The sequence below is a fragment of the Oncorhynchus nerka genome, linkage group LG13 (genome assembly GCF_034236695.1).
Source record: "Oncorhynchus nerka isolate Pitt River linkage group LG13, Oner_Uvic_2.0, whole genome shotgun sequence".
NCBI lineage: Eukaryota > Metazoa > Chordata > Actinopteri > Salmoniformes > Salmonidae > Oncorhynchus > Oncorhynchus nerka.
The window spans coordinates 39,689,947-39,762,035 of NC_088408.1; the positions used below are offsets into that span (position 1 = coordinate 39,689,947).

The window sequence follows — 72,089 nt, forward strand, 5'->3', positions numbered from 1 at the left end:
GCTGATTTGAAACATTGTTGAAAGTATCAGGGCCATGGAACTTTCTCATGCTGGGAAAATACAGAAGGGAGGGCACATTCAGAGCGTGGGGTTGCGAGAACAAGCGGTCTTTTGTTAGATAACAGGAGCCAGGTGCGAGATAACGGTATGGAGCATGAGACCCATCTTTCAGTTTTTGCAGCCATTTTAGTGTTGTGCGGCTGCTGTTGCATTCCGTGTATCCGGTCCCTTACTGCTAGAGTTATATCTAAGGCCATTGACCCAGCAAGCCCTTCCCAGATGTTTCCCCTTTTAGGGGATACGGAACCCGAATATGAGGAGGAGGATTCCGTTGCTTTTACTGCTTTTTTGAGCTTCTCCATTCTATGTCGTGCCTCTTCTAAATTGGGAAGAGTGGGCATGTGGACCATTCCGCCTGACTTGCCTAGTTTATGTCACATCCCTTAGGAGATGTGAAGAGAGGGAATCACAAAACTTTTCCTTCTGGGAAAAGTTTTCTTTTTGTGTCTGGATCTAGTTAGGTTGTGTCACGTCTCTGGGGAGACGTGAAGAGAGGGATTTGTAAGGAAGTGCTATTTCTTATGCAAATGACCAGCTTACTGCTATCACATTGCTATAACTGAGACAACGTATTTTCACAGTAAAACATGTTAGGTCCCATACAGGATAGCTCCCACACCCACACACACATTACACACACTAACTGCCGAGGACACACAGATAAGACATACACCCACACATTGGGAGGAAGAGACAGCCTTGACTTGCAGACACAAGCACACACACACACAATCTCCTTCCTAGCCGAACATTGTGTGACTGAGAACGACACGACGAGACCCGGAGGAACGACGGACGGCTCAACAGGACCAATCCAAGAAGACAACACCTCAACTGTGGCCAATCAAAAGCCAGGGACTTTCAGACTCAACCCACTTTTTGTACTGTACATAACATGCTTACAATCTGTTATCGGGGCTTCGTTCTGCTGGTTCCTTGGTAGCCAAATGAATGAGCCCGTATACGTTGTACCAGATATCTTTACTCTGAATAAACTGTCGCTTGTCATATAATTGACCACCTTGTCCGAATCGATCCTTGACCGACTCGCCCTATCTACATATCCAATTATCAACACACTCATTACCTGTATTAACTGCACCTGTTTGAACTCGTTACCTGTATAAAAGACACCTGTCCACACACTCAATCAAACAGACTCCAACCTCTCCATAATGGCCAAGACCAAGAGCTGTGTAAGGACATCAAGGATTAAATTAAGGAGGCCCTCCGCACTGCTAAAGCTAACTCTCTCTCCTCTGCTCTCATCCTTCTAGACCTATCGGCTGCCTTCGATACTGTGAACCATCAGATCCTCCTCTCCACCCTCTCCGAGTTGGGCATCTCCGGCGCGGCCCACGCTTGGATTGCGTCCTACCTGACAGGTCGCTCCTACCAGGTGGCGTGGCGAGAATCTGTCTCCTCACCACGCGCTCTCACCACTGGCGTCCCCCAGGGCTCTGTTCTAGGCCCTCTCCTATTCTCGCTATACACCAAGTCACTTGGCTCTGTCATAACCTCACATGGTCTCTCCTATCATTGCTATGCAGACGACACACAATTAATCTTCTCCTTTCCCCTTCTGATGACCAGGTGGCGAATCGCATCTCTGCATGTCTGGCAGACATATCAGTGTGGATGACGGATCACCACCTCAAGCTGAACCTCGGCAAGACGGAGCTGCTCTTCCTCCCGGGAAGGACTGCCCGTTCCATGATCTCGCCATCACGGTTGACAACTCCATTGTGTCCTCCTCCCAGAGCGCTAAGAACCTTGGCGTGATCCTGGACAACACCCTGTCGTTCTCAACTAACATCAAGGCGGTGGCCCGTTCTTGTAGGTTCATGCTCTACAACATCCGCAGAGTACGACCCTGCCTCACACAGGAAGCGGCGCAGGTCCTAATCCAGGCACTTGTCATCTCCCGTCTGGATTACTGCAACTCGCTGTTGGCTGGGCTCCCTGCCTGTGCCATTAAACCCCTACAACTCATCCAGAACGCCGCAGCCCGTCTGGTGTTCAACCTTCCCAAGTTCTCTCACGTCACCCTGCTCCTCCGCTCTCTCCACTGGCTTCCAGTTGAAGCTCGCATCCGCTACAAGACCATGGTGCTTGCCTACGGAGCTGTGAGGGGAACGGCACCTCAGTACCTCCAGGCTCTGATCAGGCCCTACACCCAAACAAGGGCACTGCGTTCATCCACCTCTGGCCTGCTCGCCTCCCTACCACTGAGGAAGTACAGTTCCCGCGCAGCCCAGTCAAAACTGTTCGCTGCTCTGGCCCCCCAATGGTGGAACAAACTCCCTCACGACGCCAGGACAGCGGAGTCAATCACCACCTTCCGGAGACACCTGAAACCCCACCTCTTTCAGGAATACCTAGGATAGGATAAAGTAATCCTTCTCACCCCCCTTAAAAGATTTAGATGCACTATTGTAAAGTGGCTGTTCCACTGGATGTCTTAAGGTGAACGCACCAATTTGTAAGTCGCTCTGGATAAGAGCGTCTGCTAAATGACTTAAATGTAAATGTAATGTAAATGTAAAATTGTAGACCTGCACAAGGCTGGGATGGGCTACAGGACAATAGGCAAGCAGCTTGGTGAGAAGGCAGCAATTGTTGGCGCAATTATTAGAAAATGGAAGATGTTCAAGATGACGGTCAATCACCCTCGGTCTGGGGCTCCATGCAAGATCTCACCTCGTGGGGCATCAATGATCATGAGGAAGGTGAGGGATCAGCCCAGAACTACATGGCAGGACCTGCTCAATGACCTGAAGAGAGCTGGAACCACAGTCTCAAAGAAAACCATTAGTAACACACTACGCCGTCATGGATTAAAATCCTGCAGCGCACGCAAGGTCCTCCTGCTCAAGCCAGCGCATGTCCAGGCCTGTCTGAAGTTGCCAATGACCATCTGGATGATCCAGAGGAGGAATGGGAGAAGGTCATGTGGTCTGATGAGACAAAAATAGAGATTTTTGGTCTAAACCCCACTCGCCGTGTTTGGAGGAAGAAGAAGGATGTGTACAACCCCAAGAACAACATCCTAACTGTGAAGCATAGAGGTGGAAACCTCATTCTTTGGGGATGCTTTTCTGCAAAGGGGACAGGACGACTGCACCGTATTGAGGGGAGGATGGATGGGGCCATGTATCGCAAGATCTTGGCCAACAACCTCCTTCCCTCAGTAAGAGCATTGAAGATGGGTCGTGGCTGGGTCTTCCAGCATGACAACGACTCGAAACACACAGCCAGGGCAACTAAGGAGTGGCTCCGTAAGAAGCATCTCAAGGTCCTGGAGTGGCCTAGCCAGTCTCCAGACCTGAACCCAATAGAAAATCTTTGGAGGGAGCTGAAAGTCCGTATTGCCCATCGACAGCCAGAAACCTGAAATATCTGGAGAAGGTCTGTATGGAGTAGTGGGCCAAAATCCCTGCTGCAGTGTGTGCAAACCTGGTCGAGAACTACAGGAAACGTAGGATCTGTGTAATTGCAAGGAAAGGTTTCTGTACCAAAAATTAAGTTATGCTTTTCTGATGTATAAAATACTTATGTCATGCAATAAAATGCTAATTAATTACTTAGAAATCATACAATGTGATTTTTTAAATTTTTGTTTTAGATTCCGTCTTTCACGGTTGAAGTGTACCTATGATAAAAATGGGAAAACCTACAAAATCGGCAGTGTATCAAATACTTGTTCTCCCCACTGTACCTTTGACTATTGGATGTTCTTAATGGCACTTTAGTATTGCCAGTGTAACAGTATAGCTTCCGTCCCTCTCCTCACCCCTACCTGGGCTCAAACCAAGAACACATCGACAACAGACACCCTCGAAGCATCGTTACCCATCGCTCCACAAAAGCCGCGGCCCTTGCAGAGCAAGGGAACAACTAATCAAAGAGCGAGTGAAGTCACCGATTGAAAAGCTATTAGCGCGCACCCCGCTAACTAGTTAGCCATTTCTCATCGGTTACGCCAGCCTAATCTCGGGAGTTGATAGGCTTGAAGTCATAAACAGCTCAATGCTTGAAGCATAGAGAAGAGCTGCTGGCAAAACGCACAAAAGTGCTGTTTGAATGCATGCATACGAGCCTGCTGCTGCCTAGCATCGCTCTGTCAGACTGCTCTATCAAATCATAGACTTAATTATAACATAATAATACACAGAAATACGAGCCTTTGGTCATTAATATGGTCGAATCCGGAAACTATTATTTCGAAAACAAAACGTTTATTCTTTCAGTGAAATACAGAACCGTTCTGTATTTTATCTAACGGGTAAGTCTAAATATTCCTGTTACATTGCACAACCTTCAATGTTATGTCATAATTACGTAAAATTCTGGCAAATTAGTTTGCAACGAGCCAGGCGGCCCAAACTGTTGCATATAACCTGACTCTGCGTGCAATGAACGCAAGAGAAGTGACACAATTTCACCTGGTTAATATTGCCTGCTAACCTGGATTTCTTTTAGCTAAATATGCTGGTTTAAAAATATATACTTCTGTGTATTGATTTTTAAAAAGGCATTGATGTTTATGGTTAGGTACAGTCGTGCAACGATTCTGCTTTTTTCGCAAATGCGCTTTTGTTAAATCATCCCCCGTTTGGCGAAGTTGGCTGTCTTTGTTAGGAAGATATAGACTTCACACAGCTCGCAACGATCCGGGTGGCCCAAACTGCTGCATATACCCTGACTCGGTTGCAAGAGAAGTGACACAATTTCCCTAGTTAAAAGAAATTCATGTTAGCAGGCAATATTAACTAAATATGCAGGTTTAAAAATATATACTTGTGTATTGATTTTAAGAAAGGCATTGATGTTTATGGTTAGGTACACGTTGGAGCAACGACAGTCCTTTTTCGTGAATGCGCACAGCATCGATTATATGCAACGCAGGACACGCTAGATAGACTAGTAATATCATCAACCATGTGTAGTTAACTAGTGATTATGATAGATTGATTGTTTTTTACCGGCTCCCTCTGGTCGGGTTACGTTGACTACCGGCTCCCTCTGGTCAGGTTACGTTGACGACCGGCTCCCTCTGGTCAGGTTACGTTGACGACCGGCTCCCTCTGGTCAGGTTACGTTGACGACCGGCTCCCTCTGGTCAGGTTACGTTGACGACCGGCTCCCTGGCCAGGTTACGTTGACGACCGGCTCCCTCTGGCCAGGTTACGTTGACGACCGGCTCCCTGGCCAGGTTACGTTGACGACCGGCTCCCTCTGGTCAGGTTACGTTGACGACCGGCTCCCTCTGGTCAGGTTACGTTGACGACCGGCTCCCTGGCCAGGTTACGTTGACGACCGGCTCCCTCTGGTCAGGTTACGTTGACGACCGGCTCCCTCTGGCCAGGTTACGTTGACGACCGGCTCCCTCTGGTCAGGTTACGTTGACGACCGGCTCCCTGGCCAGGTTACGTTGACGACCGGCTCCCTCTGGCCAGGTTACGTTGACGACCGGCTCCCTCTGGCCAGGTTACGTTGACGACCGGCTCCCTCTGGTTAGGTTATAGTGATGCCTGGCTCCCTCTGGTTAGGTTACGTTGACGACCGGCTCCCTCTGGCCAGGTTACGTTGACGACCGGCTCCCTCTGGCCAGGTTACGTTGACGACCGGCTCCCTCTGGCCAGGTTACGTTGACGACCGGCTCCCTCTGGCCAGGTTACGTTGACGACCGGCTCCCTCTGGCCAGGTTACTTTGACGACCGGCTCCCTCTGGCCAGGTTACGTTGACGACCGGCTCCCTCTGGTCAGGTTACGTTGACGACCGGCTCCCTCTGGTCAGGTTACGTTGACGACCGGCTCCCTCTGGTCAGGTTACGTTGACGACCGGCTCCCTGGCCAGGTTACGTTGACGACCGGCTCCCTCTGGCCAGGTTACGTTGACGACCGGCTCCCTCTGGCCAGGTTACGTTGACGACCGGCTCCCTCTGGTTAGGTTACAGTGATGCCTGGCTCCCTCTGGTTAGGTTACGTTGACGACCGGCTCCCTCTGGCCAGGTTACGTTGACGACCGGCTCCCTCTGGCCAGGTTACGTTGACGACCGGCTCCCTCTGGCCAGGTTACGTTGACGACCGGCTCCCTCTGGCCAGGTTACGTTGACGACCGGCTCCCTCTGGCCAGGTTACGTTGACGACCGGCTCCCTCTGGCCAGGTTACGTTGACGACCGGCTCCCTCTGGTTAGGTTACGTTGACGACCGGCTCCCTCTGGTTAGGTTATAGTGATGCCTGGCTCCCTCTGGTTAGGTTACGTTGACGACCGGCTCCCTCTGGCCAGGTTACGTTGACGACCGGCTCCCTCTGGTTAGGTTACGTTGACGACCGGCTCCCTCTGGCCAGGTTACGTTGACGACCGGCTCCCTCTGGTTAGGTTATAGTGATGCCTGGCTCCCTCTGGTTAGGTTACGTTGACGACCGGCTCCCTCTGGCCAGGTTACGTTGACGACCGGCTCCCTCTGGCCAGGTTACGTTGACGACCGGCTCCCTCTGGTTAGGTTACGTTGACGACCGGCTCCCTCTGGTTAGGTTATAGTGATGCCTGGCTCCCTCTGGTTAGGTTACGTTGACGACCGGCTCCCTCTGGCCAGGTTACGTTGACGACCGGCTCCCTCTGGTTAGGTTACGTTGACGACCGGCTCCCTCTGGCCAGGTTACGTTGACGACCGGCTCCCTCTGGTTAGGTTATAGTGATGCCTGGCTCCCTCTGGTTAGGTTACGTTGACGACCGGCTCCCTCTGGCCAGGTTACGTTGACGACCGGCTCCCTCTGGCCAGGTTACGTTGACGACCGGCTCCCTCTGGCCAGGTTACGTTGACGACCGGCTCCCTCTGGCCAGGTTACGTTGACGACCGGCTCCCTCTGGCCAGGTTACGTTGACGACCGGCTCCCTCTGGCCAGGTTACTTTGACGACCGGCTCCCTCTGGCCAGGTTACGTTGACGACCGGCTCCCTCTGGTTAGGTTATAGTGATGCCTGGCTCCCTCTGGTTAGGTTATAGTGATGCCTGGCTCCCTCTGGTCAGGTTATAGTGATGCCTGGCTCCCTCTGGTCAGGTTATAGTGATGCCTGGCTCCCTCTGGTTAGGTTATAGTGATGCCTGGCTCCCTCTGGTCAGGTTATAGTGATGCCTGGCTCCCTCTGGTCAGGTTATAGTGATGCCTGGCTCCCTCTGGTTAGGTTATAGTGACGACCGGCTCCCTCTGGCCAGGTTACGTTGATGACCGGCTCCCTCTGGTTAGGTTATAGTGATGCCTGGCTCCCTCTGGTTAGGTTATAGTGATGCCTGGCTCCCTCTGGTTAGGTTATAGTGATGCCTGGCTCCCTCTAGTTATGACTTCAAGTCATTTGTGTGTTTTAATTATTTAATCAAACAAAATGTTTAAAGCATCAGACAAGTTCAGTACGTATAGTTGATTTTATAAAAAACACATGGGGCGATTGGTAGAAAGAACAGATGACACTTGGTTGAATAAGATGTATTTTAGTTGGGGACAGCACTAGAACATGATTTTGTGGCTCCTGAGTGGTGCAGCAGACACTGCATATAGAATATATTATACAGCCTCAAAATCTGTTTAAAATGATCATTTTGAAGTCATGGATGGCAAGTCTTTGTATTCCTAGTGTAGTGAATTCAAGGGGTAGCCCTGAGCTGAACTCAAACCTGGGTCCAGCGACTGTCAAGCCAACACCTTATAACTGTTACGCCAAGATGTCTGAACTTCTTGACGAGGTCACTAGGTGTTGGGTTACGGTTGCTACAATAGCTTTCTCTATGAATTTGAGAGTGGTTACACTTCTCATTCCCCTATCCCTCAGCTGTTTACCAAACCAAGCCTCTGGGCAGCAATTTTGTTGCTGTTTAATAAAACCCACACAACCCAGCAATCTGCAGTTCAAACAATAACAAATCTGTCATTCCACCACTATTTTGGTAATAAGATGATGATGGGGTTGGAGAAATGTAACTACTTTCAAAATTCAGAGACAGACCTATGGATGCAAGGACTGACCATCCATAATATCAATATTATAGTTTTAACCATGTTGAGGCTATACAGTGTTGATTTACATTGTTTCTAGACATTGGAGTAAAAACAGCTTATTTGGAGTTCTGATGGGGTACAACAGTTGAACTACGCTCATGAGGCATGTTATATTCTTCAAGAATCAATGGCTATAAATAAACACGTTTTAAATGTCTAAATATGGATGTAGCTATTGCAGGAAGGCCATAAAGATCATCAAGGACATCAACCACTCGAACCACTGCCTGTTCACCCCGCTATCATCCAGAAGGCGAGGTCAGTACAGGTGCATCAAAGCTGGGACTGAGAGACTGAAAAACAGCTTCTATCTCAAGGCTATCAGACTGTAAAACAGCCACCATTGAGTGGCTGCTGCCAACACACTGTCATTGACACTGACCCAACTCCAGCCACTTTAATAATGGGAATTGATGGGAAATGATGTAAATATATCACTAGCCACTTTAAACAATGCTACCTTATATAATGTTACTTACCCTACATTATTCATCTGATATGCATACGTATATACTGTACTCTACATCATCGACTGCATCCTTATGTAATACATGTATCACTAGCCACTTTAACTATGCCACTTTGTTTACTTTGTCTACATACTCATCTCATATGTATATACTGTACTCGATACCATCTACTGTATGCTGCTCTGTACCATCACTCACTCATATATCCTTATGTACATATTCTTTATCCCCTTACACTGTGTATAAGACAGTAGTTTTAGAATTGTTAGTTAGATTACTTGTTGGTTATCACTGCATTGTCGGAACTAGAAGCACAAGCATTTCGCTACACTCGCATTAACATCTGCTAACCATGTGTATGTGACAAATACAATTTGATTTGATTTGATTTTTGCATATTTCCCCTTTAACACCACACATCAGTTAAACAACTGCAGAGTTTGTGCCTCTGTTTTTAAGACAGTACTTACTAGTGTTAATCAGGGAACGGTTTCTCAAAACCATCTTATGGCTAAGTTCACCGTTAGAACCATCGGACACCTTTTAAGATGCGTTTGGGAAATCGAGCACAGATATCCAGTTTCCTCCTCTTCTTCCTCCTCCTTTTTCGATGTAACAGTCATCTCCCCCTCCTCTTTCACTCCATAAACTGCATCCTCCTCTCCTTTTACTGTAACATCCTCCTCCTCTTTCACTTTGAAACGTGTCTTTTTCTTCTTTCACAGTAACGGCCTCACCCTCTACTTCTTGTTTTACTGTGATATCCTCCTCTTTAGCAGGAGGAGAGTAGCTTAGTGAAATCATGGTCGGGAATGCTAGCTATCTAGGATAATGCTAATTTAACCAGCCCGCTAACTGACTAAAAACAACAACACCGTAAATATGAAATTAAATCAGATAACTAACTAGACGACAGAAGATGGTTGAAAACACAGTGGCTAATATACATAAAAGCGTCTAAAGAGCTTTATTGGTTCAGCTATTTAGGCTAGCAAACTACCGAGGTGGCTAACTAACTGTTGCTGCTGTTGAAAGAAGCGTTCCGTCCACTAGATTATACGTCACACTAGCAGCATTGCCTTAAAGTCCCACATCTCCATCTGTTAACTGGAGTGGGTATCGCAGTTGAGTAAAATGTCTATTTTATCTTCAGACAACAAGTTAAAGTGTAGGAAGCACGAGTTTTTACTCACCAGTGTAACAATACAGAGTGGTTAAAGCCTTAGTAACCTAGTTGTATTCACCATCTGGTTCCCTATAAGGACAAACAGTTATGTTTTTGCGTTATTACATATGTATTCATTTATTTTATCTTCTAAACTACCCACAATGCACTATTTCTGAACGTCCTATGGAGGATCTACTCTGTGCTACCGAGTTTGTATGCTAGTGTAACGGTGTAATTAAGTTGTTAAATTCCTGCATAAAATGGGTTTTATGCCACGTCCTGGTCGATTAGTGTGTCTTATGCACTAAAATCAAATGAAATGTTATTGGTCACATATACATGGTTAGCAGATGTTAATGCGAGTGTAGCGAAATGCTTGTGTTTTTAGTTCCGACATTGCAGTAATATCTAACAAGTAATCTAACAATTCCCCAACAACTACCTAATGCACACAAATCTAAAGGGGTGAATAAGAATATGTACATAGAAATATATGGATGAGCAATGGCCATGCGGAATAGGAAAGGTGCCGTAGATGGTATAAAATACAGTATATACATGTATTAAGATATGTTAACATTATTAAAGTGTCATTGTTTAAAGTAACTAGTGATACATTTTTTGAAGTGGCCAGTGATTTGAGTCTCAATGTAGCCAGCAGCCTCTCTGAGCTAGTGAGATAGACAATCTGTCTCTCAGTCCCAGCTTTGAACAGGCAGTGGCTCGGGTGGTTGTTGTCCTTGATGATCTTTTTGGCCTTCCTGTGACATCAGGTGCTGTAGGTGTCTTGGAGGGCAGGTAGTTTGCCCCCGGTGATGCGAGCCTTGCAGTTGAGGGCGGGGCAGTTGCCTTACCAGGTGGTGATACAGCGCGACAGGATGCTCTCGACTGTGCATCTGTAAGTTTGTCAGGTTGTTACTTGACAAGCCAAATTTCTTCAGCCTCCTGAGGTTGAAGAAGGAATTTAAAATGTTCCACCTCAGTGATAAAGGTATGGGATTCTGGGTCATCCACAGCAGGTCTTGGAACTCTGGGGGCGGTATTTCATTTTTGGATAAAAAACGTTCCCGTTTTAAACGGGATATTTTGTCATGACAAGATGCTCGACTATGCATATAATTGACAGCTTTGGATAGAAAACACTCTAACGTTTCCAAAACGGCAAAGATATTGTCTGTGAGTATAACAGAACTGATGTTACAGGTGAAACCCAGATAAAAATCCAATCAGGAAGTGCCCCATATTTTGAAAGCACTGCATGCCAATGACTCCTTATATGGCTGTGAATGGGCTACGAATGAGCTTACGCTTTCTACATATTCCCCAAGGTGTCTACAGCATTGTGACGTATTTTTACACATTTATGTTGAAGAATAGCCGTAAGTTGAGCAAGTGGTCACATGATGGCTCCCGCAGAAAATCTTGCGTAAAGTACAGAGGTAGCCATTATTGCAATTGCTTCTAATGAGAAACCAATTGTCCCGGTGGATATATTATCGAATAGATATGTGAAAAACATCTTGAGGATTGATTCTAAACAACGTTTGCCATGTTTCTGTCGATATTATGGAGCTCATTTGGAAAAAAGTTAGGAGTTGTAGTGACCGCATTTTCCGGTAGATTTCTCAGCCAAACGTGAAGAACAAACGGAGCTATTTCGCCTAAAAAAAATAATATTTTTGGAAAAAAGGAACATTTGCTATCTAACTGGGAGTCTCCAGAGTGAAAACATCCGAAGTTCTTCAAAGGTAAATGATTGAATTTGATTGCTTTTCTTATTTTCGTGAAAATTTTGCCTGCTGCTAGCAGGGCATAATGCTATGCTAGGCTATGATAAACTGACACAAATGCTTGTCTAGCGTTGGCTGTAAAGCATATTTTGAAAATCTGAGATGGCAGTGTGATTAACAAAAGGCTAAGCTATGTCTCAATATATTTCATTTGTGATTTTCATGAATAGGAAGATTTTCTAGGAAGATTTATGTCTGTTGCGTTATGCTAATTAGTGTCGGGCGATGATTACGCTCCCGGATCCGGGTTTGAGAGTCACAAGAAGTTTTAATGGAGAATCGCTGTGGGTAAAATGAATGGTCCCGGGATAGAACTGTATAAAGTTGACATTACATCATAAAATCCAACTTTTACATTGTACATTACCAATTTATGTTTTAGTAACTACTGTTGTTGGTTTGGTGCCAAATAAGCCTCTCTTTATATGTTATTTGCAGAATCTCAGTTTTCCAAATGGGTGTTATATGCTAGCTAAAGTTTTCCATTCAAGTTGGAAACTAACTGGAAAATGCATCTTCTTTAGGAGTGCTATTTACAGTGCCTTGCGAAAGTATTCGGCCCCCTTGAACTTTGCGACCTTTTGCCACATTTCAGGCTTCAAACAAAGATATAAAACTGTATTTTTTTGTGAAGAATCAACAACAAGTGGGACACAATCATGAAGTGGAATGACATTTATTGGATATTTCAATTTTTTTTTAACAAATCAAAAACTGAAAAATTGGGGAGTGCAAAATTATTCAGCCCCCTTAAGTTAATACTTTGTAGCGCCACCTTTTGCTGCGATTACAGCTGTAAGTCGCTTGGGGTATGTCTCTATCAGTTTTGCACATCGAGAGACTGAAATGTTTTCCCATTCCTCCTTGCAAAACAGCTCGAGCTCAGTGAGGTTGGATGGAGAGCATTTGTGAACAGCAGTTTTCAGTTCTTTCCACAGATTCTCGATTGGATTCAGGTCTGGACTTTGACTTGGCCATTCTAACACCTGGATATGTTTATTTTTGAACCATTCGATTGTAGATTTTGCTTTATGTTTTGGATCATTGTCTTGTTGGAAAACAAATCTCCGTCCCAGTCTCAGGTCTTTTGCAGACTCCATCAGGTTTTCTTCCAGAATGGTCCTGTATTTGGCTCCATCCATCTTCCCATCAATTTTAACCATCTTCCCTGTCCCTGCTGAAGAAAAGCAGGCCCAAACCATGATGCTGCCACCACCATGTTTGACAGTGGGGATGCTGTGTTCAGGGTGATGAGCTGTGTTGCTTTTACGCCAAACATAACGTTTTGCATTGTTGCCAAAAAGTTCAATTTTGGTTTCATCTGACCAGAGCACCTTCTTCCACATATTTGGTGTGTCTCCCAGGTGGCTTGTGGCAAACTTTAAACAACACTTTTTATGGATATCTTTAAGAAATGGCTTTCTTCTTGCCACTCTTCCATAAAGGCCAGATTTGTGCAATATACGACTGATTATTGTCCTATGGACAGAGTCTCCCACCTCAGCTGTAGATCTCTGCAGTTCATCCAGAGTGATCATGGGCCTCTTGGCTGCATCTCTGATCAGTCTTCTCCTTGTATGAGCTGAAAGTTTAGAGGGACGGCCAGGTCTTGGTAGATTTGCAGTGGTCTGATACTCCTTCCATTTCAATATTATCGCTTGCACAGTGCTCCTTGGGATGTTTAAAGCTTGGGAAATCTTTTTGTATCCAAATCCGGCTTTAAACTTCTTCACAACAGTATCTCGGACCTGCCTGGTGTGTTCCTTGTTCTTCATGATGCTCTCTGCGCTTTTAACGGACCTCTGAGACTATCACAGTGCAGGTGCATTTATACGGAGACTTGATTACACACAGGTGGATTGTATTTATCATCATTAGTCATTTAGGTCAACATTGGATCATTCAGAGATCCTCACTGAACTTCTGGAGAGAGTTTGCTGCACTGAAAGTAAAGGGGCTGAATAATTTTGCACGCCCAATTTTTCAGTTTTTGATTTGTTAAAAAAGTTTGAAATATCCAATAAATGTCGTTCCACTTCATGATTGTGTCCCACTTGTTGTTGAATCTTCACAAAGAAATACAGTTTTATATCTTTATGTTTGAAGCCTGAAATGTGGCAAAAGGTCGCAAAGTTCAAGGGGGCCGAATACTTTCGCAAGGCACTGTATATTCTGTCGACTACTGATCATTCATCCACACTGTGTGTCCTGTCATTGCATGTAATTTATGACAAATGTATAAAGTATATGTTTCTAAACTCATGAACGCCAGCCAGCGTATTATCCCAGTTTTGATAGCCATTGGTTTAGTAGATTACAGAAAGGCTACACTGCGCACACGCTACTGCGTATGGGACGTCATCTATACAAACGTGGCTGTTCTAAATGAGGTGTTTCTCAAAGCCTTGAGTAATGAACCTATTTTTGACACAATAGGCTGGAAAGCGACAATACTTTAAAAAGCTTTGTTTCCCCATCACTACTTTGCCGCATGTTCTCTGTGAAGTAGACTATGGGAGTTTTGTAACTTTTTCCACCTTGGCTTATTGCTAGCGTGCTAGCTGACTGACATCTGGAATGTATCAATTTTGGATGTTGGGGATTTTCCCTGCCACAATTCTGTTTGTCTCTGCTCTTTTGATCTGCAGTTTTGTTTAAGTTGGGTTTTGTTAGTTGGGTTCTAACTGGTCGCCATCACTTGGGCTCCAGCTCGCTGACCATAGCTAGTTGGCTAAATAGCTAATGTTAGCTGGCTGGCTAAGATAACTGCATATAGCTAACATTTTTTGATATTTGGTTAGATGGCATTATGTATTTCCAAAACTTTGGTTTACTTTAATCACTCCACATGATGGCAAGAACAGCTCAAATAAGCAAAAAGAAATGACAGTCCATCATTACTTTAAGACATGATGGTCAGTCAATATGGAAACTTTCAAGAACTTTGAAAGATTCTTGAAGTGCATTTGCAAAGACCATCAATCACTATGATGAAACTGGCTCTCATGAGGATTGCCACAGGAAAGGAAGACCCAGAGTTACCTCTGCTGCAGAGGATTAGTTCATTAGAGTTCATTAACTGCACCTCAGATTGCAGCACATATAAATGCTTCAGAGTTCAAGTTACAGACACATCTCAACATCAGACTGCTTGAATCAGGCCTTCATGGTCAAATTGCTGCAAAGAAACCACTACTAAAAGGACACCAAGTGGTGCAGTGGTCTAAGTCACTAGAGATCCTGGTTCGAGTCCAGGCCCTGTCGCAGCCGGCCGCCACTGGGAGACCCATGGGGTGGCACACAATTGGCCCAGCGTCATCCGGGTCAGTGGAGGGTTTGGCTCGCAGGGATCTTCTTGTCCCATCGCGCACTAGTGACTCCTGTGGCGGGGCAGGCGCAATGCACGCTGACACGGTCGCCAGGTGTACGGTGTTTCCTCCGACACATTGCTGCGGCTGGCTTCCGGGTTAAGCGGGCATTGTGTCAAGAAGCACTGCGGCTTGGCTGGGTTGTGTTTCAGAGGACGCACGGCTCTCGACCTTCGCCTTTCCCGAGTCCGTACAGGAGTTGCAGCAATGGGACAGGACTCTAACTACCAATTGGATACCACGAAATTGGGGAGAAAAAGGGGTAAAAAATATATATATAAAAAATGGAATAAAAAAAGAAAGAAAGAAAGGACACAAATAACAAGAAAATACTTGCTTGGGCCAAGAAACAAGAGCAATGGACATTAGATCGGTGGAAATCTGTCCTTTGGTCTGGTTCCAACCGCTGTGTCTTTGTGAACGGATGATCTCCTCATGCGCGGTTCCCACCGTGAAGCACGGAGTAGGAGGTGTGATGATGTGGGGGGTGCTTTGCTGGTGACACTGTCTGTAATTTATTTAGAATTCAAGGCATACTTAACCAGCATGGCTACCACATCATTCTGCAGCGATACGCCATCCCATCTGGTTTGTGCATAGTGGGACTATCATTTGTTTTTCAACAGGACAATGACCCAACACACCTCCAGGCTGTGTAAGGGCTATTTGAGCAAAAAGGAGAGTGATGGAGTGCTGCATCCAATGACCTGGCCTCCACAATCACCCAACCTCAATCCAATTGAGATGGTTTGGGATGAGTTGGACCGCAGAGTGACAGAAAAGCAGCCAACAAGTGCTCAGCATATGTGGGAAGTCTTTCAATACTGTTGGAAAATATATGTTTTACACTTTTTTTGGTTACTACATGTTTCCATGTGTGTTATTTCATAGTTTTGATGTCTTCACTATTATTCTACAATGTAGAAAATAGTAAAAATAAAGATGTTGCATGTTATTTTGGATTTAATACGTGTCACATATCAGTTTGCAAACAATGTTAAAACATATGTATATTTGAATGGTAGTGTATATATTTGAGTTAATAAAGCTGCATACAAACATGGACTCTTTTTGCTTTCTTGAGTAAGGGAGCTCCAAAATGCAGGTGTTTCAGCCTAGCTCAGTGCTTTCTGTGGTGGTGGGGCAGCCAGCGGAATATACGGAGCGTAGGTGTTGGTAATGCTCTCTAGTTGCGCCATGATTGGCTCAGTTTTCTGTCACTCATGAGGACACTACGTCACCGCCAAGCACCTTCGGTGCTGCCATAGAGTTACATTTGAAGGGACCATCCAAGAAGGCTCAAGGTCATGGTTATTGCTATATTGTAATTATTTCGCCACCATGGCCTGGTGTCGTAAGACGTTAGTAGACCATGTTTCTCACCCTAATAATGTGGTCTATTTTCCCCTCTTAATTTCGCCTACTGTTCTGACTTGGTGGTGCACAGGTAACCAAAAACCTGTTTTAGATACATGTAATCATTGAATATTGTAAGAGCTTTCATTGCCTTTATTTATCCTACGGTTCTGACTTGGTATACAGGGAGGACACTGTAAGAATGGCCCATGTTATGAATTCTGTCACTGTACATTTCTAAATATTGACTACGCCCGTCTTAGCTCGCTCATTAATGTCTTCATCTAAATGACTGATTGCCTCTTATCCTCGTCGTCCCCCTATGCCATAGTTTGTACATCTCAATTGTCATTAGACACCACATATGTTTAAGCAAGTCAGCCAAATCAGCTATCAGCTTACCCCCAGCCAACCTAACTCTGTACATTTGTTAGTAAATTTACACTGGGAGCATCGGCCACATCTATAATTATCGTGCAGCACATTGTCTAGGAAGGTACTACATGGGACTGGTGGAAGATCAGACCTCACCATTTGACTGATGTTGGAGGCCTGTCTGAAGACAACCCTCTGGGGTTCTTTAAACGTCTTCTCCAGTTGTGGATCAGTGATCAAGATGTACCAGTGTTTTTAATGATGTGGTCAAACTGTTTACCAAGTGGGGAGTACTGAAGGAAGCATTGAACGTGTTGGTCTGGAGGGAGGGGAGTACTGAAGGAAGCATTGAACGTGTTGGTCTGGAGGACAGGGAGGTTTGGGCGTGAGGCTGTCATCCTGGGTCATATTTTTACAGTGGTGTAAAGTACTTAAGTAAAAATACTTTTAAAGTACCACTTAAGTCGTTTTTGGGGGGTATCTGTACTTAACTATTTATATTTTTGACAACTTTCACTTCAATACATTCCTAGAGAAAATATTGTACTTTTTACTCTATATATTTTCCCTGTCAACCAAAAGTACTCGTTACATTTTGCATGCTTAGCAGGACAGGAAAATGGTCCAACACACGCATTATCAAGAGAACATCCCTGGTCATCCCTACTGCCTCTGATCTGGCTGACTCACTAAACATAAATGCATCATTTGTAAAATATGTCTGAGTGTTGGGAGTGTGCGCCTGGCTATCCGTAAATAGTAAAAACAAGAAAATGGTGCCGTCTGGTTTGCTTAATATAAGGAATGTGAAATGATTTGAAGTATATTTTAGAAATTACATTTACTTTTGATACTTAAGTATTTTTAAAACCAAATACTTTTACTCAAGCAGTATATTACTGGGTGACTTTCACTTTTACTTGAGTAACATTCTATTCAGGTATCTATACTTTTACTCAAGCATGACAATTGGGTACTTTTTCCACCACTTTTATAACGATCCCTTGTGTCATGCAGCAATTCCTCTGGGTAACCACGCTGTCTGAAACGCTCATCCAGACAATCAGCTTGTTTGTCATAGTCACTATGTGTACTACAAATTCTACATTTGCGACTGTATTGGCTGATGGGGAGGCTCTTTTTTAGGGGTGTAGGGTGGACGCTATCTCCGCGTAACAGCGAATTCCTTTCTGTTATTCTAAAACAAACCCACAAACAGATTAGCATAATGAGATACTATTGCTTTTTATACTAAACGTACATACCATGCACTATTTTGACATAGTGGACGATATTAATATATCTGCATTTATACTGTTTCTCATACTAAGATAAGTTGGTTTTGCAAGAGTCTGTTGATTGGTCAGTCATTGGATTCATTTGTTTTGCAATATGTTAAAATCAAATCAAGCTTTATTTATACAGCACAATTCAGACATGGATGCAACACAACGGCTTCACAGGAAAAATATGATCAAAACCAACGAAAAAACAGGACTATTTAGTACACAAACATAAGAGGATAAAAAAAGACTAATGAACATTGCCATTGATTAAAATATTAATTGGATGCAATATCCAACCCAAAATATTAGCTTGTTTTATAGGAGAAAGACACTGGGTGTCCACTGAAAGTTGACTAGTAACAACAACTGGGACCTAAAAGACACCCACCATGAGACCCACTAAATCGCCCAAGAAGAGGAAAACAAAAGAAAAACCCACACCAAACTTAAAGACAGGAAGCGAACCAAAAAGGTGGTTAAAATAATTTATTTACAATCAATACCATTCACACTTTACAAAATCATATCTCTCATTCATTCTTAATTACTTACTTATATTTACAAAACCAAATCACCAAACACCAAACAAAAACAAACCTCAGGGGAGCATCGTCCCTCCCCGTCATACCTAACCAATACCTAACCCTTTCCCTATCTCCCCTTCCCTAATCTATCCCCTTACCAAACTCACTCTAACACTCCCAGCCCTAAACCCCCCTTTCCACCTCTCCCGTGCCGCATGCTTCCCCCACTTCCTCTCCTCCCCTCTTCATCCTCCCCCTCAAATCACCTTCCACCCTTCTCACTATCCCTTCCACCCCCCAATCTCTCCCTGTCTTGACAAAATTCTTCCTGGCTTCCCACAGTCCCTTTTTAAAGAGACTCATGAGAAGCCAGAGCAGAAACCTGTCCCTATCCGTTCCCTTTGCTCTCCCTACGCCTCTCTCTAGCCTAGCCCATGTCAAAACAAAATCACTCCTAACCACACCTAGCATCATCCGTGCCCTAGCCCAGACTAGTCCGGCAAAGGCACAGTCCCAGAAGGCATGGCGCACAGTCTCCTCCCTGCCACAAGAGGATCTTGGACAGGTGGGGATCGCACCAAACTATACCGGTACAAGATGGAAAGTACCGGCAAACGCTTATGAAGGCTCAACCAATTCAGGTCCTTGAGCCCGTTGTCCAGGCCCCGCGCCTGCACTCCCTCCCAGACCACTGACGAGATGCCCGCTACGGGCGCAGGACTCCCTGCCTGCCTGACCTCCTCGTACAGGTGCCTGTGGTCTAAACCTACTCGGGCAACTTCAACCTCGGGGTGCGCACGCAGCCACTTGGCCGCATGACCAAAGTGCCATGGCAGCTGTTCTGCCCGAGGACCCGCGTTAGACCACACCATTACGCTTCTCGCCTGATACGAGAAGAACACCCGCAGGAGGTAACCGGACGGGTGTATCACTGGCTGAGCAAGCTCCGCCAACAAGAAAGAAACAAAAATTAAGTCCAGCTTGAGGGGGAAATGTGGTACCCCCCTACCTCCCTCCCCGATGGGACAGATCATGCGTGCCCTGGCGACCCACTCGCACCTGCCACTCCACATAAACTGAAACACAAGCCTCACTAGAGGCCTCCTCAGACAAGCCGGCAATGGGTAGATGTACGCCAAATACAAAAGAGACGGCAACACATCCACCTTTAGGACCAAGACTTTGCCCATAAAAGACAAATACCTAGCCTTCCACATTGCTAGCTTCCTCTGTACCACTGCGATACGCATGTTCCAGTTTAGCGTCGCTGAGCCAGAGGTCTCAAAATGAACCCCGAGAATCCTCAGGGCCCCTTCACAGAGAGATAACCCCCCAGGCACATCCGTTCTACCGCGCCATCTTCCGAAAAACTTGACGGAAGACTTTGCATGGTTCAGAACTGCTCCCGACGCTCGGGTGAAATCCCCAAAGATGGCAAGGGACCTTGTCAGGCACGAGTCCTTGCACAACAGCAAGGAAGTGTCGTCGGCGTACTGCGTCATCTTAACACGCAGCCCACCACTTCCAGGGATCAACAAGCCTTCCACCCCTGTGTCTGCCCTAATGGCAGCCCCCAGAGGCTCCATGTACAGTACGAAGAGGAGAGCCGAGAGTGGGCATCCCTGCCTGACCCCAGACGAGAGGTCAAAAACGTCACCTAAGTGACTATTTACACTAACTCGACACCCCGCTCCGACATATAAAGTACGGATCCATCCTATAAACTTCTCCACAAATCCTAATCTACCTAACACCCTGAATAGAAAAGATCTATTCACGCGATCAAAAGCTTTCGCCTGATCTAGCGCTGCTACCATTAAAGGCAGCCCTCTATCTTCAACCCAAGCGATGGAATCCCTGATCAATTGTAGGTTCCATCTTATAGAGCGGCCCTCTACCCCGCACGTCTGATCCTCGTGGACGATGTAGGGAAGGGCTGTGCGCAACCGGTCTGTTAAAACCTTTGCAAGAATCTTGTAATCTACGCACAGCATGGTCAATGGCCGCCAGTTGCCAAGGTCAGTTGCTTCCCCCTTCTTATAAAGAAGTGACAGCACACCAACAGCCATTGATCCCCCCGGGACCCCCGTCTCAAGGATGGCCTTCAAGACCTCGAGAACCACTGGTCCAAGTATACCCCAAAACTTGAGGTAAAACTCAGCCGGCAGCCCATCCATCCCAGGCACCTTCCCTTTTCCCATCCTCCTAAGAGCGCTCTCAACCTCTTCTAGTGAGATCTGGGCCTCCATCACGTCTCTAATGTCCTCTGGCAACCGCCGGGACAAGTGTTCTAAAAACACGTTTCCCTGCTTTACATCTATTTCCCTTTCCTTAAACAGTTGTCACCCTGACCATTTCCTCTGGTTTACTTACTATACTACCATTTTCTTCCCTAACTCCATGCATTACCTTCCTACTCTGCCTGGCCCTAACAGACTTAAAGAACATAGCGGAACAAGTCTCATTATGTTCTAGAAAGCCACTATGCGCACGCTCCAGGAAAGCTCGAGCCTTCTGCTCCTGCAGCTCCCTGAGCTGCGCCTTTAGGGCTGCGAATCTCTCCCAGTCAATCGACCCGCCGAGGTTGCCTGCCTCGTACTCGAGTTCAATTAACCTTTGGATACGATCCACCTCCCTCCTTTCCTCCCTTTTTTCCTTCTACAATATCCTATTATAAAAGCCCTAATCCTCACCTTAACTAAATCCCACCACTCTAACACCCCCTCGCACATGGACCGGAGGCCGTCAAGCCTCCGAAAGAAACAAAAAAATGCGTCAACGAAAGCCTGCTCCTCCAGTATATCCCGATCTAACTTCCAGTACCCCCTACCGAAGAGGCAGACTGGCGACCCCACCTGCAGGAACACCCCGTCGTGATCCGTGAAGAAAACAGGCACCAGCCGCCCAGACAACTGACCCAAAGACCTGGATACAAAAATGTAGTCGAGCCTCCGCGCAACCCCCCTGGAGTTGCGCCATGTAGGACCGACCATTGCCGGAGTAGTGTGCAGGCCACCATCAACCAGACCATGGCAAGCCATTAGCCCAGAGATGGCACCTGCACTGCTATCACCGCCTACCCCTAAATCTATATTAAAGTCTCCTCCTATCACCAAGTGCCTGTTTGTAACACACAGGGGCGCCAGACAGTCTACCATCTCCCTCCTGTCTGCCGCCACCTGTGGCCCATACACCCCAATTAACCTATATCTAGCTCCTCTAAACTTAACATCTATCCCCAAAACTCTACCCTGCATTATTACAAAAGTGTTCTCTATTTTAACCTCTCTATGCCCACACAAAATCCCTACTCCTGTTGAGTGCACCCCTCCTATGCCCCAAAAAGATTCCCCCTTATCCCACTCCTCTTAAATCTACACACATCCCCACCATCCCTCAGGTGAACCTCCTGTAAAAAACAGAAATCAAACCCCACCCCCTCTAAATAACAAAAAACCGCCCTCCTTTTAACATTATTCCTTAACCCCTAACATTTAGACTAAAAAAGAAACAGAACTATTCATTTAATTATTAACAACAAATAAAAAATAAAAAAACCAAAGAAAAAACAGGAGACTCACCCGATGCTCCCCTGGTCCATCTCCACCGGCGGGGACGTCCTTTCCTCTCCTGACGCCCCCCCGTCCTCCATCCCAACCCATGACCCAGGCAGTGTGTTGGGTCCTCCCTCCCCACCCACCATCCCCCCCTCCCTGTTTGCCTCGGGGCTGCATGTAGGGGACCCCATCTCCTCAAACAGGAGTTGGGATCCCTCTAGCAAACAGCCCACCGACCCCTCACTGGAGTCATCCACTAAAATGCAAGGGGCTGAGGCAAACCGGGAGGACAAATTACCCTCCCCTCCCGCCACTCTCTTAGCCCCCCCCACCCCCTCCCTCTCACTTCCTGCCAAGCTCCCCCTCTTCATCCCTTTCTTCTTTGGTGAAGGAGGTAGCGGGGAGACACAACGTCCCATCCCCGCTAACTCAAATCCCTCATTTCGACCTCGAGGAAGCCTGGCAGGTTGTCCCCCCATCTCCCCCCCCTCCCCTCCCACCTCCACTCCTCCCTCCTTCTCCGTCACTGTCCCCGTTCCCTCTTCCACTCCTTCTCGCACCACTGTCCCCTTCACCGCTCCTTTACGTTCTTCTGCCTTCTTTTCCTTCTCTTCTTTTCCACTCTTTCCTTCTTCCCTCCTCTTTCTTCTCATTTCTTCCTTCTTTCCATCCTCTTCTCTTGCCTTCTTTTCCCCTGTGCCATCCGTACAATCCGCACGCGTCCTTTCTTTCCTCCCCCCATCCCCCGCTCCCCCCCCAGCTGCAGACGCGTATGACCTGTGACGATCCGGGCAATCACGCCACAGGTGTTCTCTGGAGCCACACCCGTGGCAAGCCTTGGGCTCGTCACACTCCCTGGCCTCGTGCTCTTCCGACCCACAAAAGCGACATTTCTTGTTACTGCACGAGGCCAGGGTATGGCCGTAGGCCATACAACGCCTGCAGAACGGGGGCTGACGTGCATAGTATAGGGTTCCCCTGTCAGCCCCCAGGGAGAACATTGCCGGAGGATGGAGGTAGCCATCCACACTCTTCGGGGACTCCCTGAGTAACGCCTGGAAGCCTCTCTTCCCATTCCAGAAACCCAGGGAGTCCCTGAGGTACCTCGCTGAGGAGACATTGTCCATGTACCTCCCCAGAAAGGCCCTCACTTCTTCGTCCTTCACGTGCGGATTGTACATGGTTACGGTGACCACCCTGAAGTTGTTTCTTGCCAGGCTGGTCACCGTGTAAAGACACAGGGGACCATCTTCTTTCCCTTCCGTCACAGTCTTCATAATCTCATTGTGTTTTTCTTCCAAATATAGGGTTACATCAAACCCCTTCTCCATTGGGTTCCCCTGAAGGCAGAGAACATCTTTAACCTTCAATTTTAGGTGCCCCATTAGGATGTTCCTCCCGAAGGTTTCTCTCCCCCAAGGCTCCATCTCTTTTTCCCGCCAAGAAAAGCGCACCGTGTTGGCCAGTCCAATCCCCGGAACCGACTGACCAGATGTACTTTGCGCCATCTCCTCACGGACGATGGCGCACCCGTCCCACCACCTCAAACTTATAAACAGGAAAAAAATCCAAAAAGGTGGAGCTGTGCAACTAAAGGTGTTGACTCTCCACATCTATCAAGACAACTGGAGCACTGGGCCATACACTCTTAAATAGAACCTGGACCAACTCAAGTGAAACACCTTCCCACTAACGAGATGGACAAGCCAGCACAGGTGTAACACATACTGACTAAAGAGGTGACACCAATCAGTGCGTCCCACGTGCTAACGAGCTATTCGTGCTAAAGTCCAACCTCAAAACGTAAATGGAAAAACCAAAGCCTGGAACACCTTCCCCCTTAAGACAACAAATAAATCCTATATTTTTGTTGGACAAGTTTGCTCACCATATACAAAAAACAACTTCCATTTCACATTATAATCAACTACAACGCTTCACCAATATAAACATGGTGTCTACTGGCTGTCAACAATTAAAAACAAGAAAAAACACTTCTAAATAACATAATAAAACAATATATTTTCTCCTTTTTCTTTCTATAGAATCCTAAAACTCACTAGCTTCTAGAACTAGCTCCTTAATATCCGTAGTAACTTTCCCCCTCACTGCGGATCTTCTTTCTCTTTTCAGGGTTCACTCGATAGGCATGTTATAGGATCGGGGGCCCAGTCCCCAATGTCATGCTCTAGTACATTTGGGTTGGCACATTTGAGAATTATCCCTGATATTCTAAAAGCAGTGCAACAATGTCAATATAATTGTACCCAAAATAGTCAGTTGGTTGCATAAATAATTATGATTACTAACAGTTCCAAGAAATGTAAATATATCAAAACCAAATGTACTACCCCTTTGTTAATATGTATTGGCAATAATTCACTTAATGGTGAGGCATGGAATAATAAAATATGTATCTTTTGTCAGGCTGAATGTTTGAATGTCTGAATGTTTGAAAGATGATTTGAGTCATGCTTCTTCAGTAGTGGAATAAAGACAATTAGCATTTGAATGTTGTAAAGAAATACTGGAGTGATGTCAGATTGTTAATAAAATTGATTACAGACTAATTTATCATACTGCGTCCATGTGTATAGGCTGCAAGTACGTTGAAATTAAGACGTTTTCAAGTCATTCAAAAAAACACAGAAAATACATATTTTTAACTTTCAACTAAAACCGAACGTATTTTGGACTTCGGCCATAGTCTTCTTTTCAATGTCTTTTCAATTGCATTTTGCTAGGTGGGATATTTCATTGATTTCATGAAACAATTGCTTCATGAATGTATTTTCTGATGTTTGATCAGAAGTCTTTTATCTGAGAATTTCTTGTCACATTTATGACAGCTACAAAGTTTCCCCCCTGTGTGTGTTCTCTGGTGTATAGTCAGATACCCAGATGTACTAAAACTCTTCCCACATTGACCACAGCTATAAGGTTTCTCTCCTGTGTGTGTTCTCTGGTGCACTGTCAGATGGCCAGATTGAACAAAACTCTTCCCACATTGACCACAGCTATAAGGTTTCTCTCCTGTGTGTGTTCTCTGGTGCACTGTCAGATCACTAGATTGACTAAATCTCTTCCCACATTGACTACAGCTAAAAGGTTTCTCTCCTGTGTGTGTTCGGTGGTGTACAATTAGATGGCTAGATGTACCAAAACTCTTCCCACATTGATGACAGCTAAAAGGTTTCTCTCCTGTGTGTGTTCTCTGGTGTACAATTAGATGGCTAGATGTCGTACAACTTTTCCCACATTGATAACAGATATAAGGTTTCTCTCCTGTGTGTATTCTCTGGTGCACAATCAGGCTTTCTGGTTGAGTAAAACTCTTCCCACATTGACTACAGCTATAAGGTTTCTTTCCTGTGTGTATTCTCTGGTGCACCATCAAGGAGTTTGACACAGTAAATTTCTTCCCACATTGATCACAGCTAAAAGGTTTCTCTCCTGTGTGTGTTCTCCGGTGTACAATTAGATGGCTAGATGTAGTACAACTTTTCCCACATTGATAACAGCTATAGGATTTATCTCCTGTGTGTGTTTTCTGGTGTGATTTCAGGCTGCTTGAATCAGTAAATCTCTTCCCACATTGATCACAGCCAAAAGACTTCTCTCCAGTGTGAATTTTTTGATGTATTTTAAGGTCTCCTGAAGAGTTGAATCTCTTCCCACAGTCAGAGCAGCAATGACATTTCTTCCCGGTGGGTCTCTGTTGGTGTTTCTTGAGGTGTTCTGATTTGGAGAGACTCTGATCTGCCTTGTCAGCTTCATGATGTTGTTGAGACTCCCCAGAGGACCCACAATAGTCACGTCTCTCTCCTGTGTGAACAACAAAGTCAAACAGATGGTTAGAAGCCCACAACAACAAAAAATCCACTGTTTATTTGAGGTAAAAGGTGATGCCCAGAGTATACCCATGAAGTTGTACAACAATTGACGTCTTAATTATTTGACAATTAAGACAGTCAAGTTAGCAACAAGTCATTTTGTCTTGTTTTCACATTAGTGGTAACTAGAATTAAGTTAGTAAAGTTGTTGACATCCTAAGCAGTGCGCCAGATTACTTTTGGTCTCCAATATTGGCCCCTTTCTGTTTGCTAAAATTGCGGCGCGAGGGCGATGCGCACACAATTTGATTGCAGAAACGCCTCCCTGTTAATGAGCAAAATTGGTGAGCGAAGATTTTAGTTTTCACAATGTCTCAGGAGTGCTACTCAAGGAAACTCACATTAAGATCTGTGCCTATTCACTAATTCACCACCGTGGGGGAAAACTCAGGGGAGTTCTCATAGGCTGACAGCAAAAAATAGCCTCCATTTGTAGGTTGCTTATGAGTGCATTTCACATTACTGTTGGATTATAATTGTGAGGCTCGTTTGAATGTCCTGCTGAATATAATGTTTATGTTATTGTTGCAAATCAACTGGGGTAGGGGGCAGTATTGGGTAGCTTGGATGAAAAACGTGCCCAAATAAAGCTGCCTGCTACTCAGCTGTAAAAGCTAGAATATGCATATAATTAGTACATTTGGATAGAAAACTCTCTGAAGTTTCTAAAACTGTTTGAATGATGTCTGTGAGTATAACAGAACTCATATGGCAGGCAAAAACCTGAGAAAAAAATCAAACCAGGAAGTGGGAAATCTGAGGTTTGAAGTTTTTCAACTCAGCCCCAATTGAAGATACCGTGGGATATTAGTTATGTTTCACTTCAAGGCGTGTACTAGATGTCAACAGGATTTAGAAACAGTTTTGAGGATTCTACGGTAAAGGAGGGGCTCATAAGGGCTCTTTGAGTGAGTGGTCTGGCAGAGTGCCACAGCCTCGGTCTGGCGCGCTCACGTGAAAGGTAGCTACGTTCCACTTCATTTGTACAGACTGTAAACTCAGATTTTTTTGTATAAATATTAACTTTATCAAACAAAACATACATGTATTGTGTAACATGAAGTCCTACGAGTGTCATCTGATGAAGATCATCAAAGGTTAGTGATTAATTTTATCTCTATTTCTGCTTTTTGTGATTCCTCTCTTTGGCTGGAAAAATGGCTGTGTTTTTCTGTGGCCTACGAGCTAACAATCGTTTGTGGTGCTTTCGCAGTAAATCCTTTTGAAAGCAGACACTGTGGCTGGTTTAATGAGAATTTTATCTTTAAAATGGTGTAAAATACTAGTATGCTTGAGGAATTGTAATTATGAGATTTTTGTTGTTTTGAATTTGGTGCCCTGCACTGTCACTGGCTGTTGGGGGGGGGGGGGGGGTTCGCTAGGGGAATGGGGATCCCAGTCCTTGACAGGTTTTAATACTTTAAAAAAAACACATAAAATGCTATTTGGCTAGCTTTGCCATCAGCCTGACAATGAGTGTTTGTCCACTAAGTGTTAGCCAAATTGGACCCATAACTTCACCTAACAACAACAACATAGACCTACTGTAGGACCCATAACTTCACCTAACAACAACACATACCTACTGTAGGAGCCATAACTTCACCTAATAATAACATAGACCTACTGTAGGACCCATAACTTAACCTAACAACAACATAGACCTACTGTAGGACCCATAACGTCACCTAACAACATAGACCTACTGTAGAACCCATAACTTTACCTAACAATAACATAGACCTACTGTAGGACCCATGACTTCATATAACAACATAAACCTACTGTAGGACCCCATAAGTTCAAATAACAGCATAAACCTACTGAAGGACCCCATAACTTCACCTAACAATAACATAGACCTACTGTAGGAGCCATAACTTCACCTAACAACAAAAACCTACTGTAGAACCCATAACTTCACCTAACAATAACACAGACCTACTGTAAGAGCCATAACATCACCAAACAAAAATAATATACTTACTGTAGGACCCATAACTTCCCCTAACAAACACATATACCTACTGTAGGACTCATAGCTTTAACTAACAACATAGACCTACTGTAGGACCCATAACGTCACCTAACAACAACAGACCTACTGTAGGACCCATAACTTCACCGAACAACAAATAGACCTACTGCAGGGCCCCATAACTTTACCTAACAATAACATATGGCTCCTACAGTAGGTCTATGTTATTGTTAGGTAAAGTTATGGGGCCCTGCAGTAGGTCTATTTGTTGTTCGGTGAAGTTATGGCTCCTACAGTAGGTCTAACTTCACCTAACAACAAAAACCTACTGTAGAAACCATAACTTCACCTAACAAAAACCTACTGTAGAACCCATAACTTCACCTAACAATAACACAGACCTACTGTAAGAGCCATAACATCACCAAACAAAAAGAATATACTTACTGTAGGACCCATAACTTCCCCTAACAAACACATATACCTACTGTAGGACTCATAGCTTTAACTAACAACAACAGACCTACTGTAGGACCCATAACTTCACCGAACAACAAATAGACCTACTGTAGGGCCCCATAACTTTACCTAACAATAACATAGACCTACTGTAGGAGCCATAACTTCACCTAACAACAAAAACCTACTGTAGAAACCATAACTTCACATAACAAAAACCTACTGTAGAAACCATAACTTTATCTAACAATAACATAGACCTACTGTAGAACCCAAAACTTCACCTAACAATAACAGATCTACTGTAGAACTCATAGCTTTAACTAACAACAGGAGCCATAACTTCAACTAACAATAACATTAACCTACTGTAGAACCCACAACTTCACCTCGCAACATATACCTACTGTAGGACCAATAACTTAACCTAACAATAACATAGACCTACAGTAGGACCAATGACTTCACCTAACAACAACACAGACCTACTGTATAACCCATAACTTTACCTAACACTAACATAGACCTACTGTAGAACCATAATTTCACCCAACAATAACATAGACCTACTTTAGGACCCATAACTTCACCTAACAACAACAGACATACTGTAGGACCCATAACTTCAACTAACAATAACATTGACCTACTGTAGAACCCACAACTTCACCTCACAACAGACGTACTGTAGGACACATAACTTCACCTAACAACATATACCTACTGTAGGACCAATAACTTAACCTAACAACAACATAGACCTACTGTAGGACCCATGACTTCACCTAAAAACAACAGACCTACTGTATAACCCACAACTTTACCTAACAATAACATAGACCTACTGTAGAACCATAACTTCACCCAACAATAACATAGATCTACAGTAGGAGCCATAACTTCACCTAACAAAAAAAACCTACTATAGGAAACATAACTTCACCTAACAATAACATAGACCTACTGTAGGAGCCATAACTTCACCTAACAACAAAAACCTACTGTAAAAACCATAACTTCACCTAACAAAAACCTACTGTAGAACCCATAACTTCACCTAACAATAACACAGACCTACTGTAAGAGCCATAACATCACCAAACAAAAATAATATACTTACTGTAGGACCCATAATTTCCCCTAACAAACGCATATACCTACTGTAGGACTCATAGCTTTAACTAACAACATAGACCTACTGTAGGACCCATAACATCACCTAACAACAACAGACCTACTGTAGGACCCATAAAGTCACCTAACAACAACAGACCTACTGTAGGAGCCATAACTTCAACTAACAATAACATAGATCTACTGTAGGACTCATAGCTTTAACTAACAACATAGACCTACTGTAGGAGCCATAACTTCACCTAACAACAACTGTAGGACCCATAACGTCACCTGACAACAACATAGACCTACTGTAGAACCATAACTTTACCTAACAATAACATAGACCTACTGTAGAACCATAACTTCACCCAACAATAACATAGATCTACAGTAGGAGCCATAACTTCACCTAACAAAAAAAAACTACTATAGGAAACATAACTTCACCTAACAATAACATAGACCTACTGTAGGACCCATGACTTCATATAACAACATAAACCTACTGTAGGACCCCATAAGTTCAAATAACAGCATAAACCTACTGAAGGACCCCATAACTTCACCTAACAATAACATAGACCTACTGTAGGAGCCATAACTTCACCCAACAATAACATAGACCTACTTTAGAACCCATAAATTCACCTAACAATAACATAGATCTACTGTAGGACTCATAGCTTTAACTAACAACATAGACCTACTGTAGGAGCCATAACTTCACCTAACAACAACAAAGAACAACTGTAGGACCCATAACGTCACCTAACAATAACATAGACCTACTGTAGAACCATAACTTCACCCAACAATAACATAGATCTACTGTAGGAGCCATAACTTCACCTAACAATAACATAGACCTACTGTAGGACCCATGACTTCATCTAACAACATAAACCTACGGTAGGACCCCATAAGTTCAAATAACAACATAAACCTACTGTAGGACCCCATAACTTCACCTAACAATAACAAAGACCTACTGTAAGAGCCATAACATCACCAAACAAAAAGAATATACTTACTGTAGGACCCCTAACTTCCCCTAACAAACACATATACCTACTGTAGGACTCATAGCTTTAACTAACAACATAGACCTACTGTAGGACCCAACACCTCATTTGGCCGCCTTTCGTTCCAGTTCTCTGCTGCCTGTGACTGGAACGAATTGCAAAAATCGCTGAAGTTGGAGACTTTTAGCTCTCTCACCAACTTCAAACATCTGCTATCTGAGCAGCTAACCGATCGCTGCAGCTGTACATTGTCTATCGGTAAATAGCCCACCCATTTTTACCTACCTCATCCCCATACTGTTTTTATGTATTTAATTTTCTGCTCTTTTGCACACCAATATCTCTACCTGTACATGACCATCTGATCATTTATCACTCCAGTGTTAATCTGCAAAATAATCTGAGAACTTGTTCTCAACTAGCCTACCTGGTTAAATAAAGGTGAAATAAAAAAATAAAAATAAATAACGTCACCTAACAACAACAGACCTACTGTAGGACCCATAACTTTACCTAACAATAGCATAGATCGACTGTAGGACCCATAACTTCACCTAACAATAACATAGACCTACTGTAGGACTCATAGCTTTAACTAACAACATAGACCTAGAGCCATAACTTCACCTAACAATAACTGTGGAAGGATCACGGATAGTAGCCCAACAAGGCATGGGAGACGAGGTAACCAGAGGCAATTAAGCACAGCTGACGGTACCAATGACATATTCTCCTTCCCCTATAAAAGAGAGAATGGAACCAGCAGAGAGAAGTTGGGAAAACTATCTTTGTAAGATGGCCACCGAGACAGAGGAGCTATCCAGGAAGAACCACTAAGACGGTGACAATCCCGTGACTTTTGTTGTAGTTTAAAGATAATCCTATTGTGTTCCTGTTTCATCTGGAGAAGAAGATGTATGTTTTTCCTTGGAAGATTTTCATTGATTATGTTGGAGTGTTTGTGTTGACCAAATGCCCTCAATAGAGAACTGTGTTCAATCAAGAAAACCTACTCCTGACTCGTTTATTCCACCTTCCCGCTTTAGAGTGACGCCCAATTACTTGGTCTGCTCACATAACATAGAGTTAATATAGGACCCAGAACTTCACCTAACAACCACATAGACCTACTGTGGGACCCATAACTTTACCTAACAACAACAAAGACCTACTGTAGAACACCATAACTTCACCTAACAATAACATATACATACTGTGGGACTCATAATTTCAACTAAGAACAACATAGACCTACTGTAGGACCCATAACGTCACCTAACAACAACATAGACCTACTGTAGGACCCATAACTTCACCTAACAACATAGACCTGCTGTAGAACCCCCCACTTCACCTAACAACAACAACATAGACCTAGGTATATGTTGTTATGTGAAGTTATGGGGTCCTACAGTAGGTCTATGTTGTTGTTAGGTTAAGTTATGGGTTCTACAGTAGGTCTATGTTGTTGTTAGACCTAATGTAGAACCCATGACTTCACCTCACAATAACATAGACCTACTGTAGGAGCCATAACTTCACCTCACAATAACAAAGACCTACTGTAGGAGCCATAACTTCACCTCACAATAACAAAGACCTACTGTAGGACCCACAACTTCACCTAACAACATAAACCTACTGTAGGACCCCCTAACTTCACCTAACAACATAAACCTATTGTAGGACCCATAACTTCACCTAACATAGACCTACTGTAGGACACATAACTTCACCGAACAACAACATAGACCTACTGTAGGACCCATCACTTCACCTAACAACATAGACCTGCTGTAGAACCCCCCACTTCACCTAACAACAACATAGACCTAGGTATATGTTGTTAGGTGAAGTTATGGGGTCCTACAGTAGGTCTATGTTGTTGTTAGGTTAAGTTATGGGTTCTACAGTAGGTCTATGTTGTTGTTAGACCCTAATGTAGAACCCATAACTTAACCTAACAACAACATAGACCTACTGTAGGACCCATGACTTCACCTCACAATAGCAAAGACCTACTGTAGGACCCCATAACTTCACCGAACAATAACATGGCATTCAGAAAATGATTTCCTGGATCAGCTGATGATAGTTGAACATGTGACTAACTAAATAGCTACAGTATTAAGAATGTCTAATTATTGAAGAACGACGTTAATGACGGTATCCATGTGGGTGTTGTCAATAAAGTTAAGGTGACTCTCGGTTTGAACCATTGGATTTGGCAAACTCTGAAATGTAGGATTTCTGTGGCCATGAAGACTGTTTTCCCAGCGTAACATAAAGAGACACTAAATGTTACGTAGGTAGAGTGCATTTAAGAGATCTGAATACAAGAAAACTGTCCGACAGCAAGATCCAGTATTTAAGTTAATCATATGACAAACGTAACGTTATGACTATAACTACTGTTCCCTGAAGGAGGGAAACTGCAACATACTATTAAATACGCCCCTCGCTGGAAGCCCCGCCTTCCACAGGTGATGAGCATGAGGCTCGGATTTATTCCTTCAATTTAATGTAATCAATGTAATCTTATTTCCCTCCTTCAGGGAACAGTAATTATAGTCATAAAGTCACGCTCCCTTTCAGTCGGTCAACTTCGGTACAACATAGTATTGGGAAATACAATCACTCCCCATGCCGACCCAAACGGATACTAAATGAAGTGGCCTATGGCAGACCACCCAGACCTGATCCCGCAAGATACGTCAGTTTTGTCAATTTATTCATTGTCTTTTGTTTGAAACACTCCTGTCAATGTTGAGTAAGGACGCACACCTGATTACCCCATATAGAAGTAGGACTAGTCTACCTGTCCTGCGCACAAATGTAGGCCTATAAATGTGCCCCGACCAGAAACCAAAACATAAGTTTGTATCTCCAACCCTCCAAACTGTAAATAAATAAATAAAATGTATAGCCTTGAAATCTTGCTCAAAACTATAATTTTGACCTTATGGATGGCCAGTCCTTGTATTCATAGTGTAGTGAATTCAGGGGGTAGCCCTGAGCTGAACTCAAACCTGGGTCCAGTGACTGTGAAGCCAACACCTTATAACTGTTACGCCAAGATGTCTGAACTTCTTGATGAGGTCGCTAGGTTTTGGGTTATGGTTGCTACAATAGCTACACTTCTCATTCCCCCGGTGCAGCAGGGTAGCCTAGTGGTTAGAGCGTTGGGACTAGTAACCGGAAGGTTGCAAGTTCAAAGCCCCGAGCTGACATGGTACAAATCTGTCGTTCTGCCCCTGAACAGGCAGTTAACCCACTGTTCCTAGGCAGTCATTGAAAATAAGAATTTGTTCTTAAGTGACTTGCCTAGTTAAATAAAGGTAAAAAAAAATCCCTCAGCTGTTTACCAAGTCTATTGGGAGCCATTTTGTTGCTGTTTAAACCTTAAGTTGTCCCCTTAAAAAAGCCACAAAAATCAGTTGAAACATAACAAAGTTACCACTGTTTTGGTAAAAAGATGATGATGGGGTTGGAGAAATGTAGCTACTCTCAAATTCATAGACAGACCTATGGATGCAAGGACTGACTATCCATGATATCAATATAATAGATTTAACCATGTTGAGGCTATACAGTGTTGATTTACATTGTTTCTAAACATTGGAGTAAAAAAAGAAGCTTATTTGGGGTTCTGATGGGGTACAACAGGCGAACTAAGCTCATGAGGCATGTGTTATATTCTTCAAGAATCAATGGCTAGAAATAAATAATTTAAAAGTCCAAATATGGATGTAACAATTGCAGATTTCCGCTTTAACACCACACATCAGTTCAACAACTGCAAGAGTTTGTGCCTCTGTATTTAAGACTGTACTTACTAGTATTAACCAGGCCCCGGTTTCCAAAAACCACCTTATGGTTAAATTCATCGTTAGAACCACTGGCCTTAAGATGCCTTTGGGAAACCGGGCCCAGATATCCAGTTTCCTCCTCCTCCTTTATGGATGTGAAGGTCATCTCCCCATCCTCCTCTTTCACTCCATAAACTGCATCCTCCTCTTTCTCGGCCTCCTCTTCTTTTACTGTAACATCCTCTTCCTCCTCTTTCACTCTGAACGCATCTTCCTCTTCTTTCACTGAAACGTCTTTCTCTTCTTCTTCTTCTTTCACTGTAACAGTCTCATCCTCTACTTGTTTTTGTTTTGTAACATCCTCCTCTTCCACGAGAGTTTCTTTCTCTGTCCAGCAGGCCTCATCTTCTTTAGCAGGAGGAGAGTAGCTTAGTAAGCTCATGGTCGGGGATGTTAGCTAGTTAGCATTAGCAACTAGACTAGTGCTAATTTAACCAGCCAGCTAGCTACTTACAACGTAAATATTAAATTAAATGGGGTAGCTAGTTGTTTCCACATAAGTATGTTTAAATCATAGCGGCAAATAAACCACGAAATTGTCTAAAGAACTTGAATGTTCCGAAATTGTTGGCTAGCGAGCTACCAAGGTGGCTGCAGTTGTTGAAGAAGCGTTCCGTCCACTAAATAATACGTCACACTACAAACATCGCCTGAAAGACACATATCACCGTCTGCTGCCTGGAGGGAGTTAACGCAGTTGAGGAGGGAAAACTTTCTTTATTCTTCATTGAATTATAATATTATAAAGCAGTTTCGGGAAACGTTATTTTCTCTCCATTAAATATTAATATTATATCAACACGTACAAAGAGCAACAAGTGCTGTTTGATTAGTTCAGATTTTTTATGAGAATTTAAAACAAACTTAACCTCTACTCCACATCTGTATTTCTGATTCAGTCAAATAACAAGATATCAAAATAAGCACCTAGTTATTGATACCCTTGATAAAGGTTAGGTAAAATTACTGTATAAAATAAATAAATAAACTTTACCCTCTACCAGGATATTTTAGTCCAAAACCTGTTTACCTCTCTGCTAGGAGGCGGAAACTTGGCCATCAGTGGATCTTCCAGCAAGACACATCAACATCCACAAAGAAATTGTTATTTGGGAACAAAATCAACATTTTCAATGGCCATCTCAGTCTTCGGACTTGAACTCCATTGAAAACCTGTGGTTTGAATTGAACAGGGCAGTCCACAAGCGCAGACAAAATAAATCAAGGACCTGGAGAGATTTGGTCTAAGATCCCACCCAATGTCTTCTCCAATCTCATAAAACATTAGAGTGTCATTATCCTCCCAGGGGGAGGGTGCTGGAGTATTGAAAACATGGGTGGCAATAATCCAGACCCCTAGCTTTTGAGAATTACATGTTAAACTATATATCTTTCTCTGAGCAATTGTATTAGTATAAAATAATATAATTTCCCTTTATTTTGGTGTAACAATACATCATGTAGATTTATATAATGAACAGACTGGGTCTATACTGCTCCTACATGATGTAACAACACAGTGGATTCGGAAAGTATTCAAACCCCTTCACTTCTCCCACATTTTGTTACGTTACAGCCTTATTCTAATTTTTTTTATTTTAAATACTCAATCTATACACAATACACACATAATGGCAAACCAAAAACACGTTTTTAGATTTTTTTTGCTAATTTATTCAAATAAACAAAAAAATCTACATAAGTATTCAGACCATTTAATACGTACTTTGTTGAAACACCTTTGGCAGCGATTACATCCTCGAATCTTCTGGAGTATGACCCTACAAGCTTGGCACAGCTGTATTTGGGGAGTTTCTCCCATTGTTCAAGATTTGTCAGGTTGGATGGGTAGCGTCGCTGCACATCTATTCTCAGTTCTTCGATCAGGTTCAAGTCCAGGCTCTGGCTTGGCCACTCAAGGACATTCAAAGACTTGTCCCGTAGCAACTCCTGCGTTGTCTTGGCTGTGTGCTTAGGGTCGTTGTCCTGTTGGAAGGTGAGCTTTTGCCCCAGTCTGAGGTCCTGACCACTCTGGAGCAGGTTTTCATCAAGGATCTCTCTGAATGTCAAGGATCTCTCTGAATGTCCTTCAGTGGCCAAGCCAGAGCCTGTTCATCTTTGCCTCGACCCTGACTAGTATCCCAGTCCCTGCCGCTGAAAATCATCCCCACAGCCTGATGCTGTGCCAGGTTTACGCCAGATGTGACGCTTGGCATTCAGGCCAGAGTTCAATCTTGGATTCATCAGACCAGGGAATCTTGCTTTTCATGGTCAGTCCTTTAGGTGCCTTTTGGCAAACTCCAAGTAGGCTGTCATGTGCCTTTCACCTAGGAGTGGCTTCTGTCTGGCCACTCTACCATAAAGCCCTGATTGGTGGAGTGCTGCAGAGAGGGTTGTCCTGGAAGGTTCTCCCATCACAGAGGAACTCTAGAGCTCTGTCAGAGTGACCATTGGGTTTTTGGTGACCTCCCTGACCAATGCCCTTCTCCGCCGATTGCTCAGTTTGGCCGGGTGGCCAGCTCTGGGAAGAGTCTTGGTGGTTCCAAACTTCTTCCATTAAATAATGATGGTGACCACTGCGTTCTTGGGGACCTTCAATGCTACACACATTCTTTGGTACCATTCCCCGATCTGTGCCTCGACACAATCCTATCTCATAAATCTATGGACTAGCTGGATCTAATTTCTTCGACCTCATTCCTTGGCGTTTGCTCTGACATGAATTGTCAACTGTGGGACCTTATATAGACAGGTATAATCATAAACAATATGATTTCATGTGGCACGAAACAAAAACACAAATTCTCAGTCAAAAATATAAGTCAGAATACAGCCTTTCTATCTCTCATGTGGTTTCAAGTTCTCTGACGGAAAATGTCCTTCCATACAGAGAGAGAGAGCAGTGGTAGGGCTTTTTCGGTGTGTGTCTTCTTATGCACCTTCAGGCTCCTTAACCAGGTAAAGGAAAATCAACACTGGGAGCATTGGAAAGGCTTTTCTCCTGTGTGTATCCTCTCATGAGCTTGTAGATCCCATAACTGAATAAAACTCATTCCACAGTGGGAACAGTGATAAGGCTTTTCTCCAGTGTGTATTCTCTCACATTTTTTCAGGTTAACTAAAATGGTAAAAGTCTTTTCACAATGGGAACATTGGAAAAGCTTTTCTCCTGTGTGTATCCTCTCATGAGCTTTTAGGTACGCTAAATGAATAAAACTCTTTCCACACTGGGAACGTTGGAAAGGCTTTTCTCCTATGTGTATCCTCTCATGCTTTTTCAGGTTAGTTAACCCGGTGAAACTCTTTTCACACTGTCACGGCTGATTTCCTCCTCTTCGTCTCCTTTTCCTCCTCTTCGTCTCCTCTTCGTCTGGTGTAGCAGGGATCGGACCAAAATGCAGCGTGGTAAGTGTCCATAGTAGATTTTAATGAATAAACTGAAACAGTACAAAACAATAAACGAAACGTGAAAAAAACTAAACAGTACCGTGTGGTGAAACAAACACAAACACAGACACGGAAACAATCACCCACAAAGTACCCACAGAATATGGCTGCCTAAATATGGTTCCCAATCAGAGAGAACGATAGACAGCTGCCTCTAATTGAGAACCAATCTAGGCAACCATAGACATACATACCTAGAAAGGAAACAGGACTGAGGGGCAGCTCCGGACTGAGGGGCAGCTCAGGACTGGAGCTCTTGAGCACCGAGCCGAGCCGAGCCTGCCCAACCCGGTCGCCCTGCCAGTGCGGGAAGGTGGAATGGCCCGCACTGGGCTGTGCTGGCGAACCGGGGACACCATGCGTAAGGCTGGTGCCATGTATGCCGACCCAAGGAGACACACTGGAGACCAGATGCGTAGAGCCGGCTTCATGGCACCTGGCTCGATGCCCACTCTAGCCCGGCCGATACGAGGAGCTGGTATGTACCGCACCGGGCTATGCACCTGCACTGGGGACACCGTGCGCTCCACAGCATAACACGGTGCCTGCCCGGTCTCTCTCACCCTCCGGTAAGCACAGGAAGTTGGCGCAGGTCTCCTACCTGGCTTCGCCATACTCCCTGTGTGTCACCCCAATACATTTTTGGGGCTGCCTCTCGGGCTTCCAGCCTTGCTTCCGTGCTGCCTCTTCAAACCGCCGCCTCTCCGCTTTGGCTGCCTCCAGCTCTGCCTTGGGGCGGTGATATTCCCCCGGCTGCGTCCAGGGTCCATCTCCGTCCAGTATCTCCTCCCAAGTCCAATAGTCCTGATTGTGCTGCTCCTCCTGCCGCTGCCTGTCACCACGCTGCTTGGTCCTGTTTTGGTGGGTGATTCTGTCATGGCTGATTTCCTCCTCTTCGTCTGAAGAGGGATCGGACCAAAATGTAGCGTGTTAAGTGTCCATAGTAGATTTTAATGAATAAACTGAAACAGTACAAAACAATAAACAAACCGTAAAAAAACGAAACAGTACCGTGTGGTGAAACAAACACAGACACAATCACCCACAAAGTACCCACAGAATATGGCTGCCTAAATATGGTTCCCAATCAGAGACAATGATAGACAGCTGCCTCTAATTGAGAACCAATCTAGGCAACCATAGACATACAATATACCTAGAAAGGAAACAGCCCCATAAACATACAAAACCCCTAGACAAGTCAAAAAACACATACATCACCCATGTCACACCCTGACCTAACCAAAATAACAAGGAAAAAAAGGAATACTAAGGTCAGGGTGTGACACACTGGGAATATTGGTAAGGCTTTTCTCCTGTGTGTATCCTCGCATGCTTTTTCAGGTTAGTTAACCCGTTAAAACTCTTTTCACACTGGGAACATTGGTAAGGCTTTTCTCCTGTGTGTATTTTCTCATGCTTTTTTAGGTGCCCTATCGTAGTAAAACTCTTTCCACACTGGGAACATTGGAAAGGTTTTTCTCCTGTGTGTATCCTCTCATGAGCTTTTAGGTCACCATCCTGAATAAAACTCATTCCACAGTGGGAACAGTGATAAGGCTTTTCTCCTGTGTGTATTCTCTCGTGCCTTTTCAGGTTAGCTAACACGGCGAAACTCTTTCCACACTGGGGAACATTGGAAAGGCTTTTCTCCAGTGTGTGTCCTCTCATGGCTTTTTAGGTTCCCTAACCAGTGAAAAGTATTTTCACCTTTGGGAGCAGTGGTGTTGTCTCGCTGGTTTGTGCGTCTCTGGGCCTGGTTCCCCTGAAGGACTCTTCCTGCTGTCATAGTGAGAGTCTGGTATCTCTCCTGCCAAAGACAAACAGTATCTAGTTAAACAGAGACCTAAATGAAACCTCCACATCATAAAACTGTCTTCCTATTTGGTTTAATCTAGACTAGATCCCTCAATAAAAGAGCAGAACTGGTCATCACAGAGTGGCTGTAGTGCTTTGTAGGCTGGGTAAATCCATTTGAATTCAATGCATTTTTGACAGTATCCCTTTTGATTTAAAACAATCTTACATGTTTGACTTTGGAAGAGGTAGTAAGAAAGTGCATTTTTGTAACTGAATATAAAAACATTAATGAGATATACAGTACCAGTCAAAAGTTTGGACAAACCTACTCATTCAAGGGTTATTGGTATTTTTTTATTTTTTATTTCTACATTGTAGAATAATAGTGAAGACATGAAAACTATGAAAACACATATGGAATCATATAGTAACCAAAAAAGTGGTAAACAACTCTAAATATATTTTAGATTCTTCAGTAGCCACCCTTTGCCTTGATGACAGCTTTGCACACTCATGGCATTCTCTCAACCAGCTTCACCTGGAATGCTTTTCCAACAGTCTTGAAGGAGTTCCCACATATGGCAGCTTTTCCTTCACTCTGCGGTCCAACTCATCCCAAACCATCTCAATTGGTTGAGGTCGGGTGATTGTGGAGGCCAGGTCATCTGATGCACTCCATCACTCTCCTTCCTTGTCAAATAGTCCTTACACAGCCAGGAGGTGTGTTTTGGGTCATTGTCCTGTTGAAAAACAATGCAAACCAGATGGGATGGCATATCACTTCAGAATGCTTATAATGTTATAATTGGTGTCTTTTAGTAGTGGTTTCTTTGTAGCAATTCGACCAAAAAGGCCTCCTCTGAACAGTTGATGTTGAGATGTGTCTTTTACTTGAACTCTGAATTTTTTTGGACATCTTTTACTGTACTACATTCCTAAAATATACAATATTGTATTTTTTACGTCATATATTTTCCCAGTCAACCCAAATTACTCGTTACATTTAGAATGCTTTGCAGGACAGGAAAATGGTCCAATTCACGTACTTATCAAGAGAACATCTCTGATCATCCCTACTGCCTCTGATCTGGCTGACTCACTAAACATAAATGCATCGTTTGTAAATTATGTCTGAGTGTTGAAGTGTACCCCTGGCTATCCGTAAATTGTAAAAACAAGAAAATGGTACCGTCTGGTTTGCTTAATATAAGGAATGTGAAATTATTTGAATTATATTTGAGAAATTACATTTACTTTTGATACGCAAGTATATTTAAAACCAAATACCTTTAGACTTTTACTCAAATATTATTTTACTGGGTGACTTTCACTTTTACTTGAGTAACTTTCTATTAAGGTATCTATACTTTTACTCAACTATGACAATTGGATACTTTTTCCATCCCTGTATTTTTATAACAATCCCTTGTGTCATGCAGCTATTCCTCTGGGTAACCCCGCTGTCTGAAACACTCATCCAGCCATTCCTCTGGGTAACCCCGCTGTCTGAAACACTCATCCAGCCATTCCTCTTGGTAACCCCGCTGTCTGAAACACTCATCCAGCCATTCCTCTGGGTAACCCTGCTGTCTGAAACACTCATCCAGCCATTCCTCTGGGTAACCCTGCTGTCTGAAACACTCATCCAGCTATTCCTCTGGGTAACCCCGCTGTCTGAAACACTCATCCAGCCATTCCTCTTGGTAACCCCGCTGTCTGAAACACTCATCCAGCCATTCCTCTGGGTAACCCCGCTGTCTGAAACACTCATCCAGCCATTCCTCTGGGTAACCCTGCTGTCTGAAACACTCATCCAGCCATTCCTCTGGGTAACCCTGCTGTCTGAAACACTCATCCAGCTATTCCTCTGGGTAACCCCGCTGTCTGAAACACTCATCCAGCCATTCCTCTTGGTAACCCCGCTGCCTGAAACACTCATCCAGCCATTCCTCTGCGTAACCCCGCTGTCTGAAACACTCATCCAGCCATTCCTCTGGGTAACCCCGCTGTCTGAAACACTCATCCAGCCATTCCTCTGGGTAACCCCGCTGTCTGAAACACTCATCCAGCCATTCCTCTTGGTAACCCCGCTGTCTGAAACACTCATCCAGCCATTCCTCTGGGTAACCCTGCTGTCTGAAACACTCATCCAGCCATTCCTCTGGGTAACCCTGCTGTCTGAAACACTCATCCAGCTATTCCTCTGGGTAACCCCGCTGTCTGAAACACTCATCCAGCCATTCCTCTTGGTAACCCCGCTGTCTGAAACACTCATCCAGCCATTCCTCTGGTAACCCCGCTGTCTGAAACACTCATCCAGCCATTCCTCTGGTAACCCCGCTGTCTGAAACACTCATCCAGCCATTCCTCTGGTAACCCCGCTGTCTGAAACACTCATCCAGCCATTCCTCTTGGTAACCCCGCTGTCTGAAACACTCATCCAGCCATTCCTCTGGGTAACCCTGCTGTCTGAAACACTCATCCAGCCATTCCTCTGGGTAACCCTGCTGTCTGAAACACTCATCCAGCTATTCCTCTGGGTAACCCCGCTGTCTGAAACACTCATCCAGCCATTCCTCTTGGTAACCCCGCTGTCTGAAACACTCATCCAGCCATTCCTCTGGGTAACCCCGCTGTCTGAAACACTCATCCAGCCATTCCTCTGGTAACCCTGCTGTCTGAAACACTCATCCAGCCATTCCTCTGGGTAACCCTGCTGTCTGAAACACTCATCCAGCTATTCCTCTGGGTAACCCCGCTGTCTGAAACACTCATCCAGCCATTCCTCTGGGTAACCCCGCTGTCTGAAACACTCATCCAGCCATTCCTCTTGGTAACCCCGCTGTCTGAAACACTCATCCAGCCATTCCTCTTGGTAACCCCGCTGTCTGAAACACTCATCCAGCCATTCCTCTGGGTAACCCCGCTGTCTGAAACACTCATCCAGCCATTCCTCTTGGTAACCCCGCTGTCTGAAACACTCATCCAACCATTCCTCTTGGTAACCCCGCTGTCTGAAACACTCATCCAGCCATTCCTCTTGGTAACCCCGCTGTCTGAAACACTCATCCAACCATTCCTCTTGGTAACCCCGCTGTCTGAAACACTCATACAGACATTCCTCTTGGTAACCCCGCTGTCTGAAACACTCATCCAGCCATTCCTCTTGGTAACCCCGCTGTCTGAAACACTCATCCAGCCATTCCTCTTGGTAACCCCGCTGTCTGAAACACTCATCCAGCCATTCCTCTGGGTAACCCCGCTGTCTGAAACACTCATCCAGCCATTCCTCTTGGTAACCCTGCTGTCTGAAACACTCATCCAACCATTCCTCTTGGTAACCCCGCTGTCTGAAACACTCATCCAGCCATTCCTCTTGGTAACCCTGCTGTCTGAAACACTCATCCAGCCATTCCTCTTGGTAACCCCGCTGTCTGAAACACTCATCCAACCATTCCTCTTCGTAACCCCGCTGTCTGAAACACTCATCCAGCCATTCCTCTTGGTAACCCTGCTGTCTGAAACACTCCTCCAGGCATTCCTCTGGGAAACCCCGCTGTCTGAAACACTCATACAGACATTCCTCTGGGAACCCCCGCTGTCTGAAACACTCATCCAGACATTCCTCTGGTTAACCCCGCTGTCTGAAACACTGATCCAGACATTCCTCTGGGTAACCCCGCTGTCTGAAACACTCATCCAGACATTCCTCTGGGTAACCCCGCTGTCTGAAACACTCCTCCAGCCATTCCTCTTGGTAACCCCGCTGTCTGAAACACTCATCCAGACATTCCTCTGGGAAACCACACTGTCTGAAACACTGATCCAGACATTCCTCTGGGTAACCCCGCTGTCTGAAACACTCATCCAGCCATTCCTCTGGGTAACCCTGCTGTCTGAAACACTCATCCAGCCATTCCTCTGGGTAACCCTGCTGTCTGAAACACTCATCCAGCTATTCCTCTGGGTAACCCCGCTGTCTGAAACACTCATCCAGCCATTCCTCTTGGTAACCCCGCTGTCTGAAACACTCATCCAGCCATTCCTCTGGTAACCCCGCTGTCTGAAACACTCATCCAGCCATTCCTCAGGTAACCCTGCTGTCTGAAACACTCATCCAGCCATTCCTCTGGGTAACCCTGCTGTCTGAAACACTCATCCAGCTATTCCTCTGGTAACCCCGCTGTCTGAAACACTCATCCAGCCATTCCTCTTGGTAACCCCGCTGCCTGAAACACTCATCCAGCCATTCCTCTCGTAACCCCGCTGTCTGAAACACTCATCCAGCCATTCCTCTGGGTAACCCCGCTGTCTGAAACACTCATCCAGCCATTCCTCTGGGTAACCCCGCTGTCTGAAACACTCATCCAGCCATTCCTCTTGGTAACCCCGCTGTCTGAAACACTCATCCAGCCATTCCTCTGGGTAACCCTGCTGTCTGAAACACTCATCCAGCCATTCCTCTGGGTAACCCTGCTGTCTGAAACACTCATCCAGCTATTCCTCTGGGTAACCCCGCTGTCTGAAACACTCATCCAGCCATTCCTCTTGGTAACCCCGCTGTCTGAAACACTCATCCAGCCATTCCTCTGGGTAACCCCGCTGTCTGAAACACTCATCCAGCCATTCCTCTGGGTAACCCCGCTGTCTGAAACACTCATCCAGCCATTCCTCTGGGTAACCCCGCTGTCTGAAACACTCATCCAGCCATTCCTCTTGGTAACCCCGCTGTCTGAAACACTCATCCAGCCATTCCTCTGGGTAACCCTGCTGTCTGAAACACTCATCCAGCCATTCCTCTGGGTAACCCTGCTGTCTGAAACACTCATCCAGCTATTCCTCTGGTAACCCCGCTGTCTGAAACACTCATCCAGCCATTCCTCTTGGTAACCCCGCTGTCTGAAACACTCATCCAGCCATTCCTCTGGGTAACCCCGCTGTCTGAAACACTCATCCAGCCATTCCTCTGGGTAACCCTGCTGTCTGAAACACTCATCCAGCCATTCCTCTGGGTAACCCTGCTGTCTGAAACACTCATCCAGCTATTCCTCTGGGTAACCCCGCTGTCTGAAACACTCATCCAGCCATTCCTCTGGGTAACCCCGCTGTCTGAAACACTCATCCAGCCATTCCTCTTGGTAACCCCGCTGTCTGAAACACTCATCCAGCCATTCCTCTTGGTAACCCCGCTGTCTGAAACACTCATCCAGCCATTCCTCTGGGTAACCCGCTGTCTGAAACACTCATCCAGCCATTCCTCTTGGTAACCCCGCTGTCTGAAACACTCATCCAACCATTCCTCTTGGTAACCCCGCTGTCTGAAACACTCATCCAGCCATTCCTCTTGGTAACCCCGCTGTCTGAAACACTCATCCAACCATTCCTCTTGGTAACCCCGCTGTCTGAAACACTCATACAGACATTCCTCTTAGTAACCCCGCTGTCTGAAACACTCATCCAGCCATTCCTCTTGGTAACCCCGCTGTCTGAAACACTCATCCAGCCATTCCTCTTGGTAACCCCGCTGTCTGAAACACTCATCCAGCCATTCCTCTGGGTAACCCCGCTGTCTGAAACACTCATCCAGCCATTCCTCTTGGTAACCCTGCTGTCTGAAACACTCATCCAACCATTCCTCTTGGTAACCCCGCTGTCTGAAACACTCATCCAGCCATTCCTCTTGGTAACCCTGCTGTCTGAAACACTCATCCAGCCATTCCTCTTGGTAACCCCGCTGTCTGAAACACTCATCCAACCATTCCTCTTCGTAACCCCGCTGTCTGAAACACTCATCCAGCCATTCCTCTTGGTAACCCTGCTGTCTGAAACACTCCTCCAGGCATTCCTCTGGGAAACCCCGCTGTCTGAAACACTCATACAGACATTCCTCTGGGAACCCCCGCTGTCTGAAACACTCATCCAGACATTCCTCTGGTTAACCCCGCTGTCTGAAACACTGATCCAGACATTCCTCTGGGTAACCCCGCTGTCTGAAACACTCATCCAGACATTCCTCTGGGTAACCCCGCTGTCTGAAACACTCCTCCAGCCATTCCTCTTGGTAACCCCGCTGTCTGAAACACTCATCCAGACATTCCTCTGGGAAACCACACTGTCTGAAACACTGATCCAGACATTCCTCTGGGTAACCCCGCTGTCTGAAACACTGATCCAGACATTCCTCTGGGTAACCCCGCTGTCTGAAACACTCATCCAGACATTCCTCTGGGTAACCCTGCTGTCTGAAACACTCCTCCAGCCATTCCTCTGGGAAACCCCGCTGTCTGAAACACTCATCCAGACATTCCTCTGGTTAACCCCGCTGTCTGAAACACTGATCCAGACATTCCTCTGGGTAACCCCGCTGTCTGAAACACTGATCCAGACATTCCTCTGGGTAACCCCGCTGTCTGAAACACTCATCCAGACATTCCTCTGGGTAACCCCGCTGTCTGAAACACTCATCCAGACATTCCTCTGGGTAACCCTGCTGTCTGAAACACTCCTCCAGCCATTCCTCTGGGAAACTCCGCTGTCTGAAACACTGATCCAGACATTCCTCTGGGTAACCCCGCTGTCTGAAACACTCATCCAGCTATTGTCACAATTCTTATTAATTATACATTAATTAAATCACTCAGTCTATTTTATAAGAATTTGTAAGATTCCCATTTGCATAAAATAGACAGAGACCAGTCTTATCAAAATTAGATAATAGTATTTATTCTCGGAGCGCGCTCCCATGTCACCACGAACAACAGTTTATATGCAAAATATGACTTCATAGGTTATTAAACATTTTTCCTCATATCAGCCAGGACCCAACAAAAGTTTAACCTCTTCAGTCGACCCTCTACTTTTTTGAACATTTTGTTAAAAATCGCGCAACATTTCAGCGCCCTGCTACTCATGCCAGGAATATAGTACGTTCATATGGTTAGAATGTGTGGATAGGAAACCCTCGGACGTTTTTAAAACTGGTTAAATCACGACTGTGGCTATTACATAACGTGCGTTACATCGGAAAGCGCAGGAAAACCTGATCACAGAAAATGGAAATAAATATCCTTGCGCCACTTCCAGCAATTGTTAACAGTGAGCCGAATTAGATAAGACCGAGCATTCAACTCCCACAGCATCCCCATGTTGTCTAGAGTCTTGTGAATTGAATCATCTTTGATTCTTGGTTGAACCGAAACAGGGGCACCGCTTACCTCCGGTCTCCGCCCAGATCATTCCGGAAGAGCTCTCTCCTGAAATTTTTTCCAAGACGACAGCTAATGATATTTACATCGCCTACGGATGATTTTTATTGCTTACTAACGTTTACTAATACCTAAAGTAGCATTACAAACGTATTTCGAAGTGTTTTGTGAAAGTTTATCGTCTACTTTTTGAATTTTAAAAAATGACGTTACGTTGTGAAATCGCTGTTTTTTTCGTTTATCACACAGTCTACATATAACGATATCTTGGCTTTATATGGACCGATTTAATCGAAATAAAGACCCAATAGTGTTTATGGGACATCTAGGAGTGCCAACAAAGAAGATGGTGAAAGGTAATGACTGTTTTCTATTTTATTGTGCGGTTTGTGTAACGCCGAAATGCTAATTATTTTGTTTACGTCCCCTGCTGTGCTTTTCTGTTGTAGTGTATTGGTGCATGCTATCAGATAATAGCTTCTCATGCTGTCGCCGAAAAGCATTTTAAAAATCGGACTTGTTGCCTGGATTCACAACGAGTGTAGCTTTAATTTGATACCCTGCATGTGTATTTTAATGAACTTTTGAGTTTTAACTAATACTATTAGCATTTAGCGTAGCACATTTGCATTTCCAGAGCTCTAGTTGGGACGCAAGCGTCCCAAGTAGAGGCAAGAGGTTAAAGGTTTATTCTCACCCCTTCGCTCTCTCACTCCAGACACACAGTTAAATCAAGATAAAACTTCTGAAGTTTTCATCCATCACCATGAAAAACCTAAGAAAACACACACTGTCTTATCTAAACATCCCAGAGCCAAGTTGAGTCGGTTCAACCATAGGTTAACGACCCTTTCTGCTTACTTAAAAACCCACAATTCCAGTCTTCTCCAACCTGGCTGGAATGGTATTTATTTCATTTTATTACCCCCTGTCTCATGCTCCACAATCCATCCCTTATGAATTAATATTATTAATAAGATATAATAAAACAGAGTATAAGTTTCATTAGTTATAGTTCTATTTAAAATGTAGATATTGTTTAGTCATTATTCATAAAATTCCTAACAGCTATTCCTCTGGGTAACCCCGCTGTCTGAAACATTCATCCAGACAGTCGGCTTGTTTGTCATAGTCACTCTGTGTACTACAAATTCTGTGTATGCGACTGTATTGGCTGATGGAGAGACTATTTTCTAGGAGTGTAAGGTGGAAGCTGTCTGCTCGTAACAAGGAATTCCTGTTCGTCGGCTTCCTGTATAGGCTTGTGCTAAAGCCACCCCCTCCCTCTTAATGAAAATGTCCTGATAACTTGTATCATGCTCATCAAAGTTGAGGGTGAATTTCAGATGGTCACTGCTTGTATTGATGAAGGAGTGGAATCGATGAAGTTCCTCTGCTGTCCTCTGGAATAGAAGGAACACGTCATCAATTAAGTATTTTCAGTGCCTGGTGAAGTGCTAGAATGGATTGTTAGGGCTGACAATCACATTCTTCTCAAACAACCCCAAATACAGATTGGCATAATTGGATGCTATTTTTTAAACTACAGACACACACATTTGTTCTTTGTTATTATGAAGATAATTTGTGTCAAATGTACTTTTCCCCACTCATTCACCCCATCTCTTTATATTGCTTATTTATATTCGGTGGCCTGACCTCGTCCAGACTATGTCAAAGGCCCATCCTGGTCGATCTGAACCTGATCATATGACAGAAGTCACATTTAGGTGCCAGGTGTAACTGAGGCCATAGATGCTCCATATCCATTACTTTGAGTGTTTTATATAATATGACTAAATGAGTTTATTTCTGTGTTGCAGGGGCAGTCACGAAATCGAACGGCAAGGCCACAGAACATGACATAAGCACAGCTGTGGGAGATTACCTCAAGCCCCTGGTAGAGCCGAGGGTGGTGTTTACCACTCTGCCACGCCTTCAGCATGCTGGAAATGTGGGATTGATCTGCTTGATCCATTTGTTTGTTTCTGTTTTCAGTAGTTTATCCTTTGACATGGGATTGATACTGATTTTCATGCTAAGAGAGACCAAGAGTCTTTAGATTGGTCGGCCATTGGGTTCATATATATATATATCCCTCACTAACTTTAAGCATCAGCTGTCAGAGCAGCTTACCGACGATTGCACCTCTACACAGCCCATCTGTAAATTGCCACACCCAACTACCTCATCTCCATATTGTTATTTATTTTTGCTCCTTTGCACCCCAATATCTCTACTTGCACATCTATCACTCCAGTTTTTAATTGCTCAATTGTAATTATTTCGCCACTATGGCCTATTTATTGCCTTACCTCCTTATGTCACACCCTGACCTTAGTATTCTTTATTTTCCATGTTATTTTGGTTAGGTCAGGGTGTGACATGGGTGATGTATGTGTTTTTGACTTGTCTAGGGGTTTTGTATGTTTATGGGGCTGTTTCCTTTCTAGGTATATTGTATGTCCTAGCTTGACGGCGCGGGTCGCCGTTCCCAGGAGGAGAGGCGGCGGTTTGAAGAGGCAGCACGGAAGCAAGGCTGGAAGCCCGAGAGGCAGCCCCAAAGATTTCTTGGGGGGGAGGCACACACAGGGAGTATGGCGAAGCCAGGTAGGAGACCTGCGCCAACTGCCTGTGCTTACCAGAGGGTGAGAGAGACCGGGCAGGCACCGTGTTATGCTGTGGAGCGCACGGTGTCCCCAGTGCGGGTGCATAGCCCGGTGCGGTACATACCCGCTCCTCGTATCGGCCGGACTAGAGTGGGCATCGAGCCAGGTGCCATGAAGCCGGCTCTACGCATCTGGTCTCCAGTGCGTCTCCTTGGGCCGGCATACATGGCACCAGCCTTACGCATGGTGTCCCCGGTTCGCCAGCACAGCCCAGTGCGGGCTATTCCACCTCGCAGCACTGGCAGGGCGACCTGGAGCATTCAACTAGGTAAGGTTGAGCAGGCTCTGTGCTCAAGAGCTCCAGTGCGCCTGCACGGTCCGGTCTATCCAGTGCCACCTACACACATCAGCCCTCCGGTGGCAGCCCCCCGCACCAGGCTTCCTGTGCGTGTCCAGAGCCCAGTACTCCCTGTTCCTCCTCCCCGCAATCGCCCTGAGGTGCGTGTCCTCGGCCCAGTACCACCAGCGCCAGCACCACGCACCAGGCCTACAGTGTGCCTCGCCTGTCCAGCGCTGCTAGAGCCTTCCTCCTCTCCAGTGCCGTCAGATTCTCCCGTCTCTCCAGAGCTGCTAGATTCTCCTATCTGTCCAGAGCTGCTGGAGTCTCCCGCCTGTCCAGAGCTGCTAGAGTCTCCCAGCTGTCCAGAGCTGCTAGAGTCTCCCGCCTGTCCAGAGCTGCTAGAGCCGCCAGAGCCGCCAGTCTGCAAGGAGCCGCCAGTCTGCAAGGATCAGCCAGAGCCGCCAGTCAGCCAGGATCCGGCAGATCCGCCAGTCAGCCAGGATCCGCCAGAGTCGTCAGTCAGCCAGGATCTTCCAGAGCCGCCAGTCAACCAGGATCTGCCAGAGCCACCAGTCAGCCAGGATCTTCCAGAGTCGTCAGCCAGCTGCCCTTCAGTCCGGAGCTACCTCTCAGTCCTGAGCTGCCTCTCAGTCCTGAGCTGCCCTTTAGTCCGGAGCTGCCGCTCAGACCCGGAGCTGCCCCTCAGTCCCGAGCTGCCCCTCAGTCCCGAGCTGCCCTTCAGTCCCGAGCTGCCCCTCAGTCCCGAGCTGCCCCTCAGTCCAGTGGGGCCATTTAGTAGGGTAGCCAAGCCTAGGTTGACGGCGAGGGTCGCCGTTCCTACTAAGAGACTAAAGGGGACAAAGACTATGGTGTGGTGGGTCCACGTCCTGCGCCAGAGCCTCCACCATGGACAGACGTCCACCCAGACCCTCCCCTATAGGTTTAGGTGTGCGGCCGGGAGTCCGCACCTTTGGGGGGGGGGGGGGGGGTTCCTTGTTATTTTGGTTAGGTCAGGGTGTGACATGGGTGATGTATGTGTTTGGGCTTGTCTAGGGGTTTTGTATGTTTATGGGGCTGTTTCCTTTCTAGGTATATTGTATGTCTATGGTTGCCTAGATTGGTTTCCGTGTCTGTGTTTGTTTCACCACACGGTACTGTTTCGGTTTTTTCACGGTTCATTTATTGTTTTGTACTGTTTCGGTTTATTCATTAAAATCTACCATGGACACTTACCACGCTGCATTTTGGTCCGATCCCTGCTACACCTCAGACGAAGAAATCAGCCGTGACACCTTACTCCATTTGTACACAATGTATATAGGTTTTTCTGTTGTGTTATTGTCTGTGCTTTTCTTTATCCCATGTGGCACTCTCTGTTGTTTTTGTCACACTGATTTGCTTTATCTTGGCCAGGTCGCAGGTGTAAATTAGAACTTGTTGTCAATTGGCCTACCTGGTTAAATGAAGGTGAAATAAAATCAAGCTTTATTTATACAGCACATTTCAGACATGGATTTAAAACAATGGCTTCACAGAAAAACAAACAAATAAAAGACAATGTAATAAACAAATATTTAGTACACAACAAACAGAAGACTAACAACTAAAAGACTAATTTATTTTTTATTTTACTAGGCAAGTCAGTTAAGAACAAATTCTTATTTTGAATGACGGCCTAGGAACAGTGGGTTAACTGCCTGTTCAGGGGCAGAACGACAGATTTTGTACCTTGTACCTTGGGGATTTGAACTTGCAACATTTCGGTTACTAGTCCAATGCTCTAACCACTAGGCTACCCTGCCGCCCCTAATGAGCACCCTAAGGAAATTCCATTGATTAAAATATTAATCGGATGTAAAATCCAACCCAAAATAATAAGCTTGTTTTTTAGGAGGGGTTCTGAAAGACACTATGAGGGTGTCCACTGAAAATTGACTAGTAACAACAACTGGGACCTAAAGGACACCCACCATGAGACCCACTAAATCTGCCCAAGAAGAGGAAAACAAAAGAAAAACCCACACCAAACTTAAAGACAGGAAGTAAACCAGAAAGGTGGTTAAAATAATTTATTTACAATCAATACCATTCACACTTTACAAAATCATATCTCTCATTCATTCTTAATTTATATTTACAAAACCAAATCACCAAACAAAAACAAACCTCAGGGGAGCATCGTCCCTCCCCGTCATACCTAACCAATACCTAACCCTTTCCCTATCTCCCCTTCCCTAATCTATCCCCTTGCCAAACTCACTCTAACACTCCCAGCCCTAAACCCCCTTTCCACCTCTCCCGTGCCGCATGCTTCCCCCACTTCCTCTCCTCCCTCTTCATCCTCCCCCTCAAATCACATTCCACCCTTCTCACTATCCCTTCCACCCCCCAATCTCTCCCTGTCTTGACTAAATTCTTCCTGGCTTCCCACAGTCCCTTTTTAAAGAGACTCATGAGAAGCCAGAGCAGAAACCTGTCCCTATCCGTTCCCTTTGCTCTCCCTACGCTCTCTCTAGCCTAGCCCATGTCAAAACAAAATCACTCCTAACCACACCTAGCATCACCCGTGCCCTAGCCCAGACTAGTCCGGCAAAGGCACAGTCCCAGAAGGCATGGCGCACAGTCTCCTCCCTGCCACAAGAGGATCTTGGACAGGTGGGGGATTGCACCAAACTATTTTTTATTTATTTTTTATTTTACCTTTATTTAACCAGGCAAGTCAGTTAAGAACAAATTCTTATTTTCAATGACGGCCTGGGAACAGTGGGTTAACTGCCTGTTCAGGGGCAGAACGACAGATTTGTTTGTACCTTGTCAGCTCGGGGGTTTGAACTCGCAACCTTCCGGTTACTAGTCCAACGCTCTAATCACTAGGCTACCCTGCCGCCCCACTATACCGGTACAAGATGGAAAGTACCGGCAAACGCTTATGAAGGCTCAACCAATTCAGGTCCTTGAGCCCGTTGTCCAGGCCCCGCGCCTGCACTCCCTCCCAGACCACTGGCGAGATGCCCGCTACGGGCGCAGGACTCCCTGCCTGCCTGACCTCCTCGTACAGGTGCCTGTGGTCTAAACCTACTCGGGCAACTTCAACTTCGGAAAAGATCTATTCACGCGATCAAAAGCTTTCGCCTGATCTAGCGCTGCTACCAGCCCTCTATCTCAGCCCTCTATCTTCAACCCAAGCGATGGAATCCCTGATCAACTGTAGGTTCCATCTTATAGAGCGGCCCTCTACCCCGCACGTCTGATCCTCGTGGACGACGTAGGGAAGGGCTGTGCGCAACCGGTCTGCTAAAACCTTTGCAAGAATCTTGTAATCTACGCACAGCATGGTCAATGGCCGCCAGTTGCCAAGGTCAGTTGCTTCCCCCTTCTTATAAAGAAGTGACAGCACACCAACAGCCATTGATCCCCCCGGGACCCCCGTCTCAAGGATGGCCTTCAAGACTTCGAGAACCGCTGGTCCAAGTATACCCCAAAACTTGAGGTAAAACTCAGCCGGCAGCCCATCCATCCCAGGCACCTTCCCTTTTCCCATCCTCCTAAGAGCGCTCTCAACCTCTTCTAGTGAGATCTGGGCCTCCATCACGTCTCTAATGTCCTCTGGCAACCGCCGGGACAAGTGTTTTAAAAACACGTTTCCCTGCTTTACATCTATTTCCCTTTCCTTAAATAAACCTTGGAAATGATCAGTTGTCACCCTGACCATTTCCTCTGGTTTACTTACTATACTACCATTTTCTTCCCTAACTCCATGCATTACCTTCCTACTCTGCCTGGCCCTAACCGACTTAAAGAACATAGCGGAACAAGTCTCATTATGTTCTAGAAAGCCACTATGCGCACGCTCCAGGAAAGCTCGAGCCTTCTGCTCCTGCAGCTCCCTGAGCTGCGCCTTTAGGGCTGCGAATCTCTCACAGTCAATCGACCCGCCGAGGTTGCCTGCCTCGTACTCGAGTTCAATTAACCTTGGATACGATCCACCTCCCTCCTTTCCTCCCTTTTTTCCTTCTACAATATCCTATTATAAAAGCCCTAATCCTCACCTTAACTAAATCCCACCACTCTAACACCCCCTCGCACATGGACCGGAGTCCGTCAAGCCTCCGAAAGAAACAAAAAAATGCGTCAACGAAAGCCTGCTCCTCCAGTATATCCCGATCTAACTTCCAGTACCCCCTACCGAAGAGGCAGACTGGCGACCCCACCTGCAGGAACACCCCGTCGTGATCCGTGAAGAAAACAGGCACCAGCCGCCCAGACAACTGACCCAAAGACCTGGATACAAAAATGTAGTCGAGCCTCCGCGCAACCCCCCTGGAGTTGCGCCATGTAGGACGGACCATTGCCGGAGTAGTATGCAGGCCACCATCAACCAGACCATGGCAAGCCATTAGCCCAGAGATGGCACCTGCACTGCTATCACCGCCTACCCCTAAATCTATATTAAAGTCTCCTCCTATCACCAAGTGCCTGTTTGTAACACACAGGGGCGCCAGACAGTCCACCATCTCCCTCCAGTCTGCCGCCACCTGTGGCCCATACACCCCAATTAACCTATATCTAGCTTCTCTAAACTTAACATCTATCCCCAAAACTCTACCCTGCATTATTACAAAAGTGTTCTCTATTTTAACCTCTCTATGCCCACACAAAATCCCTACTCCTGTTGAGTGCACCCCTCCTATGCCCCAAAAGATTCCCCTTATCCCACTCCCTCTTAAATCTACACACATCCCCACCATCCCTCAGGTGAACCTCCTGTAAAAAACAGAAATCAAGCCCCACACCCTCTAAATAACAAAAAACCGCCCTCCTTTTAACATTATTCCTTAACCCCCTAACATTTAGACTAAAAAAAGAAACAGAACTATTCATTTAATTATTAACAACAAATAAAAAATAAGAAAACCAAAAAAAACAGGAGACTCACCCGATGCTCCCCTGGTCCATCTCCACCGGCGGGGACGTCCTCTCCTCTCCTGACGCCCCCCGTCCTCCATCCCAACCCATGACCCAGGCAGTGTGTTGGGTCCTCCCTCCCCACCCACCATCCCCCCCTCCCTGTTTGCCTCGGGGCTGCATGTAGGGGACCCCATCTCCTCAAACAGGAGTTGGGATCCCTCTAGCAAACAGCCCACCGACCCCTCACTGGAGTCATCCACTAAAATGCAAGGGGCTGAGGCAAACCGGGAGGACAAATTACCCTCCCCCGCCACTCTCTTAGCCCCCCTCCCCCTCCACACCCCCTCCCTCTCACTTCCTGCCAAGCTCCCCCTCTTCATCCCTTTCCTCTTTGGTGAAGGAGGTAGCGGGGAGACACAACGTCCCATCCCCGCTAACTCCTCCACCAAAACCCTCATTTCGACCTCGAGGAAGCCTGGCAGGCTGTCCCCCCACTCCTTCATCCCATCCCTGGCGTCTACTGGCTGTCAACAATTAAGAAGACGTATTTCTTTTTAAAAAAATCTCTATAGAGTGCGAAAACTCACTAGCTTCAAGAACTCTAGTCCACTTTTTATTTTACTAGGCAAGTCAGTTGAGAACAAATTCTTATTGACAATAACTGCCTAGAATCAGTGGGTTAAGTGCCCTGTTCAGGGGCAGAACATATTTTTACCTTGTCAACTCGGGGACTCGATCCAGGAACCTTTCGGTTACTAGTCCAACACGCTAACCACTCGGCTACTGAAAGTGCATTGCAATTGCATTGTTTTAAAGTAATTTTAAAAATGACCCGAAATACATGTTTTCAACTACAACCGAACAAATATTGGATGTTGGCATAGTCTTCTTTTCAATTACATTTTGCTTGGTGGAATAGCCCCAATGTAAAAACACAGGTTTAACGTGTCCAAATCAATAACCAATATGCAGAAACAGTTTGGGAAATATTGAAAACCTAAACATAAAATTTGCTACGTTCACAAACATCTGCCACAATAATCATATTACTTGTATTTGTTAAACAAGCACTGTATAAACTGCACAAGCACCAGAAACACTGTTGTTTTGACAAGTAGCAATACATCACTGATATTGATTAGGGAGGAAATCAGGTTGTATGTGATGTTGAAACGAACACAACTAAAAAAATAAACGGAAATGGGAGATATCTTTCACCTCACTGTTTAGAGGACAACCTGCAGAAGACAGTCAGCTACATTTTGGAGTGATGCATTTCAATTAAGGGGTCGCTAAACAAAGGAAAGCAACACATTTGTGCGAGTGGAGGGAGATGAGGTTGCACGTCCTGTTAAAACTAACAGCTCAAAAACCACACGGAATCTGGGAATAATGTGTACATCCCTGGTTAGAGGACAATTTGTAGAAAACAGATCGCTACATTTTGAAGTGTTGCATTTTGATTCAAGTGGGTCACCAATATGGTAAGTGTAACACAACTCTTTTCTTGTTAGTCACTTTTTGTTAAATCACATAAATAGTACTCTTTCAATTCAGAGCCTGGATTTTTCCAGTGAGGCTAATATCCATATTTTGCTGAAATCAATTAATAAGGGGGCAAATGTTTAGGCTTCTACATTGTGACATTATTAAAATACTCCTACCTCAATGTGTTAATATTCTACATTGTGACATTAATTCATTGATATCATGAAACAACTCCATGTATTTTCTGATGTTTAATCAGATATATTTTAGTATCGTCCTACATTGATTACAGCTATAAGATTTCTCTCCTGTGTGTGTTCTCTGGTGTGCTGTCAGGCCGCCAGATGAAACAAAACTCTTCAAATATTGATTACAGCTATAAGTTTTCTCTCCTGTGTGTGTTCTTTAGTGTACAATAAGTTAACTAGATGTATAAAAACTCTTCCACATTGATCACAGCTATAAGATTTCTCTCCTGTGTATGTTATCTCTAAGAAGTGTGCCAGACGACTTTTGGTCTCCAATATAGTCCCAATTCTGTGTTTGCTAAAATTGAGGTATGAGGGCGATGCACATGCAATTTGGTTGTAAAAACTCCTCCCCACTAATGAGGAAACCGATAGTTATGGATGTAATATACTGTATCTGCCTGGAGCAAAAATGTTGAGCAAAGATTTAGGTTTTCACAATGTATTCTGAATGTGAACGGGGGGAAACTCAGGGGAATAACCTCTATTTCCAGGTTGCTTATGAGTACATTTCACACTACTTTGGATTATAATTGTAAGGTTTATTTGAACGTCCTGTTCAATATAATATTTGTGTCATCATCGCAAATCAACCGCTTTGGACTTAAAAAACACTTCAACCAGTAAAATACTCTTTGGCTAGCTTTTCCATCAGCCTGACAATGAGGGTTTCTACACGGTTTGCCAAATTGGCCCATAACTTCACCTAACAACAAATATAGGAAAATAGGTCTGTGTGTTGTACAATAGCCTATCCATCAAGGAACAGTTCTCTAAACATTATGACCAAAGTAGGGATGTTGGATCCAACGTGGAGCACGGCATAACTGTCTTTACTAGAGTAATGAATGAAGAAGCACTTTGGTTGTTGTTGCATGTCGTGATGTTTGTCATTTGACTGGCATTCGGAAAATGATTTCCTGGATCAGCTGATGATAGTTGAACATGTGACTAACAAAACAGCTACAGTATTAAGAATGATGTGTAATTATTGAAGAACCGCGTTAATGACAGAATCCATTTGGGTGTTGTCAATAAAGTTAAGATATTTTTTAAATTATTTTATTTTATTTCAACCTTATTTAACCAGGTAGGCCAGTTGAGAACAAGTTCTCATTTACAACTGTGACCTGGCCAAGATAAAGCAAAGCAGTTACACGTGGGATAAACAAACAAACAGTCATTAACACAATATAAAAATCTATACAGTGTGTGCAAATGGAGTACGGAGGTAAGGCAATAGATAGGCCATAGTAGCAAAGCAATTACAATTTAGCAAATTAACACTGGAGAGATAGATGTGCAGATGATGATATGCAAGTAGAAATACTGGTGTTCAAAAGAGCAAAAAAAAAGTAAAAAACATAGGGATGAGGTAGGCAGTTGGATGGGCTATTTATAGATGAGCTGTGTACAGCTTCAGCGATCGGTAAGATGCTCAGATAGCTGATGCTTAAAGTTAGTGAGGGAGCAGTCATTGGCAGCAGAGAACTGGAAGGAAAGGCGGCCAAAGGGGGTGTTGGCTTAGGGGGTGATACCTGCTGGAGCTCGTGCTATGGGTGGGTGTTGCTATGGTGACCAGTGAGCTGAGTAAAGGCGGAGCTTTACCTAGCAGACTTATAGATGAGCTGGAGCCAATGGGTTTGGCGACGAATACGTAGCGAGAGTCAGCCGACTAGAGCATACAGGTCGCAGTGGTGGGTGGTATATGGGGCTTTAGTGACAAAACAGATGCATCCAATTTGCTGAGTAGAGTGTTGGAGGCTATTTTGTAAATGACATCGCCGAAGTCAAGGATCGGTAGGAAAGTCAGTTTTACGAGGGTATGTTGGCAGCGTGAATGAATGGCTTTGTTGTGAAATAGGATGCTGGTTCTAGATTTAATTTTGGATTGGAGATGCTAAATATTAGTCTGGAAGGAGAGTTTACAGTCTAACCAGACACCTAGGTATTGTAGTTGCCCACATATTCTAAGTCAGAACCGTCCAGAATAGTGATGCTCGTCGGGCAGGTGCGGACAGCGATCGGTTGTTGATTGATCGGTTGTTCTTATTACCTGTTGAGGAATCTCGGACGATACGAGAGAGAGGTTGAACAGACTAGTAATAGGGGTTGCCACAATGGAGGCAGATCATTTTAGAAAGAGAGGGTCCAGATTGTCTAGCCCAGCTGATTTGTACGGGTCCAGGTTTTGCAGCGCTTTCAGAACATCAGCTATCTGGATTTGGGTGAAGGAGAAGCTGAGGAGGCTTGGGCAAGTAGCTGCAGTGGGTGCGGAGCTGTTGGCCGGGGTTTGGGTAGCCAGGAGTATAGCATGGCCAGCCGTAGAGAAATGCTTGTTGAAATTCTCGATTATCGTGGAGTTATCAGTGGTGACAGTGTTTCCTGGGACGAGCTGTTCTTATTCTCCATGGACTTTACAGTGTCCCTAAACTTTTTGGAGTTACAGGATGCAAATTTCTGTTTGCCTTTTCTTTCCTAACTGACTGTGTGTATAGGTTCCTGACTTTTCTGAAAAGTTTCATATCGCAGGAACTATTCGATGCTAGTGCAGTACGCCACAGGATGTTTTTGTGCTGGTCGAGGGCAGTCAGGTCTGGAGTGAACGAAGGGCTATATCTGTTCTTAGTTCTACATTTTTTGAAAGTGGCATGCTTATTTAAGGTGGTGACGAAATTACTTTTAAAGAACAACCAGGCCTCCTCTACAGACGGAATGAGGTCAAAATCCTTCCAGGATACCCGGGCCAGGTCGATTCGAAAGGCCTGCTTGCAAAAGTGTTTTAGGGAGCTTTTGACAGTGCTAAGGGGTGATCGTTTGACCTCGGACCCATAACGGATGCAGGCAATGATCGCTGAGATCCTGATTGAAAACAGCAGAGGTGTATTTGGAGGGCAAGTTGGTCAGGATAATATCTATGAGGGTGCCCATGTTTACGGATTTAGGGTTGTACCTGGTGTGTTCCTTGATAATTTGTGTGAGATTGAGGGCATTTAGCTTGAATTGTAGGATGGCCGGGGTGTTAAGCACATCCCAGTTTAGGTCACCTAATAGAACGAACTCTGAATATAGATGGGGAGCAATCAATTCACATATGGTGTCCAGGGCACAGCTGGGACCTGAGGGGGTCAGCAACAGTGAGAGACTTATTTCTGAAGAGATTCATTTTTAAAATTAGAAGCTCGAACTGTTTGGGCATGGACCTGGAAAGTATGACAGAACTCTGGCTCCGTGTTGACAAAGGCCAATTGGCAAAAGAGTTATTGTAGCTGGAGTAATTTTGTTTGCTTGCCGGTAGATGCACCTGGCTCGAGGCTAACTAGTGCTAGCTTCGGGGCAAGGGCGTTAGCCAGTATAGCCACTCCGGTGCAAAGGTCCAGAACTTACGGCAGGAATCCGGTGATGTAGTGGCTTCTAGTCGTCTTAGTGAAGAGTCTGGGAGGCATCAGCTGTGTAGCCTAGTGATCATATGGTCCACTGAGCAGGCCGGGAGATGGGCCTGGCTCAAGGCTAGCTTCGAGGCTGGGCCACCCGGTAGCAGCTAGCTAGCTGCGATTATCCGGTGTATTGGTCCAGAGCTTACGGCAGGAATACGGTGATGTAGTGGAGAAAAACAGTCCGATATGCTCAGGGATGATATCTCGCTGTGCAGACTGGCAGGTATTATACAGGCTAAAAGCGGCTGGTGTCTGAGCTAAAAAGGAAAAGGCCGCTAGCAATGGCTAACAATGACGAAATAGCTAGTATGTAATTAGCTGGTTAGCTTCCGATGGCTAGCTTCTGATGGAGGTTCTAGCTATAAGGTCTAAATAATAGCAGATCCATATCACATTGGGTGAGGCAGGTTGCCGGAAGGTATATGTAATTTAAAAATGGAAAAAGAGATTTAAATATATTGCAATATATACAAAAAAAGACGAAAAAACATAACATTTACGACAACAAACACATCTTACTGCTACGCCATCTTGGATTACAAGATGACTCTCAGTTAAAAACCATTGGATTTAGCAAACTCTGAAATGATTTAGTATTTCTGTGCCCACGATAACTGTTTTCCCAGCGTAACATAAGTAGCCACAAAATGATACGTAGTTCGAGTACATTTCAGAATACAAAAAAACTGTCCGACAGCAAGATCCCGTATTTAAGTTGAAATTCATCATATGACAAGCATAACATTATGACTATAACTACTGTTCCCTGAAGGAAAGAAACTAGGAACAACATACTATTAAATTCACGCCTCGCTGGAAGCCCTGCCTTCCACAGGCTATGAGTGTGAGGCTCTGATTTATTCCTTAAATTTAATGCCGCTCTTCACCGACCCAGAAAGGGGTGGGGACAAACAGGTGTTGAACCTCATTTCCCTCCTTCAGGGAACACTAATTATAGTGTTAGGTTCTAATTTTTCAGTTTTCAGAGTAAATAACTCACGGACACTAGAGAAGCTCAACCAAGTTTAATAATTCTCAAAGGGTCTTTACAGCTGTAATTCAGACAAAAACGCTTGGATTGCGTCCTACCTGACAGGTCGCTCCTACCAGGTGGCGTGGCGAGAATCTGTCTCCTCACCACGTGCTCTCACCACTGGTGTCCCCCAGGGCTCTGTTCTAGGCCCTCTCCTATTCTCGCTATACACCAAGTCACTTGGCTCTGTCATAACCTCACATGGTCTCTCCTATCATTGCTATGCAGATGACACACAATTAATCTTCTCCTTTCCCCCTTCTGATGACCAGGTGGCGAATCGCATCTCTGCATGTCTGGCAGACATATCAGTGTGGATGACGGATCACCACCTCAAGCTGAACCTCGGCAAGACGGAGCTGCTCTTCCTCCCGGGGAAGGACTGCCCGTTCCATGATCTCGCCATCACGGTTGACAACTCCATTGTGTCCTCCTCCCAGAGCGCTAAGAACCTTGGCGTGATCCTGGACAACACCCTGTCGTTCTCAACTAACATCAAGGCGGTGGCCCGTTCCTGTAGGTTCATGCTCTACAACATCCGCAGAGTACGACCCTGCCTCACACAGGAAGCGGCGCAGGTCCTAATCCAGGCACTTGTCATCTCCCGTCTGGATTACTGCAACTCGCTGTTGGCTGGGCTCCCTGCCTGTGCCATTAAACCCCTACAACTCATCCAGAACGCCGCAGCCCGTCTGGTGTTCAACCTTCCCAAGTTCTCTCACGTCACCCCGCTCCTCCGCTCTCTCCACTGGCTTCCAGTTGAAGCTCGCATCCGCTACAAGACCATGGTGCTTGCCTACGGAGCTGTGAGGGGAACGGCACCTCACTACCTCCAGGCTCTGATCAGGCCCTACACCCAAACAAGGGCACTGCGTTCATCCACCTCTGGCCTGCTCGCCTCCCTACCACTGAGGAAGTACAATTCCCGCTCAGCCCAGTCAAAACTGTTCGCTGCTCTGGCCCCCCAATGGTGGAACAAACTCCCTCACGACGCCAGGACAGCGGAGTCAATCACCACCTTCCGGAGACACCTGAAACCCCACCTCTTTAAGGAATACCTAGGATAGGATAAAGTAATCCTTCTCACCCCCCTTAAAAGATTTAGATGCACTATTGTAAAGTGGCTGTTCCACTGGATGTCATAAGGTGAATGCACCAATTTGTAAGTCGCTCTGGATAAGAGCGTCTGCTAAATGACTTAAATGTAATGTAAATGTAAAAACATATTCTCACCATCACAAGTATATATACCCCACTTTGGACACTCCTCCTTCTCTCCAATCCATACATCTTCTGGTTCGACAGGAAGAGGGTAACAGGATACCTTACCCTTTTTACTCCCTTCAGAGGATCTTACCTGACCTCAACCCCTCTTTCACCTAATCCACAGATGTCCATCACTTCCCCTAAAGCAATCCTGTGATCTCCCCCCGTCCACCCAGCAAATTCCACAGCCACTCTGTCTTTCTACAGATCTCACTCCTTTATATACTCTGTGTCTGAACTAGCATGTCTTTAATATCTCAATATATAGAAGTAGGACGAGTCTAGCTAATTAAGTATATAAAAGTAGGACTAGTGTCGTAGCAGAATCAGAATTAGTTAGGTAACATTGATAAATAAGATGTTTTATCTACTTTCATAAATATGCTTATGTGGGAAAAGTCACTGGGGGCCCAGAGAGGGGAGAGGTCAGGATTGTCTTCATATGTGAGGGTATCTTTTAAACCATGTGAAGGGCTCCACAATGTCTGTACACCAGTCACTCCCTACTTTTCCCATTGGGGGGGAGGAGTATGGCAGTGTCTGGAACCAGTGTATGTCCCCTCTGATGTCGAAACTTGTCTTTCATAGTATATGACCTAGAGGCTCACTCCTCTCAGGGAGCTTGTCCAGGGGTGGGTTGTATTTGAGATGGGAGTATCTAGAATTGGCAATTGATATATGCCATTGGATAAGGTAATGTTTTGGTAATATGAAGTACCAAGAACGAGAAGTAGAACCTTGTCTTAGAGAGCAAACTGAACGATAATTTATAGCTAATGCTGTCTGGCTATGGGATACTCCTCTCTCAAGTAAGTCTTCCTTTGTGCAGTTTTCCTAAGATCTGTGGTTCATCATTGTTGAGAGGGGTGGATCTTTGCTATAAAATATCTCAGTTGCCATTATGTTGACACTCTCAGAATTAATTTATAGACACGGAATTGATCTGAGAGTCAAAGGGCTATGGTGTGAAGCTCATATTATTAAAATATGAAGTTTAAAGTATAACTCTGACTTGTGTGTGGTTTAAACTCTCCTTTCACTTAGTAATACAGGAAATTACCACGACACTAGTCTACCTGGCCTGCGCACAAATGTAGGCCTATAAATGTGCCAATTTGGGGATGTCTGATAGTACTTCTGCTTGTCTTAACGCACCACCACTAATGAGTTGTGGAGCTTCGCAAATACAATGTTCTCACCTCAAACAACAAGTAAACAAAGTCTTATTAAAATCTATTGCAAATTAAAATAGTTCCTCAAAGTATTTTCATAAAACATTTCCAGTTCTCAACCTCAATAACCACTCGGCATTAATGCAAAAAATGTAATGCTCTGATCCAGTGGAAATGTCATAAAATACCTGATGACTTCTTATCCTTTGCACAAATAGCCGACAGCTGTGTCTGTTCAGAACTTATTGGCATGGGAAACTGACGGCCTAGAATATTTTATACAATGTTGCAAGTTTCAGAGGACCCAGTTGATAGTTGATACGTTTCAAGTTTGTTGTAGACAGGCCATGTGCAGCCAATGTGATTTATAGGATATTTATTTTATCAGGATATTCTCTACCTGCAGAATGCAATGTTTTTATTTGTTGGCTTTCTGTAGGCTATTTTTCTAACATAATTGTCGAAGGCAATAAAAGTTACTTTTAGAGTTGTATAATTTTCATTTTGATTTCGATAGAATGTAGATTAATCACAGACAATAATTTTGATATACTATTATAAATTAAATTAAACTGTTCCAGTAAAATGTTCATATTAAAATCATAACTGGCACGCAGGTTGGTAGAAATTGTCAGATAAATTGGCACTCCAAATGGAAAAGGGGGAAGGGATCTTCAGGTTAGGTTGGGGCGGCAGTGTGGCCTAGTGGTTAGAGTGTTGGACTAGTAACCAAAAGGTTGCAAGATCAAATCCCTGAGCTGACAAGGTACAAATCTGTTGTTCTGCCCCTGAACAAGGCAGTTAACCCACTGTTCCTAGGCCATCATTGAAAATAAGAATTTGTTCTTAACTGACTTGCCTAGTAAAATATATATTTTTAATTCAAAAAGGTTATGTTGTTGACTGGCTCCCTCTAGTCATTTGTGTGTCTTATTTATTTAATCAAACAGAGTGCTTAAAGCATCAGACAAGTTCAGTACATAAAGACTTTTTAAAAAACACATGGGGTGATTGGTAGAAAGAACAGATGACTCTTGGTTGACCAAGATGTATTTTAGTTGGGGACAGCACTAGAACATGATTTTGGGGCTCCCGAGTGGCACAGCAGACACTGCATCTCAGTGCTGGAGGCATCAATACAGACACCCTGGTTCAAGTCCAGGCTGTGTCACAACCGGCCATGATTGGGAGTCCCATAGGGCGGCTCACAATTGGCCCAGTGTCGTCCAGGGTAGGCAGTCATTGTAAATAAGAATTTGTTCTTAACTGACTTGCCTAGTTAAATAAAGGGTACATTTAAAAAAAAAAAAAATGGTGTTTCATGACAAACCATTTTTTACAAATCTGTCAAGGCACCAACTTTGAGAAGGGTTTAAAACAAAGGTTTCAAACCAATTCATGAATGTAACTGAATCTAGGTATGTCTTGCCTTTAATGTAATGGCATTATACAATGACTTATCAACAGCTCTAATAATTTGCCCCCACAGGAAATCTTCACTGGCAATTATAGAATATACTATATAGCCTCAAAATCTGTTTAAAACAATAATTTTGACCTCATGGATGGCCAGTCTTTGTATTCATAGTGTAGTGAATTCAGGGGGTAGCCCTGAGCTGAACTCAAACCTGGGTCCAACGACTGTCAAGCCAACACCTTATAACTGTTACGCCAAGATTTCTGAACTTCTTGACGAGGTCGCTAGGTGTTGGGTTACGGTTGCTACAATAGCTTTCTCTATGAATTTGAGAGTGGTTACATTTCTCCTTCCCCGATCCCTCAGCTGTTTACCAAATCAAGCCTCTGGGCAGCCATTTTGTTTCTGTAAAAAAAACACACAACCCAGCAATCTGCAGTTCAAACAATAACAAATCTGTTATATTCTTAAAGAATCAATGGCTATAAATAAATAATTTAAAAGTCACAATATGGATGTCACCCCCCCCCCCCCCCCCTTAAAAGATTTAGATGCACTATTGTAAAGCGGCTGCTCCACTGGATGTCATAAGGTGAATGCACCAATTTGTAAGTCGCTCTGGATAAGAGCGTCTGCTAAATGACTTAAATGTAAATGTAAATGTAAATGTAGCAAGTGCAGATTTCTGCTTCAACACCAAACATCAGTTCAACAACTGCAGAGTTTGTGCCTCTGTTTTTAAGACAGTACTTACTAGTGTTAATAACTTCCTATGGCTGCAGGGGAAGTATTGAGTAGCTTGGATGAAAAGGTGCCCATTGTAAACGGCCAGCTCCCCAGTCTCAGTTGCTAATACACTGCTCAAAAAAATAAAGGGAACACTAAAATAACACATCCTAGATCTGAATTAATGAAATATTCTTATTAAATACTTTTTTCTTTACATAGTTGAATGTGCTGTCAACAAAATCACACAAAAATTATCAATGGAAATCAAATTTATCAACCCATGGAGGTCTGGATTTGGAGTCACACTCAAAATTAAAGTGGAAAACCACACGACAGGCTGATCCAACGTTGATGTAATGTCCTTAAAACAAGTCAAAATGAGGTTCAGTAGTGTGTGTGGCCTCCACGTGCCTGTATGACCTCCCTACAACGCCTGGGCATGCTCCTGATGAGGTGGCGGATGGTCTCCTGAGGGATCTCCTCCCAGACCTGGACTAAAGCATCCGCCAACTCCTGGACAGTCTGTGGTGCATGGTGGATGGAGCGAGACATGATGTCCCAGATGTGCTCAATTGGATTCAGGTCTGGCAAACGGGCGGGCCAGTCCATAGCAGTCCATAACATCAATTCCTCTTGCAGGAACTGCTGACCCACTCCAGCCACATGAGGTCTAGCATTGTCTTGCATTAGGAGGAACCCAGGGCCAACCGCACCAGCATATGGCCTCACAAGGGGTCTGAGGATCTCATCTCGGTACCTAATGGCAGTCAGGCTACCTCTGGCGAGCACATGGAGGGCTGTGCGGCCCCCCAAAGAAATGCCACCCCACACCATGACTGACCCACTGCCAAACCGGTCATGCTGGAGGATCTTGCAGGCAGCAGAACGTTCTCCACGGCGTCTCCAGACTGTCACGTCTGTCACATGTGCTCAGTGTGAACCTGCTTTCATCTGTGAAGAGCACAGGGCGCCAGTGGCGAATTTGCCAATCTTGGTGTTCTCTGGCCAAACGTCCTGTATGGTATTGGGCTGTAAGCACAACCCCCACCTGTGGACGTCGGGCCCTCATACCACCCTCATGGAGTCTGTTTCTGACCGTTTGAGCAGACACATGCACATTTGTGGCCTGCTGAAGGTCATTTTGCAGGGCTCTGGCAGTGCTCCTCCTGCTCCTCCTTGCACAAAGGCGGAGGTAGCGGTCCTGCTGCTGGGTTGTTGCCCTCCTACAGCCTCCTCCACGTCTCCTGATGTACTGGCCTGTCTCCTGGTAGCGCCTCCATGTTCTGGACACTACGCTGACAGGCACAGCAAATCTTCTTGCCGCAGCTCGCATTGATTTGCCATCCTGGATGAGCTGCACTACCTGAGCCACTTGTGTGGGTTGTAGACTCCGTCTCATGCTACCACTAGAGTGAAAGCACCGCCAGCATTCAAAAGTGACCAAAACATCAGCCAGGAAGCATAGGAACTGAGAAGTGGTCTGTGGTCACCACCTGCAGAACCACTCCTTTATTGGGGGTGTCTTGCTAATTACCTATAATTTCCACCTGTTGTCTATTCCATTTGCACAACAGCATGTGAAATGTATTGTCAATCAGTGTTGCTTCCTAAGTGGACAGTTTGATTTCACAGAAGTGTGATTGACTTGGAGTTACATTGTGTTGTTTAAGTGTTCGCTTTATTTTTTTGAGCAGTGTATATGCATATTATTAGTATTGGATAGAAAACACTCTAATGTTTCCAAAACTGTCAAAATATTGTCTGTGAGTATAACATAACTGATATTGCAGGCAAAACCCTGAGGAGTATCAAACCAGAAAGTGGCTTCTATTTTGAAAACTCCATGTTCCATTGCCTCCCTTTGCTCCATTTAAAGGGATATCAACCAGATTCCCTTTCCTATCTTTTCCTCAAGGTGTCAACAGTCTTCAGACATAGTTACAGGCTTTTATTTTGAAAAATGAGCCAGAACGGTAACATCGCGTCAAGTGTTCGCATGAGTTTTGCTCGTGCAACAGAGTTTGGGCATCCATTTCCTTTCCCTCTCCTACTGAACAAGACCGTTGAGGTTAATATATTATCAATTATATATTTTAAAAACAACCTGAGAATTGATTATAAAAAACGCTTGACATGTTTCTGTGGACATTATGGAAACTATTTGGAATTTGTCTATGTTGTCGTGATCGCTCTTTCCTGTGGATTTCTGAACATAACGCTCAAAACAAACAGAGGTATTTTGGATATAAAAATTATCTTTATGGAACAAAAGGAACATTTATTGTGTAACTGGGAATCTCGTGAGTGAAAACATCCGAAGATCATCAAAGGTAAACGATTAATTTGATTGCTTTTCTGATTTTCGTGACCGAACTACTTGATGCTAAGTGTACTTAATGTTTTGTTGAGCGATCGATAAACTTACACAAACGCTAGGATTGCTTTCGCTGTAAAGTATCATTTCAAAATCTGACACGACAGGTGGATTAACAAAAGGCTAAGATGTGTTTTCCTATATTGCACTTGTGATTTCATGAATATAAATATTTTTAGTAATATTTATTTAATGTAGCGCTATGCTATTCAGCGGTTGTTGATGACAATTATCTCGTTAACGGGATTGCAGCCATAACAAGTTTTTAATCAAAGAACGGTTTCTCAAAACCATCTTATTGCTAAGTTCACCGTTAGAACCATTGGATGCCTTAAGATGAGTTTGGGAAACCGGGCCCAGATATCCAGTTTCCTCCTCTTCTTCCTCCTCCTTTTTCGATGTAACAGTCATCTCCCCTTCCTCCTCTTTCACTCCACAAACTGCATCCTCCTCCTCTTTCACTCTGAATGCGTCTTTTTCTTCTTTCACAGTAACGGCCTCACCCTCTACTTCTTGTTTTACTGTGATATTCTCCTCTTCCTCCGTTCAGCAGACCTCATCTTCTTTAACTGGAGAGTAGCTTAGTGACCGCATGGTCGGGGATGTTAGCTAGGCTAATGCTAACTTAACCAGCCTGCTAGCTGACCAATAACAACTACACCGTAAATGTGAAATTAAATTGGATAACTAACTAGACGACAGAAGTGTGTTTAAAACACAGTGGCTAATAAACATGAAAGCATCTAAAGAGATTTATTGGCTCGGTTATTTTGTCTAGCAAGCTGTCAAAGTGTCTGAAAAACTGTTGCTGCTGTTGAAAGAAGCTTTCTGTCCACTAGATTAGACGTCACACTAGCAGCATTGCCTTAAAGTCCCACACCGCCATCTGCTGACTGGAGTGGGTAACGCAGTTGAGTAAAACGTATATTTAATTTTCAGACAAAAAGTTAAAGTGTAGGAAGCATGAGTTTTTACTCACCAGTGTAACAAAACAGTGTGGTTAAAGAGATGGTGAGTTAGTTGTATTGAAGATCTGGTTACAGATAAGTATAAACAGTTATGTTTTTGCGTCATTACATGTTTATTCACTTATTTCCAGATATTTTCGAAACTACCCACAATGCGCTGTTTCTCAACGTCATGTGGAGGATCTACTCTGTGCTACCGAGTTTGTATGCTAGGTCGGTATCTAGCTCAAGCTTGCAAATGTTAGCCACACCTAATGCTTTTCATGAACTGTGTGGTTGTGTTATCTAGAGGGAACTTGTGTTAACACGGTAGACTCTGGTGCCTTCCTGCCGTGGGCTCAAAACAAAAGAGAAAATCAACCTGCTTGCTCCTTTTTGTTTTGTCAACTTTTCGGTAGGGATGTTGTTTGATACCGGATCTACGAGGAATGCTTCCAAAACACTAAGCAGTATATTTCAAAGCAGTGTGCTGATGCCTGTATCACTTTATCAGCAGCACGTCATCAATTACTTCTGAAGATTCATTTCGTCGAACCTGATTGGTGTGGTATTGGGCTTGTTCGACACTGCAGGCGACTGCCAGCTGACTGATTTACAAATCACCTTATATCATAAATAACTACTCATTATTATTTATAAATCAGTCAGCCATTCACCATTTACCCACAATTCAACATGAATTTCATGCTCTCGAACATGGCCAGTGGTTTAGTAGATGACATAACGGCGATGCTGCGCACGCTCTAGGGCATGTGGGACGTCATCTATAATAATGTGACTGTTCTAAATTCTGTGTTGCTCAAACCTGTTGAACCTACATTACCGTTCAAAAGTTTGGGGTCAATTAGAAATGTTCTTGTTTTCCATGAAAACAGATATGAAATAATGAATAGGAAATATAGTCAAGATGTTGACAAGGTTATAAATAATGATTTATAATTGGAATAATAATTGTGTCCTTCAAACTTTGCTTTAGCAATTACAGCCTTGCAGACCTTTGGCATTCTAGTTGTCAATTTGTTGAGGTAATCTGAAGAGATTTCCCCCCATGCTTCCTGAAGCATCTCCCACAAGTTGGATTGGCTTGATGGGCACTTCTTACGTACCATACGGTCAAGCTGCTCCCACAACAGCTCAATAGGGTTGAGATCCGGTGACTGTGCTGACCACTCCATTATAGACATAATACCAGCTGACTGCTTCTTCCCTAAATAGTTATTGTATAGTTTGGAGCTGTGCTTTGGGTCATTGTCCTGTTGTAGGAGGAAATTGGCTCCAATTAAGCGCCGTCCACAGCGTATGGCATGGCGTTGCAAAATGGATCCCTTTTACCCTGTATAATCTCCCACTTTACCACCACCAAAGCACCCCCAGACCATCACATTACCAGCCACCATGCTTGACAGAAGGCGTCAAGCTATCCAGCATTTTTTCATTTTTTCTGGCTCTCACGAATGATCTTGTTTGTGATCCGAACCCCTCAAACTTAGATTTGTCTGTCCATAAAACTTTTTTCCTATCTTCCTCTGCCCAATGTCTGTGTTATTTCGCCCATCTTAATCTTTTCTTTCTTTTTAAATGGTCTGAGATATGGATTTTTCTTTGCAACTCTGCCTAGAAGGTCAACATCCTGGAGTCGCCTTTTCACTGTTGACGTTGAGACTGGTGTTTTGCGGGTACTATTTAAGCCAGTTGAGGACTTGTGAGGCGTCTGTTTCTCAAATTAGATACTAATGTACTGTTAGGGAAGATTCAGAATTTGTTGGTAACATATGTAAGATGTTTAATATTCATCAAATGTGTGTAAGTTACTTCTCATCAGAATGGTATTTTTGTATAATACTGTGGCGAGGTTGCAGTTATCTGTTCTATGTCAAGACTAAGTTGCATGGGCCGCTGAGAGGGGAGAGGTCAAAGTGTCATCATGTGTAAACATATCTTTTACTCCCTACCTTTCCCAGTGGGGAAAGGAGGGTGGCAGTATCTGGAATCATTCTATGATCCCTCTAATGTTGTTTCTATCTTAACCTATAGCCTCACTCTCCTCTCCGTGAGTTTGTATTTAGAGTGGGTTGTATCTAAATTACAATTTGATATATGCCTGTTGATATGGAGGATTGGTTTATGGTTCTGGGGTTTGGGAAAGGAGACAAAGCTGAACGATGAATTATGTCTATGCTGTCTGACTATGTGTGATCTTTGCTATAAAGGATCCCATTTTGCCATTGTGTGGGGACTCTCAACTTTTCATTAGAGATACTGAACTGTTGAAAGTCAAAATGCTATAGAGCTTATATAATTAAAGATGGACCTTTATAACTAACTCTGACTTGTGTGTGTGGTTTGCTCCCATGATTTGGTAAATATAGGAAATTTCCACGACAGTACTTGTCCTCTTGCTCAGTTGTGCACTGGGAACACCTTCTATTCTGGTTAGGCCAGATTGCGCTTTTCTGTGAAGGGAGTAGTACACAGCATTGTACGAGATCTTCAGTTTCTTGGCAATTTCTCACATGGAATAGCCTTCATTTCTCAGAAATAGAACAGACTAACGATTTTCAGAAGAAAATAATTTGTTTCTGGCCATTTTGAGCCTGTAATCGAAACAACAAATGCTGATGCTCCAGATACTCAACTAGTCTAAAGAAGGCCAGTTTTATTGTTTCTTTAATCAGAACAACATTTTTCAGCTGGGCTAACATAATTGCTAAATTATTTTAAATGAGCAATTAGCCTTTTAAATTGAGAAACTTGGAGAATTTAAAATATAGAACATATTTTTATTTGTTTAACACTTTTTTTTAGTTACTACATGATTCCATATGAGTTATTTCATAGTTTTGATATCTCCACTATTATTCTACAATGTAGACACTAGTTACAATAAAGAAAAAACATTGAATTTGGAGGTGTGTCCAAACAATTGACCGGTATTGTATATGCATTGTGGAGGAGAACTGATCCTCGAACTGTACAAAGGCATAACATCTACAGCAGGAACAACAGTCTGTGTTTTAAAAGGCCCAGCTGGATTGAATTGAGCTATTTAAAATGACATATTTGAATGTCAAATGATTTGTTCTGTTTGTCAATACAAGACTGGGTCTGTGGAGGCTTGGCCTATTAGTGGTAGATTTAGGGGAGAATTTGACATGTCAGTTGGAATAGTAATATATTTTTGGAGGGACCCTTGTCACTACAGCCAATCAATGAGCTGCTTCCCTTCCCCCACATCTCAGGCAGTTCTGTTACTCACAACACGTCCTGCTTTCCTCAAAAATGGAAAAGCCCA

General features: G+C 44.5%; 1 protein-coding gene across 1 annotated transcript; it reads right to left on the minus strand.

Moving 5' to 3' along the window:
• Positions 1–24,784: 24,784 nt before the first annotated feature.
• On the minus strand, positions 24,785–34,964 carry LOC135574692 (zinc finger protein OZF-like). The gene is made up of 2 exons (XM_065026421.1): positions 34,324–34,964; positions 24,785–25,841 (listed from the first exon to the last, which is right to left on the minus strand). Exons 1-2 carry the CDS (start codon positions 34,736–34,738, stop codon positions 24,796–24,798), a joined length of 1,461 nt encoding a protein of 486 aa, XP_064882493.1. The 5' UTR covers positions 34,739–34,964; the 3' UTR covers positions 24,785–24,795.
• Positions 34,965–72,089: the final 37,125 nt, after the last annotated feature.

Excerpts from the sequence above, each read along its gene's own strand:
- LOC135574692 (XM_065026421.1), bottom strand. The coding sequence starts at position 34,738 with ATGAGCTTACTAAGCTACTCTCCTCCTGCTAAAGAAGATGAGGCCTGC. Across the intron at positions 25,842-34,323 it reads CCGGGGCCTGGTTAATACTA|GAGAGAGACGTGACTATTGT; the intron begins GTAAGTACAGTC and ends TTGTTCACACAG.